Raw genomic sequence first — 69,287 nt, forward strand, 5'->3', positions numbered from 1 at the left:
GTTGTACCTCACCGTACTCCCCACTGCCACATGGTGTGTGTGCCTCGCCGCCGTGCCGTCCTCCTGTCCCTTCCCCTACCTAGCTTGTCACCTCCCTGTACCAACGACAACCGAGCGCGGAAAAGCCAGCCACCGGGCGCCGTCGTGTCGTCTGCTCGCCCCGACCCGTTCTCCCTCCGCGCCAACACATCCGCGCACGCGCATACGAGTTAGCCAAAGCCGAGTCGCTCGGCTACAGCCACATTTACACTGCTTGTACCGAGCCCGACAAGCACGTCCTCGCCGCCATCCTCGTCGCCGTCCTTGTTGCCCGAGCTCTCGGTCCTCCCTCACCTATAAATAGCCCCGCTTGAGCCTCACCACCCCTCACCACCTCCCTTCAAGCTAAGCCAGGCAAGTCTCGCTTCTCCCCCTCCCTCTCACTACCCTTCTTTTCTCCGCCACTGAGCCAAGCTCACCCCACCGTCGATCTCCCTCAACCGAGCTCCAATCGCCGCCATTTTCGGTCATGCAGCACCACATGCCCTACCACCACCCTCACCTCCCTCTCCAGAGCATCCACCAAGCCTTCCGCCAAGCTTCCCGAGCCGAGCCTATGGCAACTCGTCGCTAACCCTTCTTCGTCCATCACCACAGCTCGGGGAGCCTCAAAATGGGCTTCCCGTGCTTCACTCTCCCTCCCGGTGGTCTCACTGACAAGATTGGTGGCCAGGAGCCCCGTTCCGGCGAGGCTCCGGCGAGTGCACCACCGTGGAACCCCTGGCTCTGCCGTCCCAAGCCGCACCGGAGGACTATCACTGTGCCGACCGACGCCGTCGCTCCCCCTCTATCTGTACTAACCCGACAGGCGGGCCCGGCCGGCTAACGCTGTTAGCACGGCCGTCAGCTTTCCCGTCTGACCGCATGGGCCGCTTCGGCCCAGAAGGCCGGCCCACTAGCCATGCCCAATGCCATATACAGCCCACCGTGTATAGGACTCTTTCACTTTTTTCCAAAAAACCGAATTTTAGTAGAATATCCCAAGAATATTCCCCTTTTTCCTTTTCCCGAATTAAATTCCCAACAAACTTTCAAAGCCCATAAATCCTCCGTTTCAACTCCAATTTCGACGATTCTTCCACCGATATTCTTCTAAATTCGAGCTCTATCTATTCCTACCATTTCATAATTATTAAAAATTTATTTGTATTTATTTATGTGTTGTCTTGTTTGTTTGTTGCGACTAGATGCCGGAGAATTCATTGAGGAGAAGGAGGAGATGCCAGGAACCCAGGAGTTCGAACAGGACCCCCTTGAGGCCTTCAACGAAGACAAGTTTCAATCCATTTTTCTTTGACCATATTGAATCCAGTTTTATCAACACAACCCATAGCAGCTATTTTACTCCAATATAATGCATGCAGTGTTACTAGTTAGCATATTTTAAACTGTTGATCTAGTTATAACCTAATGTAGCTTAGCCAGCCATTCATGTTATCCTGTGTGCTTAATCTTGGTAAACCTAGGATCTCACCAAAGCTACTTTACTTATGCCTACGCGATTACCATGTACTAGTATGCTTAGGAATGATAATCTTTACTATTACTTTATGCTTAATCATACCTAGCTTTTCAAAGGTGTAAAACTTGGTGTTGGTGTTGTGTGGGTTATGGTTGGGTAAGACCTCGTTGGATGATAATGATAATTCCTGAGTTGGGGTTACAACTGGGGAAAATCAGGGTTCCTTCGGGAATGCTTAGGGAGTCGGAGTGCTGCCCGTGTGGCAGGCTCCATGTGGAGATGCTTGCCTTGGCTCGTTTAAGGATCGAGTTGATGTGACATCCTACCTATTCTATACAGTACAACCACTCGACACTGTATGGGCAGGGCTTAGTCTAAATCCCCCAGCTAGTCTATTATCGTCTGGAGGCAGGTGTGTAGCGGGGAATCATGGAGCAGGTGCAGGCGGTGCAGGCTTGGCGACCCGTTTGGAGGCCTAGATAAAGGTCATGAACCCCTGGTTAGCTCTCGTAGGCGGTTAGTGTGATGATGTTGTTGTGGGTAATGACTTTGTTGAGTCACGCTTCCACAGTGGTAGAATGTTGTCGAACTCAGCATGTGGGTAAAGTGTATAACTCTACAGAGGTAAAACTATTTGAATAGTTGTGTCCCCGGTCATGGATGAACTATGGTTCAGTCACAGCAACTAGCTGGGTTGCGTGTGTTCTCCTTGTGAGTGAGTGGGTAAGGTATGCCCTGTTTTGGAATATAGGTCCGGTCGTGGGTTGCCGTAGACGGGGTGTCCAGCAATAATAAAATTTGGACAACTATATTTTATTATTGATATCGTTTTCATAAACCGCTTTACATAAATTGAACCATGCATGTGTACAACTTAGCTTTCTGCAAAATTCAACCTTACAGCTTATCCTTGTCATCCTCTTATGCATGTATTCGTACCCCTGTCGTAGGGCAAGGGTTGAGACTTGTTGAGTACTCTTGTACTCACCTTTGCTTGTGCTTTTAGAGGACGACGCGGACTTCACCGAGGCAGACGGTGAGGCAGACGAGTAGGCTTGGTCGCGTCCGCACCTGAGTTGCTTGTGGAGTGGCGTGTTCGTCATGCTGTCTCTACTATGTACTCTGTTGTCGTGGACTTAGTGCACTTGGGCTTAGTGCTGTATGTGTTATTAGGATGGTGGATTATGCTTACCGTCCCTCGTGTTGTATGACATTGATAATACCTGTTGTAAGACTCTTATTTACCAGCGACTGATCCAGGAACTGGTATAATAATAGTTTTAAGCACCAGAGATAACACGGGGCGCTTCACCACCAAAGCGTGCTGGAGGGAATATGGCTCCTTCGGCTTCGTCGATGTAGCATTTAGAACCCTAGGTAAGTAGTAAGTGTTTCGGTGATTAATGACAATCGTATCATTGTGACTAACAAATTTGTTTTGAAGAGTATCAAAAATTTAGTTCATAATGATGATTGGGTATTCTTGGTCTCTAAAATTGATTCTATGTATAATAAAAGGATATGAGTATCAATATTAAGGATCTTCTAGTTCTAAGTGTCATAAAGAGATGAATGATTCTTAGAGTATAGTATATGTCTCTTTTCTTAGTCTTTTGATCATACTATAAAGAGGGACTAAAAATAGTAGCTTGATCTAGTTGAGTCTAGACTTAGTTGCATGCTGTCAGTGAATCAGGAACCAGGGGTCCCAGAATCCCGAGGCCAGGCCAGCATTCTGCCACGTGGTGCCTTCCCGCGGGGTTCACCCCCGCGAGGTACGAAAAGACTAAGTCTCGGGAGAGGGCGCTCGGGGCCACGAGCAGTGGTCCCCGAGTACCCGGGTTCCCCGATGATCTGCGAAGACCAAGTGACCGGGAAGAGAGTGTTCGGGGAAGTGAATAGTGACCCCCGAGCACCTAAGTCCCCCGACGATCAGAAAAGTCGAGTAGCGGAAAGGGTGCGCTAGGGGCCGCGAACAGTGGCCCCCGAGCACTCGGTTCCCCGAAGATCCGAACAGTCAATTTCGGGAGAGAGTGCTCGGGGCCGTAAACAGTGGCCCCCGAGCACTCAGTTTCCGAGGACCAAGAGAGAGCGTTTCCGGGAGAGAGTGCTCAGGAAGGTGAACAGTGACCCCCGAGCACTCGGTTCCCCGACGGCCCAAGAAGTCCTTCGTCGGTGGCCCTCACAGAGGTCCAGCGATGAGGTGTCAGCCAATGAAAGGCCCGATGCCGCATTTAAGAGGGCGCGTGGCCTGTCACCTCCAACTGCTCCTGCCACGCTCGGTGTCAGTCCCTGCCACATTCTGGCAGAAGGGCGTGGGGACATTTAATGCACGGGTCCCATCCCGGATCATCCAGCGCGCCTCGGGATAGCATCGCAAGCCCCGAGGCGCCCCGTCTGCCGCCCTGCTGTGGCAGGTGTACAAGACCGAACGGGCACGTCGGGCCGCTCTGCGGCTGCCCGGTGGGCCCTCTCCACGGCGCCCGTTGCCAGCGTCATTATGAAGATCGAAGACCGGGCGGGGGGGGGGGGGGGGCGTTTTCAACCCCCTGCCACTTCACGCAGAGGCTATGATGACCGCCTTTCCATTTATGATGTCTTGGAGCTCGTGCCCTCCCTTTCGAGATACGTCACCGCCGGCGAGTATTTAAGGGAGCCGGCGGGCACAGAAAAAGACAAGTTAACAGAAGAACCCAGAACAGAGGAACGCTCGAACTCTAAGACACTTGTTCAGAGACCAAAGATCATCTTCGTACGAGCATAGAAGCTGAGATCACTGAAGAACAAGGAGCCCGAAGCTCTAGGATAGACAAACATTCTTGTAACCAGCACATTCCTGAGAGGCTTTCTCAGGGCATTTATAGCATCTGCACAGGAGTAGGGTATTACGCTCAGTGCGGCCCGAACCCGTCTAAAAATCCCTCCAGTGCATTTACTGTGTTCCGCATTAGATCATTCCACCCCACCTGCCATCGCATTTACACCCATTTATTTCTTCCGCAAACATATTCAGAATCATCCCCCCAGCCGAATCTCAAAAAGGGGTCCCTCAGGATCCCTGCGATAGGAGTTAACCCTCCGACAGATGCACACTTAGAAAATTCTAGTACTAGGTAGCTCAGAGATGCTCATGGATTAGATATCAAGAAATTATAGCTCAAGAAAGTTTGAATTGAATGAGATTAGAGAAAAATTGTTCTTACTGGATGATCAACAGAAAATATACACCATAGTTTTTTTTGGCTAAGAAAGAAAATTGATGTCGACATCGGATGGTCCATTGTTAGTGCCGAGTGCAATACCGGAGTATTTTACAAACCTTGTGTAAATTCTCAGAAAATAGAGTTGAATACACCAGATTATTCGGTGATCACTGGGTATTCATCACCGGAACATTTTCTAGAATTTTTGCTTTTGGCTCAGTAGAGATGTTACTCACTGGATGGTCCGGTGTGTGAACAGAAAATGCCAGTGCATTTTTCAGCGGAAACGGCTAATGACAGCTAACAGTGACCAGCATTTGGAAAAAGTTACACACTAGATGGGTATGTGTGAGAATGTGTACATTGGATGGTCCGATGTGTGAGAAGGTGTAGATGACCAAATCTAGTTATTACCCAACCACCCATGATTTCTGTGAACATCGGATACCCTCTCATTCCATCTCATTGTTATCTCTTGCGAACCCAGAAAAGCATATACACTGTGTGTGTCATAAAGAGGCAAAAGAGTGCACTAGAGTGATTTTCAAAGTTTTTAATGGAAAATTAAGGACATTATTAATACATAGAGATTAGCAAGTGTGCATCTAGCTGTAGTCTAGGTTTGATCTTGATTAAGTGAAGCTATTGACTTATTACTCTTGGTTGCTCCAACAAGGACTAGGGGGGGTGTCAACTCCTTGATATCTCCGAAAAAAATTTGGTATCTTCTTATCCATATCTTTACCTTTTCACATTTACTTTGAGTATTTACCTTCTTGCAAGTTTTCAATTCCGTAATTTACTTTGTGTTATAGCTTGCTTGTTTACTTGCCTATATCTATCTTGATCATATAGTTGTATTACTCTTCATCTAGGCTAAGGTTGCTTACTTGTTCTAAATTTAGGTAGAAGTGTTTTTAATTAGAGCCCAATTCACCCTCTCTTTGTCCATTCGATTCTTTCAGTCGACTTTGGATCCACCAGGCTTCATCGACATCAGACTATGCCTGACTCCTTCATCTTCGTCAAGACTCGCCAAGGGAACATGGAGCCCCAAGGCTTAGGATGTTGAGGGTCTCGAGTAGCATCCTTGATCGCCACCCCCTCATTATTCCCGAAGCCTCCACCAAACATCGTAAAAAGTATTAGATGGAGTGCACAATATGTTCTACAACACCAGTTAAAGAGGGAGTAGGAGGTAATACTGGGTTGTGACCAACTCTGTAACATTACTCAAATTTATCTATTGCTTTTGAACAAGTGCCTCCATTGGTTCTGGCTTTTTGGCTCTCCTTCAACCTCAACTTTGGAGCAAGTACGACTACTTCAGCTTCGACAAGTTCCGCCGCCATAGATTTCATAGGACCACGGGAGGTGGGCTCAACTGCCATAGACTTCGTCGGGTTACGGGGCTCCATCAACGTCTCCTTTGACTATGTCAGTAACTTTGGCTCGGTTTGGATCTACGCCTTTGGCGACATCAATGACTTCGACTTCGCCAGATAATGGAGTACGCATGAATATGGTTCGTTAAGCGCCGCTACCCCTCTTCGTCTTCGACTTTGTCAAGTCTCGTCGCCATGACTCTCCTTAGACTTCATCTGGCGGAGGGGTTTCCTCAAGGGCTTCGGCTCATCTTCGACACTGGACGCTTCGTCAGGTACTCCCAAAGGTGCTGGGTACACTCAAGGGAGTACGATGCCTTTGGCTCCAACAGGCTTCGTCGGACACTCTGGGGGTGCTAGGCGTGCCCTAGGGAATACGATGCCTTCGGCTACGACAAACTTCATCGATACAACTCTATGGCTTTAGCCTCACAACATCCGGAGGGTGTCAAGCAACACAACTCCCTCGACGCTATTAGGCTTCACTCGAAGCCCCTTCGAATCACCTATGAACTCTTTTCTCTAGGTCTTTTACCCAGAGGGTTTTGGGGCTAGAGTTTTAAACGAGGCGTACTTGTGCCATAGATTTCTAAGTAGATGCTCATATTCCTGAGAGGCCAATAGCTATCCTTAGTTGAAGCTTTAGACCCCTCATGCTTAGGAGCCTGCAACTGAGGGAGTGCTGTTAGGGATAGCCCAACAGCCTAGAAATATGCCCATGTAAAGATTCGGTCCAATCTATATAGTGGTATCAATTGTAAATCATGTATCCTACTAAGGGCAAAAGGGGATCTAACCATCTCACTATTCATATATATAAGACCCAAAGGAAGTCATGATCTCTCAAGCTCATTGTAGCACCACCATTTCATTTCTATTTTGTCGGGAAGTTTTCCCCAATATTATTATTCAAGTGTTAAAATGAGACATCATATTCACTCTCAAAGTCACGAAAATTACCACATGAATCAAAAATAAAAAAGATTTAGATCACATATTGTTATGAACATCTAACAGTCTAAATTAAATCAAAGAGTTCATATCAAATACGATTACTAAATAGCTAAATTCAAAATTCAAAATTATAAAAAACTAGCAGTTCGATTTCTATACGATCCGAGAAGCAAAATATCTAAATAAATAATAATTGAAATTAGGTTAGAATGGAAAAAAGAATGATCCATATCAAATGTAGACTTAGTCAAATTATTATAAAAATCAAATAGCTAAATAAAGGGTCCATATAAAATACAATTAATCAAAGCTAAATTCAGAATAACAAATAAAGAAAAATTCATAATTCTTACTAAGATAATAGATTTAGAAGTATAGTGTAGTTCAAGGTCGCCGCATCAAGCAGGCAATGACCAAGACATAACATGCAGACTTATTCTGATTTTAGTTGTACTGGCTATACTTGACACATAGTTTTGACAGTTAATCAAAATGTATACGAATCGAATCAATATATATACAATTCGAGTTTAAGTTTGGAGCATAAATACTTTTCTTTATCACTAAGAGAATTTTTTTTATCTTTTATTCTAATTTTATGTGTTTATTAACGAAATGACACTCACCTAATAAAACAATTAAAGAGACTATTTTTATAAAAAATTATCATAACAAAAATACTACAATAAAATTAATCACGCTACTAAACTGAAGCATATTACTAATATTTATTATTTAAAGTTGTCAACACCTTAAAACGTGGAGCGATTGCCACCTCCCATTTAGGCCATCTCTAGCACACTCTGCATCTAGTGCTACAGTATTGAGGAGAGAATGAGACACTAAATTTATGATTTATTGTAGGAGTCGCAACATTGTTTACAGAGGTTGACAAGAGGAGAAGAATAGTAAAATGTAGAAAATAGAGTAATAAATAGGGTAACAGTTGAAGATAGAAAAAAAAGTACTGTAATAGTATTAGAGAATATTATAATAATATTATAAAAGATGAATTTTTAAGTATGTATTAGAGATGATGAACTTAGCCGCCACCACGTTTTCTTTTTCAGATTAGCAGCCGAACGAGCTCAGTAGTCCATTGCTCGGATCTGCTTGTTCGGTAGTCAAAGGCGGTAGTCCGCCAAAAATATCACAGAGGACGAGGCGGTGCTGTCTCTGAACAGTGACTTCGGTTCGTTACTCGAACTCTCGAGGCATCACTCCAATTAGCATCCCGCGAGCAGGACACCCAACCAGCAGCAACGATGAGCTCTCGCGCCGCCGGATCTGTCCTACTCCGCCACCTGGGCCCGCGCATCTTCTGCCCGGCTGCTGCGACGCCGAGGCCCCTGCTGGCCCTTGCCCGCGGTGGGGAAGGGGGCGCGACCGTGTGGGTGCGGCTGCTGTCCACCTCCGCGGCCGAGGCGGCGAAGGAGGAGGTGGCCGCGTCGAAGGGGAACGCTGCGAGCACAGCGGCGGCGAAGGCGGAGGTGGCGGAGGCCGCGAAGGAGGGGGACGGGAAGAAGCCCGTGGTGAGCAGCTACTGGGGCATCGTGCCGTCGAAGCTGCCGAGCAAGGACGGCGCCGAGTGGAGGTGGTCCTGCTTCAGGGTAAGTATCTCGCCGTCTCCTGCTTAATGGCCGCGCCTTTCGCTAATCGGCGTCTAAATTCGCGTGCCCCGTGCGTTAATTTCGCAGCCTTGGGAGACGTACAAGCCGGACACCTCGATCGATCTCACCAGGCACCACGAGCCCAAGGTGCTGCTCGACAAGATCGCCTACTGGACCGTCAGATTGTTGCGCGTGCCCACCGACATTTTCTTCCAGGTCCCACGATTTCTTTCTCTTCCATTTTCTTGGAGCATACATGTGATCAATTTCCAGAAAACGAGGCAAAAATTCAATCTTTCGGTCGATGCTAACACGGCGAGTTAACTGTGTGCAGAGGAGGTACGGCTGCCGCGCGATGATGCTGGAGACGGTGGCCGCGGTGCCGGGGATGGTGGGCGGGATGCTGCTGCACCTGCGCTCGCTCCGCCGCTTCGACCAGAGCGGTGGCTGGATCCGGGCGCTTCTGGAGGAGGCCGAGAACGAGCGCATGCACCTCATGACCTTCATGGATGTGGCCAAGCCCAAGTGGTACGAGCGCGCGCTGGTCCTCGCCGTTCAGGGCGTCTTCTTAAACGCCTACTTCCTCGGCTACCTCATCTCCCCCAAGTTCGCGCACCGCGTCGTCGGCTACCTCGAGGAGGAGGCCATCCACTCCTACACCGAGTACCTCAAGGACCTCGAGGCCGGCAAGATCGAGAACGTCCCCGCGCCGGCCATTGCCATCGACTACTGGCGCCTTCCTGCTGACGCCACGCTGAAGGATGTCGTGATTGTGGTGCGCGCCGACGAGGCGCACCACCGCGACGTCAATCACTTTGCCTCGGTATGTTGATCGGCAAGCTCGACACTATCAGACCTTGTGTGGTTCAAATGAAGCATCGTATATGGATTGTGATGTCTGAATTGTTTTCCTTGTTATGTGCAGGACATCCATTTTCAGGGGTTGGAGCTCAAGGAGACACCTGCGCCGCTTGGATATCATTGAACAAACGAACATGTGATCCGAGTTCTTAATTTTTAGTAAGGAAACGGGATAGTAGCTAGTTAGTGATGCTTGAGAAATAGCTAGTTAGTGATGCTTGAGGAATAAAATGCCCGGTTGTCACGAGTAGCAAAGATCCCTTGGTTGTTCCAAATTCTTATACCCACTACGCAGTGTGTTTGTAAGCAGAGCTTCAGACCTTTACATGCGTGCTTTATAGCTTGGCTTGCACCATGACTATGCAGCTTATTGAATCTTGTCCTGTACCGTACCATCAGCTTGGAAAGCAGCTTGCTTAGTTTGTTCTCCTATTTCTGTTGTATGATCTGAGCCTTGGTCGGATCTTATTTGGGGCCTAGATTCTTCACCATTGTGATGATTAAGACAAGCTAAGTTTTCAGCTCAGGGATTTAGTGCTATTTAGCGGTTGAATGCAACCACCAATATGAATTATTTGGTCTGAAATGCACTCTGAAATATGACCTGTTTTTGTTAGCATGCCACTCTGATCACTTTCAGGTGTAACCTTGTGCTGGTTTTGAATTTTCTGTAGTAAGCAAAATGTAACCTTCAATTGATCCAATTTGATCAGCTTACCCTGAATGGTAACACAAACAAACTACCTAGCCACAAATTATGAACAAAGCAACCCAACCTGATTGCGAAAGGGATATAATCTTTTTTTTTTTTCAATACGCAGGAGAGTTGCGCATCTTTGTATTAAGAAGAAAAACATATAGTAGCTTATACAACGACCATAGCGCGGTGGATCAAATGCGCAAAAAACAACTTGGCCTGCTGCAAATGCTGCATGACCCCCCATAATGCTTTTCTTTGGATTCCAGATGCGTATGAAGTACACATCTGTGTAAGATTAGCTATGCTTATTCAGAACCTCTTCCCACAAATTTTACATTAGCATACACTGGCCCAACGCTCTAAAAAAGCATCATCAGGATAGCCGAAAGAATATCTCACAACACAAGGGGAACACTTAAATTAAACTACGGTCGCCCCTCTACTGAATTTTTCACCTCATGTGCTGGTTTATCTTCAGATCCGACGAAGATCGGTGGCCATACCCTCCTCTGATGTTCAGATCCAACAGTAGCAAGCCTTCGTCTGGAGTGCACTTGACATCCTCGCCATCCTGAACTCCGTCGTAAAGCTGGAAGCCTAAATTGCTTGCTCTAAGGTTGTCATCGGACACGGCTTTCGCCAGTTCTCCATTGTTCTGTTCACACACTTGTGTCACGTTGTCCATGAAACCTGAAAGAGCTAGGTTGAAGTCTGTAAGCTGCGACCTCGTTGCTTCTAGGTTCGCAGCTCCAGTTGCATCGTAGGAAAGGTTATTCTGGGCTTTCTCTAGTATTGTTTGCAGATATTTGCCTTGGGCCTCAATTCGCATTTGCAGCTTCTTCTGCACCTGCGTGTACAAATCAAATTAAGAGGTCAGAATTTTGTGTTCGTGACTGTAAAAGTTGCAGTAGAGAAAATTCTTTGGCAATCTAACCTCAAGCTGCTCGTGCAGTTTCCTTTGCACTTCGATTTGATACTTTAGTGCATCCGCAAGTGGCGTTTCTCTGATCCATATTCAGAAATGGTAAGCCAAACAAAAATAAGATCATGAAAACTGATACGAAGGATGGTCACAAAAGCCGTGAAATGAATACCAAATGGACAATTTGAAATAGTAATTCAGACTTCGGTATGCAACATAGCAAAACTAGTTAATTTTTGTTGAAGTTGATGATTAATTCAGCCGGCGACTTCTATAATGCTAGCTGTTTCAGTTGGGTGACAGAGGTAGGCCGATTCCTGAATCCTGATCCAGGTTTCAAATTGTATAATTATAAGATGAATCTGTTAGTTTATTCGGTGGACGAACTTAAATAACATGATGAGACTATAAGATTCAGTTTACACAACACATTAATCAACACTTGACTAGCAGGCGTTGAGAAACCCCTATACCTTAACACAGACTTCCCTTTCTTACGGCTTCATCCTCCAATGATTGACAGTCCGGTACAATTTAAGTAAGCACGTTTTGAGTATAACTTAAGCATGTCGTTTCTCTTCTATAAGAGTAGACCGAAAATATTTAAATCACCGATAGTACGATTTATAACTATCTGATACAAAAATCTTATTTCGTACTCTGCCAATTAAAGGATGCTGTTAATTCGTTCTATGCTACTTCATGGTTATCATGTCGTTTAAACAACAGCTTTGCAGTTCTACTGACGCCACAGTATAAATTAGATTGCAATTCTTGCTGTTTGAAGAAGAAGAAGACAGATGCATGTTCTTCAGACATCATGGCGGTGTTATAAAGCAGACATGCATGGATCTATATACGATGTGAAAGGAAGTACGCAGACTACAGGACGGTGACTGGTAATTACCCCGTATTGTTACTGGCAGCAGACAGAATGCTAGGAGGTGCTGGAGTGGAGAAATTGATGCTCTGTGCAGCAAATGCTGTGAAAAGAGCAAAAAGAATGTAAGATTTCGGGGAAAAAAACGGTGATCAGTGCTCTGGGCCTTTTTATGTAGCATTTTAGTATTCAGTGGTCGTATTTGCAAGCTACTTACCCCCTCTGCTGGCTTCCAAGCCTGTATCTTTCTTGTTCTGCTTTCCCAGCCTGTATTTCTGAGCACAGCAGACATCATGGACAAGCACGAATTAGCATCGAACGAAGCAATACAAACTAGGTGACAAACAACATTTACACAGGAATTTGCAGAGAAGAGATCGGTGGAGCTGATACCTGAAGGTGACTCTTTAGGTGGTACAAGGTGAGCCCTTTCATTCCCATCAGTCTCAGCACCGACTTGGGCGTCGCCTCTGTAGCACAACACGGCCAAATGGAAAACGATGTCATGACTCCCGAAACAGAAGTTCTAATCCAACTAGGAGCCCAGGGCTCCAATAATAGACCATGCAGGACCAACATATAGCAGAAAGCACACATGAAGTTGGGTCAAGTATGTTTGGCATCTTTCTGTATGCACTAGACTAAGCTAAACAGAGCAAGCAGATGGGATTCGAAGCTGGAGCATGCATGCTGCTGTTTAGCATCACTGTTCCATCGAATTGTTGGGAGCTAGGCTGCGTTTGGATACATGCATATAGTGGTAGGACAGGAAGGAAGCAGCAGAGGACATGCGGTTACTCACTGTCGGGCCCGCCGAGCTTGGTGACGGCCTCGACGAAGCGCTCGTGCAGGTCGGGCGTCCACCGCAGCCGCGGCTTCGGGTCCCGCGACAGCACCACCCCGCCCATCGCCCCCGCGCCGCCGTACCCCGCTCTCTCCATCCCCTCGAACATGCTGCAGATCGGTTGGTCTTCCGGTCTTCTCCTCGCTCCTCGCGCCCGCTGCCGGCCGATCGATCACGAAAGCAAACAGGTTCGGCGCTCGACGGCGACGCGTACGTCGCGCTGCAGCTAGCGCGCGCACGAACGCACTCCCGGCCGGCTGTGGCTCGATCAGTAGCAGCTGGCTAGGCGGCTGCGAAGCGCACGGGACGGGGCGGGGAGGGGAGGTAGCATACGCAGGAATCTGGTGCGCGCGGGCCGCCGGGGGGGGGGGGGTAGCGTAGGATTTCGGCGAAGCCCGAGGCGGATTCCTGACAGGAATGTGCGATGTGTGGCGCGTTCGAAAGCTGGGCGGAGAGACAGAGAGAGGAGGAATATGTAGAGAGAGAGAGAGAGAGAGAGAGCATCGGCGTCGCATACCATCATCACCATGTGTGAGCGGAATCTCGGGGAGCCTTGTGCCGGGGGCAAGCCCGGAAACGCCAACGCCCAAGCCAACCGGGGCGCGCCGCGTGGGCGCCGCCGCCAGGGGCACCGTCGGCACCGCGCCCCCGCGGCCGTCTGATTGTGCCATGCACGATCCGACGAGATCTGTTCCTGTTGTGTTCAGACTTCAGAAACCGGAACCAGGGGGAGGGGGGGGGGGACAGGACAGGCAAAGGACCATGTGCGACGGCGCGCCACGTGGACGCCGGACCCCGACAGGAGCGGTTGGGCATGTGTGCGTGCTGTGTATTCCGGTCGTCGGCCAGAGAAGCTGTCTGATCGATGCTGGATTCGCATGACGAACACTGTACACTGTACGTGTCCAGGTGCCATCTGCCCATCCCTGCGGTCAATGGCGACAACAACTCAGCTGGATATACCAATTTCCATCAAGGTGGAATTGTGATCGAGGAACGAATGAGATTAACAGTGCACGCGATCGACATGTACAATGTGCATATGCCGATGGAATTTGTGATGGGCGGACAGCGAGCTGCACACAGCCTTAACTGCCTTTGCCGAGGGGAATATTCCGGCGGCAAGTAGCGGCCGGGCGGAGAGCGAAAGGGCGGTAGTGAAGGGAGCGGGGGCGCGAGAGGGACGCGGTGGGAATATTCGCGGCGCCAACCTTGGCTGTGACCGCCGCCCCCACCAGCCTCCGCTCGGCCATCGCCAATTCCATCCCTTGGCTTTTCGTCTCGTTCTTTTCCCCACCGCCTCACGGCCGCGGAGCCCGAACGCACGTCGAGGAGGGTCGTCGGCGTGAGCACCGGCTTTGGCGAGCGTGGTGAGCGACGGTGCTCACGGTTACACGCTCGGTTCGGTGCCGCCGCTAGCTGCACGGAGAGAGGGCCAGTTTGCAGTTCGAATGCACGTTCAGAAAAGATTTTTCCTCTTGCAACTAAAGTAGAAAATTAGCCACGGCATTTTCTGCCATGCTTGGATCCGTAACGTTCATTTCATACGTGTGTCTAATGAAAATTACGGTGGTTGATGGCGTGATGAAAGCTACATGGTGAGTATTTGTCCGTCGCACAAAACAATGTGCGCCATGGAATTCTGGTTCCAAAATAACTGGCTCATGTACATGATCAAACTATGGAATCCAAGGCGTGAAACTGTGACGGAGGCTCGGTGTCGATTAGGTGTGAGTAACAGTGTAGTTAGGGATGGAAGATAGAGACGAAAGGAGTTAAAAAACATATATATAAAACGCTGTCGCCATGTTTAGGATTTTAGTCAGCTTGATGTTGAAAGATTCTTCTGTCCTTCGAACACATATATTATATATAGGTTTGAGGAGCTAGCCTACGATTCGTTTGTCTTTGTTCCCATTCCCACTCTATCCTAGGCATCAAATACTTAGGTTTCAGTTTTGAGGCTAGAATCGTAGGCTTAAATGGAGGCCGTCCAACAGTTATGATCAGTTCCTAGCGTGTTAACATCAAGTCGCATACATACTCTCTCCATATGATCAGGTACAATTTTACTATTACTAATCAGAGGCTTATTTTTTTAATAATTCTCAGATGAGTCACGTTAAAAAAGAAAGATCATAGAAATTCTCAAAAAAAAAGAACATCAGATGCTTAATTTGGTGGACTCTAATCATCATCGGCAACAATACACATTGAAATCAACATGTTTCTAAATTATTACAAAAAGACAACCCAAAGTACCTCTAATATATGCTTCTAAATTACTAACCTCTATCATTATAAGAAAAAATAACCCAAGGTACCTAATATTTGCTTCTAAATTACTCATCTCTACTGTATGAAAAAACAAACCAAAAGAATCTAAATATCTACTTCTAAACTACCCACATCTACCATTACAACAAAGTTAAACCAAAGTACCGTTGCCTTGCAACTCCATATGCTTTTCACCTAAACGTTAATTTAGATTTCTCTCAATTATATCATAGAGTCTAGAGACAAACTAAAAAAGAAAATATTGTACCACGGATGGCCACATAAATATTAACGAATATCGTGGACGTGAGGGTAACAAAATAAGAAAAATAATTTTGTGCAAAACTCTGATTCCATAGAGAAATATAGAAAGAAATATGTTTCATATACGCACATCAATCAATTCTAAATCTTAAATAATAGTATTTTACGAAGTTCTATTATACATGTAGTTTCAAAAAAATATTTCTAGCTATAGCAGGTTGATCTCTAGACTCTATAATCGTGTAGTAGCTTTCGGTGACACCTCAAACAATGAGAAGTCGCAACCGTCAAATATATTCTCGAGCCAATCGCGTTTTCTGAAGGCATCCACCCATCCATCATTAGTAAAAGAGTAAATTTTAATAAATCTACAACTATTTACATCAAACTATCATAAAATTATAACTTTTAAGATCTATTTCAGAAAACTATAACTATTTAGACTATTAGTAACACAAAACTATAATTTTTTTATCTGGTCCCACCCTTCAGCCACACGAGCTGAAAATATTGTAGTTTAACGAAAATGTGCAGCTAACAGGTGAGATCGGACAGAAAATTAGTAGTTTTACGTTACTAAGAGCATAAGTAATTATAGTTTTTGTTGTAATTTTGAGAGAGTTTGGTGTAAATAGTTGTAGGTTTATGAAATTTACTCTTGGTAAAACGACTGCTAATTAAGGGCATGTGCAATGAGGCGACGTTAGTCGTTTAGAAAAGAAGCCACTTAATATTTTATCTAGCGTAGAGGAAAGAGAAATAAGACAGAGAAAGATGTTATCTGTTAATTAACAAATGATCTAAAACATCAGACAAACACTCTTATAGACAGTATTTCTCTCATTGTATAGATATCATCTGTTATTTATGATTTCAACTTTCCACGTGTCATTTAGATTACTTACAGCTAACCTACAATAACTTATGTATTATATTATCTATATATGACATGAAATCGTATTATAGACTGCAGTCGTTGTATCACTGCATATGCACTAACACGAGAGAGAGCCGAATCGATCTTCTTCCGGCCGGGTACGCTGTACGCGCGCATGTCTCGCGGCGCAACACATGACAGCATCGCGAACCGCGGAACCGGGGCGCATGGTCGTCATTGCCAGCCACTCCGCATGAGCGGGGAGCGCCCGTGAGCATATGCGACGCGGCTGCCTAATAATACGGGGTCACATGCCGCTGGCCGTGTCCTAGCTACAAGGGATCCAAAGTGAGCCGAAGCGGGTTACGCGGCTGTTAGGTGGTGGCGCAGCAGCGGGCGAGGGTGATGAGCTGTGTGGCCGTGGGAACCGGAAATCTCTCGTGCTCTCCACTATTATTCTTCTACTGCCACTGCGCGCTTGGCTCTCCGGTCTCCTCGCCTGAGGCGGAAGTGGTGAACCGGCAAGCTAGCGCTCGGCGGGGCGCACAACGCGACAAAGGAGTGGTAGAATCTTGCTCGCCCTTGAGCCCGCGGGCCACATGGAATAATTGTTCCTTCTACGCCCCCACCCCTATCCTTTATATGGTGAATTCGACTTCGACACTGACATACAGTCAACAAACATTCTTTATGCAAAATTTATTTCCTACGAAATCTCTAGAAAATTTCGCGTATAATTCCAACTACGTACATTCTATGGTACACTGTTAATGGAAGTGATGGGACCTCAGAGAGCGGTCGACTGCCCATCCACAGGCAATGGAGGTCGACAATAGTTCTTAGGGCATCCTAAAATGTACTTAGGATTTTCGTTCCCTTCAGTGCGTCAACGGTTTTTCTTCATGATTCTCGTCATGAAATGATTTCTAAAGTTATTTCCTCCCAGATGGAATTCTATCTCAGTTCTCTTCACAAATCACTCCTAAGGAAAGCTGTTGTAGATGAGAAAAAATAAAAAGAATAAGAATAAAAAGATGAATTAGAAAGAAAAAGAAATGAAAGGAATATAGTTTGAGATGTTCTTAGGATTTCAGGGCCAACCTTGAGATTGTTCATGAAGTTCAGAAATGGCCTAGAAAAGAATGATCAGGCCAGGCTGAAGAAATACTTCTTAAATTTATGGTGGTTTGGAAAAAGAGGACAAACATTCCATTATAAATTATCAAAAGAATGTTTCTGTCTTGATTTACAGTAACTGCCACATCAAACTGACGACTTGATGTTGCATCCAAAAGGGAAATAAAACATTGCACTTTCATGTACATCGGACAGTACTAATGAACAGCGTACACTTGACAGGAGAAAGTAACTACTACTAATTGCCATCACAGCTAGGCCGCAGTGCATCGTATCTGATGTTAACAACTTTGCATTCCAATTTATGTGGCTCTGCATTTCGAGGTTCTGGTGCTTTGACGTTGCAGATACTTAATGATGAAGACGTCAATGACGCTAAGTCTGTGTCATTGATTTCTGACCTTCCTTCTGAAAGTTAGCAAAGAACAAACAAGATAGTGTTAGGTTCAGTTTCCACTCCAATATCACCATGAAAATGTGTTAACTACTGAGCAATTGGGTAATACCGGAATGAAGCATAGGATTGCAATGCTCCCTCACGCTGCCTGCTTAGCCAAGGCCAGTAGATCTCATCTGGAGCAACATTGCACAAGAAAAATAGTAAGCAAAAATCAACCCAAAAGCTTCTCGATCAATTACAAAAGCTTAATATAGGACAAAGTACGAAGTATAAATTTATGAAATATACCAATAAGAGGCGATCTAATATAAGCTGTATATAGGACCATATCCAAGAGAAGATCATGTTTCATCATTCATCCTATCGGATATGGTTGAAGCTGTTGAACATCCCAGTGTAGGAAGCCTTGGCTGCAGGCTTGGGCGTTTCAGGGGTTCCAAACACATTCCAGAACCGGAGGGTCTCATCCGCAGCAGCTGATGCTACCGTGCAACCATCAGGGCTCTGCGGTTTCACCACACAAGATCATCAGCAAAGTTCATATTAACATGTACTCAATGCTGTCAGTAACTGTAAAGTTGGCACCAAGAATTCACCTGAGCCATGAAAAAGACACGAGAGGTATGTCCAGTGAGTTCAGCCATCTTCAACATCGATGGATACTTCCACAAAGTCAGTTGGTTCTATGTGAAGCCAGGTGAACTTAGCAGCTGTCTCTCATTCTTGTTCCAGAGAAGAGCGCACACCTGTGATCCCGTGTCAACGGAGTTAAGGCACGCACCGGTGTGCGTGTTCCAGAACTTGATGCACCGATCGCTACCACTGTCGCCAGCAAGTTGTTCTGGAACGGGCACCAAGCAAGCGCCTTCACAGCGGCCATGTGGTCCTCGAGCCTGTGCAGCCACTGGTTGCGGCCAGCAGACGGGACTGAGGACGCCATTGACACATCCCAAATGTGCAGAAGGTTGTCGTTGCCCCCGCTCGCCAGCTGCTGTCCCGACCCAGACCACTTGAGCCCGCACAACTCCTGGCTGTGTCCCTCGTACGTCTGCACGACATGGTTCCTAGTCCTCACGTCATTGTTCACGATCTTGCCGTCCATGCCGCCGGTCGTCAGGATGCTGTTGTTCCATGCCAGTGAGCCAACTCTTGCCTCATGCACACCTCTGAGAGTTCTCAACTGCAGAGTAAGAACGATCTTATTAAGCAACAGAGAATGTTTTCGGATGCAGCAGAACAAATGAACAATATACATACCAGTCGGTTAGAGCTGGTGTCCCAGAGCTGGACGTCAGACGAGTTGAGCCCGACGGCGATGTGCCGGCCGTCGGGAGCCCAGCTGACGCTGGTGATGGGGCCGTTGTCCTCGTCGACGGTCACAAGCTCAGACGTGGATCCGCTCGAGGCGTCCCACAGGTACACCGTGCCTCCAGTACGCCTCCTTGGACGGGGACGCCGCCATGCCCGCAGCGTTATCCTTGTCCTTCTTGGGCTACGTGACCGTGAGCAGGTAATGCGTCATGTCCATGTCCATCGCGGACCTGTCCGGGATGAACCTGTCGCCCTGCTGCGCACGCATAGAAGAATGAGAACCAGTCAGCTCAGCCAGGCAAATCGTCGAACAACGGGCGCGCGCAAAACATTCACAATCTCAGGGAGCGGAGGCAAGAACTTACGTAGCACTTGGCCGACGGGTTGCGAGTTCCCGTGCTCAGCGACAGCATGTAGGGCCGGGAGCTTGCCTCCTGCAGTGGCGGCCGCGGCGCGGCTCTTCTCCGAGGAGATCGAGTGGGGGCCTGCGCCCATGGTTAGCAGCAACAAAAGAACAGAAGGGAGGGGCACAGATTCATCCCAAAGCTTGGAGACTATCCTTAGCTCCAACTGTTTCGCAGAAGAACGGCGCTGTTTCAATTGCCTAGCCTCCGACCACCGTGCCTTCGCTTGCGGAAATCTGGTGAAGTGCTTCCACTGCTTTCGCTCTAGACAGCGTGAGTGGATCTGCCTCTCCAGCCACGACGCTCCCTGTGGTCACCTCTTCCACGTCGGCAGACTGCAATGTGGCACCCCTAGATGCTACGTCCACTTACGAGGGATTTTTTCAGGGAAGATACTACGTCCATTTAGGTATGTTTGATTATCAAGTACGAGTCTTAGATGAGTAGAAGTAGATTAAATAAATACGGTGACTCTGACAATATGAGTTTTTATTGATTGTATAGATAGATATAATGATTTTATTCTTGTAATGATAATATGAAGGTGTTTAATTATTTGTATAGGTAAATATAACGAGCTCACACTTGAGACTAACGAGTAGATCGTTACAGCACTGTAACAGATGCAAATATATACCGGGTCAAACTTCATAGAGAAGCTCAATATGGGTGTATTCATCGGGTGAGTCTACAACCGTGTAATTGTATCCATAGATGTAGTGAGGAATAATACATGTAGACAACCAAACGATCTTCTCCGCGAGAATATACACACGGGCAGCGTCAGCATGCCCTTGATGCGGTCAACCAAACACGCTATTAGTGTGTGTTTGGTTGTCTGAATTTGTCTCAATTTGGTTCAGTTAATACGTATAATTTCAAAGAGAAACATATTTAATTACTTGTATTCACTGGTTCAATCTGGTCTGATAGATATAAATATATGTCTTCAGTCTAGCCTATGAGTAAGCTTGATTCAAGCTTCACTCTACAATCTGGTCCGGCGAATGCAGACTCTTATATCTACGCATGTAGGCTGATTCATTTGTTAGTGTCACAAAACCATCTTCATGTGAGAAATCAATCACAATATCAACTCTTACATCTGCTCATACGATCTCAGATTCAGTCAACCAAACAAAAACTCAGCTCAAACTGTCCAGACAAATACAACTAACCAAATACTATTTTTTAACAAATATAACTCCGCTCAATCTGCTTTCCCTCAGCCTGAATATATGATGTAACTCTAGAAAACCTTATCAGAGAAACTAAAATACCATTATGTGTCAAACAAAGGCGCTAAGGTCGCTAGTGGCTGCTCCACCTTCGCCAATCACTACCTTCTCACCATCAAGGCACGACCTATACTACAGCACCAACCACCGCCTCCCCCACCAACTAAGGCTATTAGGAGACATTGACGTCGGATCTTTGACATGTCCACAACCCAGTGTAGCACACGCCTTACCTTGCGGCGGCCGATGATGATCATGCAACATGCTCAACACAACTTATGACGCAAACTAGGTCTCCTCCATGATGAGTGCCGGCCTTCAGAAGCCGTTCTACAAGATTAATCGACGATGTTTGATGGCCCATTGCTACCGAAAGTGATTGCAGCACTGATGACACTTTTCAACCTCATCGACGATGTCGTCATCCATATGGGCAATGCCCTCGTTGAGCTGGCTGGAGAAGATGCCATTGACTTGTAGACTGATGTTGAAGAGGGGACTGCTCCAACAGCGGCCTAGCTATCCCTAAGCGTCCTAATCATCAACAAAGACTGTATCATCTTGTAGAATGAGTGTGATGCGTGTCAAAGATAAATCCACGCAACTGCTAATGGACAAAGAAATAGAGAAGATAAAGAAGAGATCATAAGGGGATCTTAGCTGGAGTTGAGTGACATGCACGTCTCACCCCCTCTATTTTTCTTTTGTTTTCGCAGGTCTTATTGTCTTGTGTATTTCGTCCACCTAGCCTTTTTTTTCTCCTACTTTCTAATATAAATAGGCTGTTCTCCTAGCCGTTTCATTTAAAAAAACAAAAGAACAGGACAAGCACACATCAACAAACAGTAATACCAACAGCAGAGGCAATGACACTAAACAAAAGCATGGATTAATCGCAGGTTAGTAGAATTGAACACAAACTAATACGTGAAGACGATATTATAATTAAAGAAGACAAGAATTAACAGCAAAAAAGAAGCGGAAAACTTCTTAGAGCTTTAAGGTTGTTTGGTTCTTGTCTCTAAAAAGTTAAGTTAAAATTTAGTCACGTCTAAAAAATTTGGTTTCTGTTTGATTCAAAACTAAAATTTGGTCATGCTTCGAAAATTATAACCGGTAAAAAAATTTCTATAGCAAAAAGAGCTAAGATTTTAACATTCAAAATGACCATCTCGATTTTTAAGCCTCGAGCAAGCCGAGAAGGGCATGCGACTCATCTCCCTAAGCGCTTGAGATCCCCGTAGGGAGAGCGGGGAGAGAGAAATGAGCTGCTTGCGTTGTGGGGTTTATGGATCGGTCGCTGAAGATTATTTGTGAGGAGGACAAAGGGAGGGGAAGGCCACCGCACCGCAAAAAAGGAATTGATCCGACGACGCAGCAAAGGAATTGTACAGATGCACGCACGAGTATCATTCAGTTCGTTCCGACTTGATAGTAGAAACATGTGTCGGATCCTAGTACCGCTTCAATGGTGTAGGAACTAGGAAAGTGCCTCTTTGCTGCTAGTGAAGAAGACCGGGAACCGGCTGCAAAGTCCGCGTAACAACTCCTAGTCAGCCCTGCGAATCCTCCGGTGCAACGACTAAGGCCCCGTTTGGCAGCTCGGAACGATTCCGTTTCTGACGAGAAACGCTGGAATCCCTGCCAAACGCGTCTGCCTGGGATCGTTTCGAGCAAGAAACGGCAAAATCAGTTCCAAGATTTTTGCCTGTGCGAGCGAATCGGCCAAAACCCAGTTTCTCCCGTTTCTCCACCCCTTTCCTTTGGACCTCTCCATGGATTTCTAATCTATTTACCCACTTATGCCATTCCTCTTCCTCCCCAATCCGGTAGACAGAAGCGCCGTACCCCATGGGGTTCGGTCTGAGGAAGAAGACGACCTCAAGCACATGACGTGTGTGGGTGGGCTCGGCTTGGTGGACTCAAATAGGAAGCCCATCAAGAAAAGAAAGATAATGTTAAAAGAAAAGTTAAATAAACATTATTTGTCTTATTGTTGTTATTAAAAAAACAAAAAAAAGCATATTAGCGAAGGGCAAAATGGTCAATTGCACCACCATCATCCCTTTCAAGAAACTGAATCCAGACAGCTAGCTAAACGGTTTCCAAAGATGATTCTGATTCACCAGAGAAACGTTTCCAGAAAGAATCTGAAACCGAAACGTTTCTAGGAGAATTTGGATCCCTACCAAACGCACCCTAAAGCCTTGCTTTGGTACAGAAACAAGTAGATGATTTCTGTTGTTGATGACGGGATCAGAATCAGACCAAGCAGATGATTTTTGCTGCTTAAACGCTAACAGGTCTGAAAGGGCGTGCAATCAGTACAGCAGATAAGAAAATTTTGCAGGACCACAAGCCAGAAACCATTACACAGGTCACTATGAACATAAGAACAGTTCTAGTCATGAGCTACCACTTATATGATCGAGCTACGCAGAATCCCACGTACAAACGGGATCAAACAGACAAGCGCAATTTATTTAGGGAATGGATGCGTTCATTTAATTAAACATTGGCAAGTATGGGGGGGGGGGGGGCATACTTGTTAGTACAGGAGAAATGCCAAATTACAATACCAACCAGCAACCACAAGTTCTTTGCCCAACAACGATTAATTCTTGACTCAAGTCACTGACTTAACTAGAAAGACCTAACTCTGCCACACACCAAGCAAGCCATCCTCCCCTTTGATCATGATCCATGAGTGCTTCACGTCCTTTCCATCAACATCATTAGCATTGTCCTTCCCAGAGCTAAAATTATTTCCCATCATATCAGGTTTAGCGTGGCTGCTGATGCTTCCATATACTATTGTCATCCACACGGAACATACCAATAATTAGATTATACAAGTAGGACATTGATACAAAATTTCTCAAAGGGCTATCTACAAATACAGATTTTTTATCCTCTCTAAGACCATCTCCAACGGTTTTCCTTCAGGGACCAAAATCCCTTCACGACGGGATTTTCGTTCCCTTCAGCGCTCCAACGGTTTTCCTTCACGGTTCCCGTCACGACGGGATTCCCAGGGTCATTCTCTTCAGGACGGGATTCTCTCTCCTTTCCTTTCGCGATTCCCCTCGAGTGGAAGCTGTTGGAGATGAGAGAAAATAAAGGAAATGAGAACAGGGAAGAGAATCGGGAAGAGAACGAAATGAAGAGAATATGGTTGGAGATGGTCTAACTGAGACTGAACTATATTTCAGATTTTGAACAACTAGCCCACTGATACAGCAGAAGGGACTCCTCAATGCTTTTTCACGATTCAGCTCGGGAGAGTATGAATCCAAAGTTCAGGCAATGGAAAGCATAACAGAACAGAAACACGATTAATAATTGTTCAACAAATGAGCTTTGGATTAATAATTGTTCAACAAATGGACATTTAAAAAAAACACCTAGTGCAATGCCACATGCCACTTTTTTGTATTAATAATTTAATATAGAAAAAGTTGTATAATGAAGATAGACAAATGCACACACCACATGCAAACAAAACACACAGCGAGTTCGTTCCATTAACACAAGCCCAACCGTCGCAGGCCATCGGTACTCTGACCGGAACCGGATGACGTTGCTCTAGGTATGTCAGAGGGCAGTCCAGTGCCTATCGGCACCTATCGGCCGTCCATCCGTCCCGCGCAGAGGATCCAACGTCAAGCTCCCTGCCTTAGCTTGTGTTTCCAAACCTAGTTGCCACACAAGTCTATCGAAGCATCAGCAGCCACGCTAAACCTGATATGATGGGAAATAATTTTAGCTCTGAGAAGGACGGCGCTAATGATGTTGATGGAAAGGACGTGAAGCACCCATGAATCATGATCAAAGGGGAGGATGGCTTGCTTGGTGTGTGGCAGAATTGATTCTACTTAGTTATCAGTGAATCCGGGTCAAGAAAACAAGAATTAATCGTTTGACCAAACAACATGTTGCTAGTTCTAGGCTGGCATTGCAATTTGTCTTTGCAGCTGTACTCTTTATTATGCCCTCTCATACCAGTTGACGTTTGACTAAATGAACTTGTCTTGTTGTACGTGTGATTTACTATGCAGTGACCTGTGTAATGGTTCCCGGACAAGGTCGTCCTGCCTGAAATGTGCTAAGCAAGAGCCCACCGCTCGCTCTGCCACGGGCGCAGGCTCACCAGTCTTTGGGCTGTAGGCCACATGGGCTTCTCCCGCCGGAGCAGATGGACGACCTCGTCGCCAAGATCCGGCCGTGTTGCAATGCGTCGCAGCAATCGACCGCAGCGTGCGCAGCTCGCACGCAGTACGTGCCGTGCAGACTAGGCGATCTCAGCTCTCACACGACGGCGTCACCCCCAACCCGCACCGCCGCACGGCGAGATGTCAACACAGCTCAGGACACCCCTCGTGCGGTTCCGGACTACAAGAGTCATGCTCACATGTGCAGTTACGGGCAAAGAACCTGAGCTAATACTACCTTCGATCTTTTTTACTTGTTATTTAAGATATCGATACGATCTTTAATAAGTACATTTAATTATTATTTTTAATAATTAATTTTTAGTAAAAATTGATAAAAATTAAATGATGTTAAAATATTTTTTATGTAAATTTATTACTATCATTTTTACATATTAAATCATAATAATTTTGTGTATATTAGTAGTTAAAATTTCTAAAGTTTGACTGTATATATTCTAAAACGATATCTATTTCGAAATGAAGGTAGTATATTGATATTGTAATTTGCCTTTTCAGGTGTATTATTTGTTACGCCTTCTCATACCAGTTGACGTTTAATTGAATGAACTTGTCTGGTTGACCCCATTGCCATTAATGGTTTCCGGCCATGGTCGTCTGCCTGCATTTTTCTCTCTCATCTGCACTAGCTACCGGTAACATATTATTGGTTCTTCGGGAGGCATCTGCCATCTGGGTGCGATGATAAATTGCCAATGAGGCAATGACAAAGCCGTGATTAGCTGCAAGGACGGAGCACTAACAAGGGCGCGTGCAGTGGCATATCCACGTAATGAATTTGGTCCATGTAATGCTGAATTCAAGCGTTGGATTCGAAAACAAGTGGCTGATATCAAACTCCATGCAATGAATTTGGTCCATTTTAATTCATAAGAAATTCTGTCATAGGGAAGTGTGATGCCAGGTAAGACACCTTCCTCGCAGGAGCTCACGTACAAAATTCTGTATGTGTTAAAATAACATTCTGTTTAAGACTAGTCATAGGCCTTGAAAGCTCTCAAATTCAAAAGCACGAAGTACCCAAACTATCCTTTCAGTTTACTTCACCTGATCCAAACAGGAGACACTGTCAGAAAGGGGATCGATCACTCTAAGACTTGGCATAGATATTGAGACGCGATTAATGCAGACTTACCACATTCTGGCATCTTGCAATCACCTCCCGAGTTGGCACAAGCTTAACATTTCACCAATTTCAACTCCAGCTTGTTTCACATAGGAGGTTTGCCTCCTATTCTTCATTGAATTTGTCATTGTAATACAACTCTGCAAAAGGATCAGATTGTTAGTTTAGTAACCCTACACACGATATAATGTACATAAGCATGAAAGTGAATGGCGTACTTATGCATCCGGTCCCATCAACCTGCACGCTGCACCTATAGTTTATTGTAGTTACATATTTATCGCCAAGTTTTTGCATCTCCAAAAGAAATTATGAGTTCCAGAATCAGCATTCTAGCTATCTAATTCTTGTCCCACCTAGTCAGGAAAGGGAAAGATTAGGCTGTTTAGCATGGATAGTACTTATGACCCAAATCAATGATGGCTGTAAGATTCTTTAAGAAAGGTACAAAACGAGGCACAGATACAAGCATGGCGGTTGAGCTCGATTGCTCTATTTCTCCTATTTTCTGCAAGGTACAGACCTGCCCCGATTAACTGATATAATAACATACTTGTTAACAAATAGCAGGTAGTCCCTCCCTCTTCCTACCAAGATGGATTTGAAAGAGGTTGCAGGATGCTCTCTTTCCAAGTGCGACATTCTGTGGAATGGGATGTTCACTGTTGTATTTAAAGTTCAATTAAAAAAACATGTTTTATTTCTGAAATATATCTTCAGAGTCCTAGTTCACTGAATTCTCAGGGATACTGTCTACCTAACAGAGATATTACATGGGAAAGAACTAAGACCTCCAGAAATTTGAACCAAGGGATCCAAGTGTACAAAGTACAAAGACATTCGTGCACGACATGATACTATGATAAGTTCTATGCAGTGATGCAGGTTATGCCTACCTTTGCAATTGTCTGGTCTTTCAGGTAGTTGTACTTCCCCAGTTAGTTTCTGAAAGCACACTACAGCCTAAGGTTCATAAAATATGGAAGAATGGAGAAGGCATGACTTGCATTTCCCAACTTCCTATGGCATGAATAACAGCAAAGATGCCAAGTTCAAAGAGTGTGAGTTTTCCGTCTTTCTCATGGCTGTTCATAATGATAATGATATGATATTCCTTCACTTTGACCTCTTCTTGGATTGTTCAGGAGAAACTTTTAGAAAATGATTGGTGTTGGTATTGACATATTATGTTATCTGTTCATCAATTTTACATGAGAAGCAAATTTTGCACTAGTGCCTTCACATGCCAAATACATTTTGCTTCTTACCATGATCTTCTATATATATTATTGGTAGTGCACTCAGACACATTCTCAAGTATGGTTTTGAGCTTCTAGCCTACTAGTTTCTGAACTGCTTTTCCTCTGCCTGATCTATCAAAAGAATCTTGGTATTGTTCTCTTCTCACCTCGCCTCTTCCAGTTTTTAGTGCTACTGGCCAGGTGCAAATGCTAAATTAAATCTGTTTAGCTTTCATTATGAGAACTGACTTTGAGCTTCAAAACACCACCTTCTCAACTTTTGGACTTGCGGTGCTTTGTTTAGAAGATGGGATCATGGAACTATAGAAGGGTAAAGGGCATTTTGGTCATTGTCTATATCATACTAGTCTGTAGTATGCTGATTAATTGTTGAGCTTGGTAGTTGAAGCACAAACTAGCAAGATTCATATTTTTAGGACTTGGGAGCCAATAAAGATGCAGGGGAGTTTGTTGGGTCTTAAGGAAGCAAAAAGGCTTCCGGTCTCATCCAATGTGCTAATAAAACTTCTCCACACGGAAAAGAGAGAGAAACAGATTGCCTAGCTTGAACCCTACGTATTCTCTTCCTCTTGAACAATCAAACCAACCAGGCCAGCTGCAATCTTCTCTGTCTAATCAATTCTATCCCTGTTTCATTCAGGTTGAGTCGTCTTTTCTCTAAATATGTGTTCCAGCTAACTATTTTGTCTATTTCAGATCCAAATTAGTTCACTTCTAACATGCTACTGCTGTATTTGTTAATCAGTTTCATCTCTTGCATTTGCTTCTTTCTAAAAGTTTTACTACTCTAGATACTTATGTGGTGCTCATTAGTTCCTAAATGTTGTATTTTTTTTTAGATCTTGAGTGAAGGAAACAGAGGCCAAAATGATTGCTGGGGGAGGCTATTTTGATGGTTCCCATGATCCTATTCTCATGGCAGGATCGATGATTCATGATTCTTCCCAATCTTCCATCTATGACAATACAAATGCTGAACAGCAAAACTTCAGAGTCACCAACTTTTCCATGGAAGATCTCTCCAATCCAGCCAATCTTAGCTCCGAGCCTGCAAGGGCAATCAACCATTTTCAACACCAGCTTGGGATTGACATAGAGCAGGACCACAGTGGCCACATCATACAAGAAGTGCCCCCAGTAGAAACTGCAAATTTGGTTCCTGCCAATTACGGTGTCCAAGATCATATCCTCAGCCACCAGATAGGAGAAGGTCCGCATAACATAACTGTGGAACAACAGATCCTGGACTACAATGCTGTATCATATCCAAATGGGGCTTACGCAGCTGCACATGATCTTCTAAATGTTCTACAGATCCAAAGGTGCAGTTTGACTCCTGAATTTCCTTCAACAGAACATATCTTTGGTGATCCAGCACATACCACTGTCAATCATTTGGATATGAACAATGACCTTCCAGGAGTAGAAATTTATGAAAGTTCAATGATGTTCAGCGATTCAACTCTACAGTTAGGTTATAATGCTACTCAATCTCATCTGTTGAAGGATCTCTATCATTCACTGCCACAAAATTATGGGTTGTTTACAAGTGATGATGAGAGAGATGGAATGATCGGGGTACCAGGGGTCTCGGGAAATATTTTCCATGAGATAGATGGGAGGCAGTTCGAAAGTCCCATACTGGGAAGCAGAAGACAGAAAGGTGGGTTTGGCAAGGGCAAGGGAAAAGCTAACTTTGCAACTGAAAGAGAGAGGAGGGAGCAGCTAAATGTGAAGTATGGGGCTTTAAGATCACTGTTCCCAAACCCTACTAAGGTTTGTCTAACTTATCTTTCCGCGTACAAATATATGTTTCTCACATTGCAGATAACTCAATTCACACGATCACATGGATTTTCTAGAATATTTACTAAGTTTCATTGGTATCAGGATATGATGGAATTCCTGCATATATCCATCCAGTTTTTTTTTTCCCTAGAAAAAAGCAAAACAAACATGTATGGTAAAAAAGAATTATGAAAGATGTTTTCATTGTTAGCGAATCCTCTGTGAGCCCACCTGACATAGGTTTTTCAAGAAATAAAAGTAAACTGGTATTAGTTCTTCAAGCATGTGGAGGTAGGTGCATCATTTACTTTATTTGAGGTGATTATTCAAGTGTTTTGTGTGTATGTAGTCGACAGATTGATGTAAATAGATCTTTAGTATCAACATCCAACAAAATAGAATGTAATTCTTCAGTTTGCACAACATATGAGCATTTCCATTACAGAAACTTAAGATAATTATGATCAGCATAACAAAATATGCTATGAATTGTTGCAAAATTATTCTCCAGAATGACAGGGCCTCTATAGTTGGAGATGCCATTGAATACATCAATGAGCTTAATAGAACAGTGAAAGAACTGAAAATCCTAGTGGAAAAGAAGAACAGCACTGATAGGAGGAAGATGATTAAGTTGGATGATGAGGCAGCTGATGATGGGGAAAGCTCTTCAATGCAGCCAGTGAGGGATGACCAAAACAATCAGATGAATGGGGCTATAAGGAGCTCCTGGGTTCAAAGGAGGTCCAAGGAGTGCGACGTTGATGTCCGTATAGTTGATGATGAAATAAACATCAAGTTCACTGAGAAGAAGAGGGCCAATTCTTTGGTTTGTGCTGCAAAGGTTCTAGAGGAGTTCCATCTTGAGCTCATCCATGTTGTTGGGGGAATTATAGGAGATCACCATATATTCATGTTCAATACAAAGGTAAATATCAAATTTCCTACTAAAAGTAGGTTCCTGATCCTTTTCCCTGTGTCTATAGCAGTAGCGTTAATTATAATACTCCACAGATACCTAAGGGCTCCTCGGTGTACGCATGTGCGGTGGCTAAGAAGCTCCTCGAAGCTGTGGAGATGAAACATCAGGCTCTTAATATCTTCAACTAGATGTATCCATCATAATGATTATTCAGACAACGTACCATGCTGGTTTATTCTTTAGCATCTAATAAGGTGCTGACTTATCAGAGAAGGACCGCAGGACCTGAAAACAACATTCTTTTTAATGTCCACTATCAGAATTTCTTGACAACTAGTTCATGTTTAACTTCTTGCCTTCTTTTTCTATACGCTTAAAACAGTCTTGCTGGAACAGTGTGGTGCTTCTGATTCAGCATTTGCTGGCACTATCACTCACTACTTTATTCCATTGCATTCATATTCAGAATATGCGTAGTAGATCGATTTCGCTCCTCAACTTACATATGTCTGGCTTAGGTTTAGTGGATTCATTTGTTACCAGGAAATACAATTACATCTCAATTCTACAAAAAAAAAAAAAAAACCGGTAGAGATGCAATAATGTAAATCTATGATCCATGAAGAAATTGGCATGGTGACTCAAATACCCTGGGGAAGCGACTTAAAGTTAAGACACAAAACTGCGGAACATACTATACACTCAGAAATTGTGTGTGCGTGCTGGTTGAGATCCTTACCCCATAATGCACAGAACAACTGGTGTTGGCTTGTTCCCCTTCCAGTCGCCCAATCCATCATGCTCCGGATGCGGGCGTCTCGACCAGATCTGAACGGACCACCTGAAGCAATCAATCAAACAGTGAGCAAAATTACAAGAAGAGTGGAACTAATTCGGGCAGTCGCACCCGTACAGTCGAGATCGCCGTAGTTGCAGCGGTCGACGAAATGGGGCAGGAACGTTGGATGCGCGTGGCTTCGATGACCAAGGGGTTTGGTTACTTCATCCAAACGCCTGCTTTTCCCCTCTCGGCCGTTGATCCCGCAGCTCGCCGGTGCCGCGACGCCCACACAGCCGCCTTCACTGCCCTCGTCATCTGGCATGGCAAGGCAGCGAGAGGCCGCGGCCTCCGTCGCTGAGGCACATGGAGGAGCCGCCCGCGCCGCCTGCGGTCGCCGAGCCACATGGATTAGCCGCCCCCACCGCCTCGGGAGCGCCGTGCTCCTTTCGACCTTTCCCTCTGCTCGATTCTCCTGTAGCCTATAAGACTTTCGAGAGTTTTTTTAATAATATTATTTTACTGGAAAATTGCTTAAATAATAAGCAAATTTAAAAATCTATAAGAATATGTAACTGTCGGTACGCGAAATACAGACAAATGACATATTGGTACTCTGCATACCGACAACTTACGTGGCACTGGGTTCGGAGGCCTGTCGATACGCGGAATACAAAGGGCCTGTCGACATTCCGTATACCAATAGGACTCCGGGTAGACACCGATAAGGATGTCACGGTAGCCGAGACTCGACAAGTTTGTCGGTAAACAAAATGCTACCAACAAGCCTATTTTTATTTGATTTTTATTGATAATGGGGGAATATCATGTAGGTAGGCACGATGTTGGGAGGATTCAAAATCTAAATTTATGAACAATAATATTTTTTAGCATAATTATCATATAATCTAGTATGGAGGTTACATACGCTGATAAACAGTACATGTGACATAGGGTTTATCGTCGCTGCACAAATGGACCATAAACAGATGATGACATAAAATGGTTCAAGAAAATGGACGAGGATTTTGCGAGATAGGACACGAAGAAAGAAAAGTCGTCTCGCGGGAAGGGTGGTTCAACAAGTGCAAACCATTGAGTATGTTACTGCCAATGTATTTCACGGTATGCATTTATGTGGTGCATGCTACGTGTATCGTACTATCGTAGTTGCCCTTTATGAGGGTGTTGTCATTTCGTGTTGTGGACTGTATCCCGATGTATGACTAGAAGCGATATTTCCCGATGTACTGCCTTAGTCTTATATAATTTTTCATTATATCGTGTTGTTTGTGTTTGAATAAATTGTACCATGTCATGTAACGTTGTATTATGTTTGCAAGGTGCTAGTGGTAAGGTTCATAATGCGAATGTTGACGATGTGGAAAGTTGCAAGCCTATGGCTTGTGACCCAACTCATCATGATTAAAGCTAAGCCGTGTGGTCACTTCGTGTTCGAAGTCTGATTTAGAACAGAGTTCTTGTCATATCATGCTTAAAGCTGTGTCATGTAGTCACTCCGTGCATGAAGTGTGAGTCACAACAGAGATTCTGTGCTGACAGTAAGGTGTTGTCATTTCATGCTTAAAGCTCAGCATCACGCGTCACTGTAGCGTCATGGAGAAACCTGTGCATGAGTCAAAGTAGGGTTCGTATTTTGTAGAAGTGCAAAAGATTGCACATGGTACGCTTTGGGATGGAGTGAGAACACAATAATAAAAATATGACTGATAATATAGTACGAACATAAACATCCTATATGACATGACAACCACATAATAGAAATAACATAAATATATCTACGTATTGTCTAGTGGTGCGCTCAAGGGGTGTCGCCATGGCCATGGACGCGCTTCTTGGGCATGCCCGCCGCCCTCCGCCGTCCAGCTATTCTGTGACGCACGTGATCAGTGGAGAACATAAAGGAGTCACGCGGAGGGTGTTGAGGTCGTGCAGCGTCTAGAGGGGTGGTAGGGTCAGGTTGCGTCCGACCATGTGGGAACAGAAAGGTTTGGTCCCGGGCGGTTTGACCAAGACACCAAATAGTCTGGCCACCAGACTTGTGTCAGTGCAATCACGGTCAGACCGTCTGGCCTTGACAGTCAGACTAGCCGACCCATGGTCAGACCGCCAGCTGAGTAGAGGCCCAAAAACCCTCTGTTCCACGACGGTTAGACCAGGCCAAACCTCCGATCAGACCGTCACACATGAAATCCAACAAAAAACCTTTTTTCTATACATCGGTCTGACCGGTCACTTCTGGCGGTCAGACCGCCACAACACAGAATAAGGGAAAGGCTTTGTTTTCATTGGATCCACTCAAACTAAATATACTCATCCTATATGAAATGAAAGTTTGAGCAATTGTGACACTTTTGACATCTCAAGTAAACACACATCGTCGAGGATAAATCCCTGATAGTGATTCCAGGGTGTATCAAACGACGGGTGCGTGATCTTTTTTGGGATGTGTCTACTGAATCCGATTTTGAGGGTACTTGGATGATTGCGGAGGAACTCGGCGCCCGGGCTGATTCATTTTTGTATGACGTTCGTTTCTGTCTTTGGACCGTCCGGTTCGACCCTCTCAGGGGTATTTTTGGGTCCTAGGAGGAATATCGTAGGCTTGTCTGGAACCAGCTCCTGGGCTTTGTAATGACAGGCATTGACCTTCGGAGTGCCTGTATTGCTTAGGGAGGATCGCATCAAGCCGCTCGCGAGCAACATTCCTGGTGTTGAGGGAGACTCTTAGCACGACGAGCCTTTCGGTGGTGACCAGTGCTCGACCCGATTTAGAACTTACGGCCTTGTGGTCGTTAACCCTCGGGCACCTTTACCTTGTCATCGTGCGAGCGGGTTAGCTTTAGATCTCATCCCATCAATACGAGCGAGCAAGGCAATGACCTATTCTCCTTTATTACCCAATTGTAAACCTCGGCGAGGTTAGTTGTCATAATTCCATAACGTGAACCATCAATATTCGCAATGAGTGCCCATTTGTCCAGTGATTCGTGTCTGATCTAGTCGGAGAAACACTTAACCCTCCTCCCACCCTTCCTTCTCCTGGTCACACTCTGCGGCTCAAGTGGTAAAGGCTCTAGGCCCTCGGGCTCTTCGTCCCTTGATACAACTGGCTTCTTCAAAACTTCATCCATATACTTACCAATTGATTTATCCAGTTCTTCCCATAATGCATCAAACTTCATCCTTTGGTTCTGGTTGCACAGCTTCTTAAAAAGATCCATCAACCTCTTACTCCTGAATTGTTTGTAGAAGTTTGCTCTGAGATACCGCATGCACCAACGGCTATACAAATTTGGCAACGACAAAACCCTGCCCGCACCACTCCACAATGTGTTGATGGCGTTCAACAAGCCTGCATGATGATCGTGAAGTGCACACACATTTGGCATGTTACCAACAACATCTCTCTTAACTCACTGCAAGAGCCACAATCAACTATCCGTAGACTCACGTTCAATGAGTGCAAAAGCTAAAGGCAGAACCTGGTTCTCACCATCTACCCCGATAGATGTGAGTATCTGTCCCTTGTATTTGCCTGTGAGGAATGTGCAGTCCACGCATATCAGCAGCCGACAATGTCTGAATGCCTCGATCATACACCCGAACGACTAGAACGACCGTTGAAGGACTCGATCTCCATCTTGATTGACAAAATTATGAGTAGCAATATAGGTGTCCGGGTTCCTCCCCTAAATAACCTCTAGTAGTGAAGGTAAGTTGTGGTATGAGTCCTTAAATGTGTTAAACCTCTTCTTTAACACCTTTTGTTTTCCTCTCCATGCCATGTCATATAAAATCTCATATCCAAATTTGGTGTTGATGGTATGCATAACTCCAAACAGAGACATACTAGTCTTCTTTAAAATCTTTGGATACATCACATTTGCAACATAATCAGCGATCATGTTCCTATGCGTGCATTGAGGACGACTTAAGTTGCAAGTATGCGGCTCAACAATAGACGCTAACCATACTGTGTTACACCTCGATAAGAATCTATGAACTCGCCAAGTGCGACGTTCAGCTAAACAGTTGACGTCGTATGTCCAAGGATTAGATATTACCACCTTAAACTCTCTCTTCTCGGAGAAACACCATCTCTTCACTGCATGCTGCAGATGGACCTTGTGATGAAACGTCTGGCATTTGGTCACCACGATGGAATCATACTCTCATGCTGACTCGTGTCCATCGTTCACTGTCAACTTCTCTAATGCAAAATTTGTCCATTCTTTCGGGATTCTTGCACCTGAGTCCACAAATGTGTGAAACTCGTTGTTATCTGTCTCCATCTGGTCCACTAATGCCTCGTCCCACTCTCCCTAATCAGCGTGTATCGTGGCCTGATTTCTTCCCCCTCGTTACATTCTTCTCTTGCAGTTTGTATCTCAACCGGTGCACTAGTCTGCAGGGGTACCTTTGGAAATACACTATCCTGCACCTTCTCGTGTACAACATTTTCACCAATAGCTTCTACAGTGCTAGGTCCGGCTTCTATCAACCAAACATCACTCGCTTCTACAAGGATGCAATGGAAAAACCACGTCTACACTCAAGTGACACAAATTGTTGCCATTGCTTCAAACATGTAACCTCCAATAGCTCCCACTGCTAGCCGGTTTCTCGACATCTAGGAATCAGTACCTTCATCGTGAACCACTAATGTGTCAGACTAAGTTGCAACATATTATATAGCCAACACAACACTTAGGACCACAGAATCTCTCGCGGACTATGCAATTATGTGTCCACATACTGGTAGTTACTTAGATCCACCCCACTGTCACAATGCATGACATATCCAGGGCTGTAAAAAACTCTGAACCCCACTACAGTCAACATACTTGATTCAACAACCATATCATACTCCGTCAGGATCACACTATACCATTCTAAATGTATTGCTATCAAAAAAATTACTCAATTTCTATTCAAAATCATACTGCTATGAAATATTTGTACTACATATTTATAACAATTCGACTTCAAACTAATCTACGATGTCTAACTATTGCCAAATTCCTAACTGTATATGTTCTATGCTAAATTATCTATTTTACACATATCTAAATTTTTCCGCTCTAAATTTACATGAATCACATTTTCCCTCTTCCGTTCTAAATACAATCCTGCGAAAATCCACAATAATTCAAATGAACAATTCCTACATCGACAAAAAATATATACGTCTAATAATAGCCAAATTTCAAACCATACTAAATAAGTTATTTAAACTCTACACAAACGAAATATTATAACTTTTCAACTATTCAACATTTCCTAACTAACTATACTATATTTTCCACCTATAGCTAATTTTTGAACCATACCTACTCTACTCTTAATTTCATATGCTTATTTTTCTAAATTATCTACTCTACTCGGCATTTCTCTACTATTCTCTAACTATTTTTCTACTATTTTTCTAAGTATTTCTAAATATAGTACATTATCAAACTACCTCAAAAGATTCTAACCAACATTTTCAAACTCTACTAAATTTCCTACCAACTATACTAACTTTTCTAACTATTGCAAATTTTCAAACTAAATCTATTCTATTCTAAATTTTCTATCCTAATTTTTCTAATTTTTCTACTCTATTCTAGATATTTTCTACTCTATTCTAAATATTGTATCCTAACATTTCTACCTATTCTAATGTTTCTACTCTATTCTAACTATTCCTACTCTATTTTAACTATTTTCTATTGTTTCTTTTTTAAAAAGAAAAAATCCTCACCCTCGCTCGCACCCGCAGTCGCCACCGCCGCTCTCTGCTTGAGCTCATGCCTGAAAGATGAGGAATAAAACAGGAATCGGCCTATCGACATTCCGAATGCCGACATATCTAACGTGGTACCTGTCGGCATGCAGAATGTCGTCAGATCATAACGTGTCACATGTCAGCATGCGAAATGCCGACAGGCCGCTACGCTGTACGAACATCCTACGTGGCACCCCTCTTTAGCTAGGCCCACCACCTATCGGTATTTTGCATACCGACAGGCCTGTGGGCTCAGTGCCATGTAGGATGTCGGCAGGCGGAGTATCGACAGGTCTATTGTCAGTATTCCGCGCACCGACAGGTACCTATTCTCGCAATTTTGTGAATTTGCCTATTATTTTTGTCATTTTCCAATAAAATAATTTTATTAAAAAATAGCCTTTAGATGCATGGATCAAAATCGATGTGATCCAAATTCAAATCAAAGAAAGGATATTTAGTTATTTGACACTCAATTCATGAACTCGCGAAGATTGCCATTATTTTGGTATGTAATTTAGATAGTGACAACATGTTTGTAAAGACATTTAGTTTATGCTACTTTGGACTATTTTACCCTCGTCTTCTTCGTCCTCTGTCTTCTTTCGTGCATCTGGCTCCCTCTCCGACGAGCTCCTTCCTCCACCAACCCAAGCACGCTGAGGTGCTCTGTGACCATGTGCTCCACTCTGACTTAGGCCACTAGGATCTCTATCTCCTTGCACGCATGCTTCACCCGAACCCGATATCATAGTTGGGCACCTAAATGGCTCTTGCACCAGCATTGTCTGTCGGGGTCTCATCGTTGAGGATGTTGTAAATAGCAGTGCGATAATATGAGTATGATATTATACCACATATCAAAATACAAGAGTACAACAAAAGATATTTTGTACACATGACCTTGAAACAACATGACAACAAAACATAAGTGACTGTACTCGTCATTATGTGTTCAAATAGACAGAGACAACAAGTAGGAAACAAATTATAAAGTGCTCTCAGAGAGAATATGACAGTTGGCCCCAAGACATACAAGATCCTGCTCCCTAACTGTTCTATGGAAAACATCACTGACTGGACAAAAATTTAAGATGACATCTAGTTACAGAACCTGAGCAAATGTCCTCTAGAACTATCTAAAGGTTCTGGACAATGCTGCTATCCCAAAGCAAAGCATACAAGATCTAACCAGAGAGAAAAGAATATAGCATAGACAAAGATAAAACTAAATTGCTAAAACAACTACTGAATCTGGAAGCAAAATTGGAAATTACAATTTGTACTGACAGCAACCCTAAATCCAAGAACCACAACACAGGCAGGCAGTCCACTGGAATACCACAGCAACTTATGTTTCTCGGTGTACAAGAATAGAACAGATATATATACACCGAGTAGAACATCCAGTTGCTACCAGAAATCGTAGATAGAATAGAGAATACACGGGTCTAACTATTGTACTCAAAATCATGTCCAGTCTCAGCACCATTTTTCATCATCGAGCAAACACATGAATCTACCTGAACTATCCAGAACAGAAGAAGGGAGAAATACTCACAAAGTAAATCGTTGAAAAGAACTGATGAATGAGGCAAGACACGACTCACTAGTCGTTGTCCCAGAAATCCAATCACCCGCCAGTTGCCGCCAACGAGAGGGAAGATGGTGGTACAAAGCCTCAACCGTACAACCACTATAAGTACGGGCGAGCTTTGGCACATGCAGCTCCGATCAGCACCAAATCACAAGCTCCACCACTCAATTCCCAAAGCACTGATGCACCGAAAGCCAAAACCGTGCTCCTCCTGGCTTCAGCTCAGAGCGATGAACCAAATCAGAGAGAAACAATGAGGAACATAGGGGATATATGGGGTTTTCTCTACCTCGAACAGGGAGAGGAAGCCAACCTCATATAAACGTGATGACGGCGCCCTCCAGCCCCACGATCATGGGGGAATCGGAAGCAGTTGTGCTGCCGCTCCACTCGCCGCCAACCCTCTCTCCCCCTCATCCATCCACAAGATTTTTTCCAGCTCCTTCTCTTCCCTAGCAGACCGACACCCCTCCTTGTATGCATCAGCACATGGGCTCGGCCCATAGTGAGGCAAATAGGCCTGCCAGTCCAAATGAAAAAAGGAAGCCAGAAAAACATTAAAATTTAAGAATTTCTCAACAGAGGATGCCTCTAGGGCAAGTTCCGAGGTGATGCGGCTTTGCCACTCAGATCCACCTCACCTGGCCAGCCTGGCGGTGCCCATGGCTACAACCAAAGGAGGAGGAAGATAGAAAAGGGATGGGGAAGAAGATAGGGGCAAACTAGTCCAAACTCGGGAAAATAAGCAATTCGTGGACTTGGATGGCGTCCCATAAATTGCATACGGAAATAATACCAATTCGGATGGAAGCCCTCTACTTGTGTGGCAAATAACTAAATATCCCATCAAATGAAGAAGACAAAATTGAATAGAAAGTCACCTTCCCACTACGAGTCGACGTCTCGATGAGCCATTTTACGAAATTTGCCTCGTTTTGGTTTTTCCTCTCTCCGTATGTTTTTCGCTAACGTGGCTTCACTCAGTGACAGATAACCAAATGTCAAATAGATTTGGCCACCACAAGTCGGATTTAACTGGATTTGAGTCTGTTTGTTTTAGCTGAGGATTCTCGAAAATTGATTGTCCCACATGAGACTGAGCTTGAGCGATGACTTATTGCCAAGTCAAGACATATCATAAAAAATCTAGTTAGCATGTCATGTGTGTGGAGAGTGGGAGCCAAAACTGAGAGCAAAATTTAGTTAATGTCGGTAAAGAAAAGAGAAATGGCCTGTGTCGAAGGGTTAGCTCCTGTCGCAGGGATCCTGAGGGACCCCTTTTTAGAGATTCGGTCGGGGGGATGATTCTGAATATGTTTGCTGGAGAAATAAATGAATGTAAATGCGATGGCAGGTGGGATGAAATGATCTAACGCAGAAAAGAGTAAATGCGCTGGGGGGATTTTTAGACAGGTTCGGGCCGCACTGCGCGTAACACCCTACTCCTGTGTGGATGCTATAAATGCCCTGAGAATGTCTCTCAGGAATGTGCTGGTTACAAGAATGTCTGTCTATCCTAGAGCCTCGGGCTCCTTGTTCTTGGGCTTCTATGCTTGTACGAAGAGGTTCTTCGATCTCTGAGCGAGTGCCTGAGAGTTCGAGCGTCCTCTGCTCTGGGCTCTTCTGTTAGCTTCAACTTGTCTGGGATTGTCTTTGTTCGTGCCTGCCGGCTGCCTTAAATACCTGCCGGCGGTAGCGTGTCCCGAAAGGGAGGGCACGAGTTCCAAGGCACCATAAATGGAAAGGGAGTTATCATGGTCTCTGCGCGAAGTGACGGGGGGTTGAAAACGCGCCCCCGCCCAGTCTTCGGTCGCCATAATGGCGCCGGCAACGGGTGCCGTGGAGAGGGCCCACCGGGCAGCCGCAGAGCGGCCCGACGTGCCCGTTCTGTCTTGTACGCCTGCCACAGCAGGACGGCAGACGGGGCGTCTCGGGCTTTGCGAAGCTATCCCGAGGCGAGCCGGATGACGCGGGATGGGACCCGTGCATTAAATGTCCTCACGCCCTTCTGCCAGAATATGGCAGGGACTGACATCGAGCGTGGCAGGAGCAGTTGAAGGTGACAGGCCACGCGCGCCCTTAAATGCGGCATCGGGCCTTTCACTGGCTGACATCTCATCGCTGAACCTCTGTGGGGGTCACTGACAGAAGACTCCTTGGGCCGTCAGGGAACCGAGTGCTCGGAGATCACTGTTCACATCCCCGAGCACTCTCTCCCAGGAATGCCCTCTCTTGGTTCTCGGGGAACCAAGTGCTCGGAGGCCACTGTTCACCTCCCCAAGCACTCTGTTCCGGATTTGACTGTTCGGGTCCTCGGGGAACCGAGTGCTCGAGGGCCACTATTTACCTCCCCGAGCACTCTCTTCCCGGTACTCGGCTTTCCTGATCGTTGGGGGGCTCAGGTGCTCGGGGGTCACTATTCACCTCCCCGAGCACCCTCTTCCTGGTTACTTGATCTTCGCAGATCATCGGAGAACCTGGGTACTCGGGGACTACTGATTGTGGCCCCGAGCGTCCTCTCCCGAAACTTAGTCTTTTTTACCTCGCGAAGATGACCCCCACGGGAGGGCGTCACGTGGCGGGTTGCTGGTCCGGCCTCGGGGTTCGGAGACCCTTGGTTCCTGATTCACCGACAGCCTGTATTAAGGAAACCAGATAGGGATAAGTCTTGTAGAGGTTGTGTGTTTTTTGACTAGAGTAAAATGCACCAACTATCTCTAAACTTATTTGGGATTGCCGTTAAACTTGCTAAACGTGTCTTCTAGGTTTAAAATCCTAAAAATACCCCTTTGACTGTTGATGAGGAATGCTTTGTCATCCTCTCTCCCCACACCAGCGGGCACTATCCTCGTCCACGCGCGAAGAGAGATTGTCGTTGGGCCGCGTCATTATTTTGCGTCAGTCAACAGCCACATTAGCTTTATCTCGTCAGCAGCCGAAAAGGTGTGTTTTTGATGATCTTGAACATATATGACATATATAGTAAATTTATATATTTAAATCTTCACTTTGAGAATTCATGGACCAGGATGATTTTCACTAGACAAATTTAAAAGCCACGTTGTATTTCACTCTTTTGACTATTATAGCTTAATCTTCACCGTCTTTAGCTGCTCTTTCTTTCCATCGATGCCATCTAGCCATGGAACTCTAAAACCCATGCAAGCTTCTCATGTCTAGATACGTGTTGTTTAGCCCTCTGAAACCCATCATCGATATTATGCATATAACATATGACTATAGACAACGCTTAATTGTTTTACGAAGAAAACTAATGTAACACATAGTAGCGTGAGCGAGGAAAGTAGATGGGCAACGACAAGCGCGAATGACAACTCTATTCCTTTCTTCTATAATACTCATCGTTGTTGACTTTTCACGTCCTTTGACGTGAAACTTTAATCATATTAGAACTGTTGATCAAAATATCAAGTATTTAAAATTGGAAAGGTATAACTTTAATCATACTATTGAAAAAAAAATTTGCACACGGGGAATCCCACGCCCGCGCAAGTCACGAGTCACGCGATTTTTCGCGTGAAATACGCGCGCGTCCGGTTTATGGCACTCGAACCTAAAACCTCTTAGTTCGAGCGATATGTCCTTATTATCCCACAGTATAAGTAATAGTGATATTATTAGCATATGCAATCCTTTTTCATCTTCTATCTAAAACTTCAAATGATTATTTGGATATCTAAATGTCATTAAATGAGAAAGTTTTCAAATACAAAGTTGTAGATCTCGTCAAGGGCTATAGTTTTATATAAAGTTTGTTTCCATCCAATTTCATATGAAAAAATTATGAATTCTTTAAAATAAGCTGTCTTCCAGTATCACTACCAACTCTAGCCACACCAACAATGATACTATTTCTGCCGGCTCTAGTCACAAATCAACAGTGATACTATCACTGTCGACTCGTGACTAGAGTCGACAGTGAAACCTTAATTATCACTGTCGGCTTTAGCCACCAATCGATAGTGATAGTTAAGATTTCACTGCCGGCTCTAGCCACGAGCCAACAATGATAATCAAGTTTTACTGTTGATTCTTTTTAATGGTTTTTTATGTCGATCCTTGATACAAATCAGCAACGATACTCTATCACTACCGATATATAAATCTATTTTTATAGTTGTGCACATCAATTAGCCTAATAGAGTTTCATGACGAAACTCAAAAGGACGCACACAAATATCATGACGGGCGCTACAAACTAATGGTTCCTAGTCTATAATAATATTGTATTTTTCATAAACACGCTAACATGTGTCCGCTACGTGTAAAACTACCTAGAATTCGAAGACCCGTCAAGTATCAGCAACATAATCCTAAAAAAAGTATCAGCAACATTGCCGTCCATCCATAAATATTCATGTACATTATCATCCATCGATCAATACGTGTTTACGTTCGACAGTGCCCGAATTGGTACGCATGTACCAGTCCAGCTAGAAAACACAAAAAAAAAAAAAAAATCCGCGACGCCTCCCCTACACCGTCATCTCACGTGGGCGGGGCTGTCCGCCCAACCTCCCTCGACGAGCGCCGGTCGATACGGGCGCACCCCCGCCCGCCCGGCCCGGCCCGACCCGGCCCGTCCATTTCCCGCCTGTATCCGGGCTCGAGCTGGCCCGTCGGTTACCTTTCCTTTTCCCTCCGCTCCCTTGCATTTCCCCGCGCCCTCTGTTTCTCTCTCTCACGCGGACCGGACCACCCGAAACCAAGAACCGAAACCAAGCTGCCCCGAGAGAAAAGAAAACCTTTTTATTTCCCACTTTTTTTCTCTTTCGCCAAACAGGGGAGAAATAAAAAATATTCCGCGCCGGAACCGACCGCTTCGCCGGCAGCGAGCCGGAGACGCCGCGGACTCGCGGAGCCCTACCCCGCCCCTGCCTCGGAGGCGGGGACGGAGGGAGGAGGAGGAGGAGGCTCTGAGAGCCTCGGAAGGGAAGAATTCTAGAAGCTGCCAGAGCCAGAGGGAGGGCGCGGCGGACAGCGTGATCTCGGCGGAATAAGTCGCGGGGGGCGGCGCTGGGGAAGGGCGCCTCTTGATGCCGGCACCCTCCGGGATTTGAATGGTAAGCAGATCTCGAGGGGGAGGGGAGCTGATAGAGGCGGGGTGAGGCGGGGCGTGCCGACGGTTAGGGTTTGGCGGTGGGAGGCGGGATGTTGGGGAGCTCGGTGGAGGGAGGAGCGGACGAGGACGGGGGATGCTGCTGCGTCGGGGACACCTCGCCGGGGACCATCGTGTGGGTGCGGCGGAGGAACGGGTCGTGGTGGCCAGGCAGGATCCTGGGGCCCGAAGAGCTCCCACCGTCGCAGATCATGTCGCCAAGGTCCGGCACGCCGGTCAAGCTCCTCGGCAGGGAGGACGCCAGCGTGTAATCTTCCACTCCCTTGTTTGCCTTCAGTTTTTTTTCTCCCTGTGGCCTATGCTGTATGCACATTTTAGATTACTTGTTATTTCCGAATCTTGTGGGATGCTGAGTTATTTCTATCTTGGAAATTGGGTGCAAGGGAAAAATGGGGTGTACGATGACATACAATGTTCCATGCTTGTATTCAAACTCAGTGCTAGTTTCTTTCCTACGGGCCTGATTGTCGTATACTTCGGGATAAAATTAGAGCTGTTGTTCATAGGATATGTAGTGATTTCGTTTCTAACTACGAAACTGTTAATTGTTTTTTTCCATATTTTAAAAACTTCCCTGGGTGATTTCATGGTACTCTGTATTTAGATCTGTAGTGAAAACTATTTGATGTATTAACGTTTTAGAATTGGGGGAAAACATCTGGAACAAGGGATTAGGGTTGCTTTGTACTGCTTGCTTTCTGAAGAACCTGAAAATATCTGGGCTTAGATTTTCTAGGGTTGATATCTTGTTTGATTGCAGTATGCAGAGAAATTTTGATTTTATGTTGTTCACTGGGAGATGTTTCCTTTTGGAATCCAAACAGATAATAGATCGTACAATAATAACAACAACAACAAAGTTTTTGTCCCAAGCAAGTTGGGGTAGGCTAGTAGATAATATTAGAATATTTATACTTGCTCTGTGTATCTGTGAGCAGACACTCAATGCCCCCATATAGTGCCATAATATTCTAACCTGCTAAATTTGTTGGTAGATATGATGCAGAATTTTTTTCCCATGTAGGTACCCTTTTTTTTTTTGAGACGGAACACACATAAAAAATACTAGTTCAGCAGCTGGGTTAGCAGCAGCACTAAAGTTGCTTTTGAGATCCCAATTGTATAATTAGTGTCCTTCACAAAGAGTCAATGACACATACACACACACAAGGGTCGAGGAAGACACTCTTTTTACTGCCTCCTCCCAGTTTCACATAATAATAGATAACTACCTGGCGTAATCAGAATCACTGAAAATTGAAGTTTCTGACATATCCTTCCTTTTGTATTAACTTTTTATCCTTTTGCTTCATTAGGGATTGGTACAACCTTGAGAAATCAAAGCGTGTCAAAGCATTTAGGTGTGGGGAGTTTGATGCCTGTATTGAGAAGGCGGAGGCTACTCAAGGGACACTTGTGAAGAAGAGAGAGAAATATGCACGAAGAGAAGATGCTATTCTTCACGCCCTTGACTTGGAGAGGAAGCAGCTTGCATCGAAGTATCAGGCTCAAGGTTTCAGACCTGGACCACCTGGTAACATTTCCGGTAAGTCCTCTTAGATGATAGTTAAACAACTTTGTTCAGTTTGTTACTTATATGGTATTTGCGACCTTCAAGTATGCTGCATATAAAACTCAGCTGTCTTCATGAAATGCAGTTTGCACTAAACATCGCAAAGACCTTGGGAGTACTCGCTACAAGAGCAAAAAGAGTAAGAAACGGAAAGATGTATCTGTTCCCCCTGATGGAAAAAGAGAAGCTGGTTCAAAGAGAAACTTTTCAGAATCTCTTGCTCAGGGGAATGTTGTCAGTAATCACATGGGTGATTTCTCCAATGTGAGACATTCTCAGGGAGGTGCAACTTTAGAGAGCAAGGAGCAAAGTACAATTGTGAAGAAGAATAGGTCGGACAGAAGTGATTTTGAAGATTCTCTTGTTTCAAAATCTGACAGACGTCGGGCACTTGCTCAAGTTTTGCAGAGCAGTGAAAAATCGCCTCATCACTTACAGCAAAATGATGATTACGGGATTTTCTTAATTGGAGAGGATAATAATCCATCACTTGCCACCTTTCGGTCCAGAAGAAGTAAATATGCATACATGCCTAGTGATTCTGGTGAAACTCATAGTCGTAGTGATTTACCTTCTGTACAAATGGCTTCTACAGGAGCTGATTTTGAGACCGAAAGCTATCTTCAGCATCCTGGTTCTTTTTCTGAGGAACAGACATCGTCTGACTTCACTGAGAAGCAAATAACTGAGTCTTCAGAGAGGGAATGCTCAGAAAGCGAGACTGAAGACGATGCTGAACTTTTGCAAAGTATGTGTATACACCTCACTATTCTTCTTTCTAATGTTTTCTAGGAAGTTTGAACGTGAATTCATGTTACATTGTCAAATAATGTTGGGTTATATTATAACACATCATAATAAGACACTCAAAAAAGTAGACAGCCTTTCGTATTAACATCACACTTAGTGGTATGCAAATATTGATTGTAAGGGCTGAAAAGTACAGTGTGCAGCTGGAAGTCCAAGTATTTTTAATCCAATCTCCATAGCTCCCTTTCTTAAACATGGCAAGACAAATGGTTGGCTAACATGGATGATGAGCCTTGAATTTTTTTATTGATTTTTTTTATTATAGGAGCATATATTCTTGGTATACCCATGGATTGGCTAGTTCCTATTTGGAAGATTTCAATTTCTTAACCACGGCGGTTTCCACCCCTGCTAATAGTTTAGCACACTCTTTGTTGCTACTATGGGGCCCTTAAACACAAGGGGATTTTACTCGTTGGTGTCAATTAGGTGGTCTGTAGACTTTTGTCGCTCTCCATGGGGCTTTTACATTAATAGGTTTCATGTTACATCAATTTGAACTTGCTCGGTCTGTTCAATTGCGGCCTTATCTAATCCTGGTAGTTTCAATTTCCTCGCATAAAACATGTTTCAAACTTTCCCTTCACACAAAATACGCTTCAAATTGCACTCTTGACTTACCTGTATACCTTATGGTTGACCCTCATATATACCCCTTTTGACTACTTGAATCTCCATACCCTCATATATACATGAACAGCTCAGCTCAAGTGCACAGGGTTCAGGGTGATGATGAACTTAATAACCATAATTAATTTATACAAGCTTATCATGATCATTTATTCAAATCATGGGGAAGGCTGTGTCGGATGATGTTGACAAATGGTTAATTCGGTTTCACAAGGTAAATATGTTAAGAAGGCAAGAACAATTGTGGATATGAGCCATTAGATGTTCTTGATCAAATGGTTAGAAATTATCTGCGTACATTAAGTTGGAGGGATCAAGTACAAGGGAGCACATGTCATACTTTTTATAGTAGTAGTGGAGAAGTATAGATTATTAGACTTCAAAGATGCAGTTAGTCATCATGTATAATCAAGCTTTATGTTTTAATATATTCTGGATCATTAGCATTTCTTGAAGTCCTCTGTGCTTCTCTGTTGGGGCATTTCTGAAGCTGGTAGGGTAGAAGTGAAATGAATAGGTACAGATGTATTACAGCTTACTGTACTTTTAGCATCCTTAGCTTGTATGCTGTTCCCTTCTGGTCTTATATCACAGGTAGAATTTAACTGAGTCAAGTAAACTTTAAGAAAAATCATGCAAAACAAAGTATTGGAGCATCGTTGGAGCTTGGTTCAATAACAAGTAGATTGCCACAAAGATATGAATAATTCCTTGAAATATTTAACGTGTACATTTGTTTTGGTTTCTGTTTTGCTGTAAGCCTTCATTCCTGTAATTCATATTCTGTTACTATTACCATTTCTTGTGTCCTAGAGTTTTCTGTAGGGATTTGGATCTTTTGATCTTTTCTTGTTTGATAACTTTTGTTATGGCAATCTTTTTGGCAGGTGCAAATGTGATTCAGCCTAGAGAGTCACGTGTTCCTGATCCTTATTCTCTTCCAGTTTCTGACAAGTTCAGGCATGTGGATTACGATGACAATGAGGTTACCTATTCTAGTTATATGCCTCAGTTGAATGAATCAGAGGGAGAGGATGGTTCTTCTGAACTGGGTGTCTCCCAGTGGCATATGAAAGGTAAACGTAACAGCCGTAATGCAGCAAAGAGATTGGTGGATATGACAGATGGAAATGCCTGGTTAAATAAATCCAATGGTTCATTGAAAGGATCTTTGCGTAAGACAAATGGTGGAAATCCCAGAAAAGATAGTATGCAAACCTCCAGTGAGCGATTTCTTGGGCAAAGTTCTTACCAAATTAAAGAGGAGCCCAATTATGATTCTGATGAAACAGAATTATTTGAGGACACGTGCAATTCAGAGGTTAACTTGTACCATGGTAAAAGATACCCTTCATACTTGAGAACCTCAAGATATCTTAGCCGAGGCTACAATTATTTTAATGACTATGAGAATGACTCATCAAAGATTTCTCCTCTAAACAAGGAAAACGATAGAACGTTTCGTGTTGATCAGAATGCATGTTCGGACAGATCTTCACTTTACCAGGGAAAGTTCACTTCACGTTTTGGTGGCATGGGATCGATGCTGTTTGATGTTGACCTGAAAGTCCAGGCCAGCTACCAGGGAGAGCATGTTCCTCTTGTCTCCTTAATGAGCAGACTGAATGGCAAAGCAATTGTTGGACACCCTATCCAAATTGAAATACTTGAAGATGGTTCCACCAATCATCTGGTTTTCTGCGGTGATACTAGTCTGCAAGAGAGCACAGCAGCTCCACCTGCTTGGCCAACGGGCAGGAGGACTACCATGCAAAGAGTTCCCCGTTCAAATCCTTCAGGTGCATCGTTGGATGGAGATGATGAAGGTGGTCTTGTGTATCCCGAATGGGAGATAAAACCAACCTTTAGGAAGTACTCGACTTCTTCAAATCACCAGAAGAAAAGCTCCTCGAATGCTAGGAGGTCATCGGTTAAGTCCCATAAGAAGACATCCAAGAAAGCAAGCCTCTCAAGCCAGAAAGTTAAAGCCCTCTCTTCCATTTCCACTGGAAAAAGGCATAATGGAGAAGGTGGTCAAGCAAAGGCGCACTGGCGCAGTGGCATTTTTGGTGGTTTAATCAAAGCAGAGGGCGCAGTTCCACTAGTCACATGTGTCCCAGCGAAGGTTGTGTTCACTAGGATATTGGAAGCAATTGGCAGGCCACCTCTAGCTGTTGCTCACCATGTTAGAATGGCTAGTCCTTCAGTGCGAGATCCACGGTAGCCTTCAACTGCAACACTACAAATGGTTGGTTTTGCCAGCCATAAACCTGCAAGTTTTGTGTACATTCCCCGTTAATTGAAGAGATGGGCCATTCAATCATTTGGTTACACCTGTGAAGAGTCAGATTGATACGGTTGCTTCATGATAACTTGGAACAGCTGATCTCTTATTAGCAGTGGTGACAACATGTAAAGATCAATAACGCTTGTTATTTCCAACTGGAGACTGAGATCAATCAAACTCTCATCATGAATGCTTCTCGCACAGCAGTTGGGAACTTGAGCCATCAGTTCCATGAAGGGGCATTCTTTGGTGTAATTAGCATCGGTGACCAGGCTTATGGTTTCGTCATAGTTGTCTCCTGTAAAGTACTAACTTCAACATTTTAGGTGTCTATTTTAGCTAAAGCATTTGCATCATCATATATTGTCAATAGGTCATAGGTTTTCTGGTGTCATGTATAATGCCTCAGTTATATTCTGATGTCTGTTAATTGTTGTGGAGAAGTAGTTGTTGATTGAACTGTATGTTTAGAAGCATGTATATCTACTCGATGTAATGTATCAGAACAAGTACTCCAAATGATGTAACAATCTAGTCGTCCATGTGAAGTTTCCTTCATAGTCGACAAAAGATTATTCCATACTTTTTACTTGTGAGCGGAAGCATTGCCATTGATATGAAGTAACTGCGCGTCTTTTTTTCTGTCATAATCGTGGAAATGCTGTTGTTTAGGTAGCTTCTAAGGTGGTGGTGATCACCTGCTTCCATGGTTTATCCCGGTTTACTAGCCACCATTTCCATTCCACTGCCGTCGAGCTTGATCGTGCGGTCCTGACATTGTATCCACAAGTGTGACACCACGCCGTCAGACGTCCTTTAATGTGATTCTCTCGCCTTTCATCTTTCCTCCTCGTCACAAAGTGACCATCTTTTTAAGTAACTTGCTTGATCATTCGCACCTTTCATCTTTCCTCGTCACAAAATGCCCTTTATCATTCAGCGCTGCTAGCGCTCGGACGTCCTATCCAGACACTAGCTCTGGACGTTCGCTTGCCATTTGACTTTCTCGCTAACTTATGCACCATACGATTTTGAAGATGAAATCTCCTACCGCAACAACTAATCCTTGTTTCTTGCAACGTCCCACTGCACCTACATCGATGAGGAACAGCTCGACCTCCCAAACTTTAAGCTTTGCACCTACGTCGACGAGGACCAGCTCTGCTGCTCGACACCAAGCTGCAGTGTGTCTGTGCGTGCTCTGTGATGCCGAGTACCTCACCGCCTTTGGCCTCGCAACGACCAAGTCCGCCAAGCTACTCCGCGAGCTTCGTGGCGTCGAGAAGGCGTTGACCACTGGGAGGGAACTAGTATGATGTGGAGGTCCGATGACTGGAGAGTTGCAAGGATGTGACGCGGTCCTCATCTGCAACGAGGAAGAAGACAAGCATATCCAGTTACAGAACGATTGGTCCATACCATACTCATAATTTGTCAATGTCTACAACAAAGCGGAAACTGAATCTCAATAAAAGAAAAAACAAACCTCCCTATTAACAAAATTATTTTAAATTAGCAAAATTCTCAAATCATATGTTGCAACCTAAAAAATGCTAATAAATCTCTTGCTGCAACAAACCACTCAAGAAATAGTTGTAACAAACCGAATCCACTTTTGCAACATAAAAAAAACTATTGCAACATGAAGAGAACATATTCATCTCCATCTCGATGAAACATATGAAATTGACTTCTGCAACATGCATGAAAAGCTTCTACAACATAAAAAAACCGTTGCAACTATTCAACTCATAGTTGGAACATTCGGAGAAAGCTATTGCAACATCAAGAAAGAAGCATGCAACAAATTAGCTTATTTATTGCAACAATCGTAATCAACGTATGAAGCAATCAAAATTCAGCATACTAGAGTGAAATAAATCAGCTATTGCAACGTCATAAATTACATACTGCAACATAAAAACACCTATTGCAACAAACCCTAGTGCATAGATGTCCTCTGCTAGTCTCGACTCTCCAGTGATGTGCGCTGGAGGTCATTGGTTCTCCTGCAACCTCGACAACATGCCCCTCAATGCTTGTCATGCTCCTTGGCCATATCTAGCCAAATCTTGTGAAGGAGAGAGAGAGGATAGGATGGACCTATCGCTAAAGTTGATACCCACTGGAGTGCTAGCTCCTAGGATGTGAGGTAGATGCCGTTGGAAGATAGGGAGAGAGTGGAAAAAAAATAAGAGCAAGCTCTAATTGTTGTCAATGAGCCACGCCAGGAAGTGCTCCACTCGTTGTGACTGTTCGTCGAACGGAGCCGAGACGAACCCTCCGACAAGATCCCCAATGATAACGCCGCGCTCTTTGTAGTCGAGACCCACCGTGCCACTGGCCCTCGCCGTGCAGACCGCACGGTAGGGCGCTAGCCTGCCTTGTCGCGCCACCGTGGGCTGGCTTCCCACACCACGCGCCGACGCTAAGGCTTGCGCGGTGAAGGATTTGTCCCTTTGCAGGGATCGACGGGGAGGGAATTGACAATTGTTGTTTCTCTCTCTATTTTTTTTATTGAGAGAGGGGAGGTTTAGAAAGACATAGAGGTGATAGAGATGAGAGTTGACAGCAACACAACTTAGATGTGGATAAAAATGGTACATATGGCATCCGATCGAAAGCATTCGCAGACGTCTATATCGAAGCATTATCATTTATCATTCAAAATTCCAAAGTTTCCAACTGATGTCGACTTATCAACCACCTCCACTTCACCCCTCTTCGGCTCCCCTTGTCTCTGAAGTTCGAACCATGAAGTGTTAGTTATGAGCTAATATAAAAATTTAGTCTCTGTTTGATTTGAGACTGAAATTTGATCATGTCTTGAAAATTTTTGATCGGATAAATTTTTTCTATAATGTTTCTGAGCAAATTTCAGATGATCAAATCTTTTAGCCAACTAAATTTTTACTTGACTTTAAACCAAACGTCATTTTAACAGCTAAAATTTATCACTGACTTAGGTTAGGTTATGACTAAATTTTAGCTTAGTCTAACCGGCGCCACATCCCCCGCGTGATCCGCAACGGCGACGGTGGCTGGGGGGGGGGGGGGGGTCGCCCCGTTCAGATGGCCCGCGCCCAGCCCTACGACGACGTCGCGTCCGCGCTCCGCTCCCCCGCCCTCTTCCGAGGCCTTCGCGAGCACCAGGGCCGCGAGGCCGCGAAGAATACCTTACGGGACCTGTTCCAGCACAAGGCGCCGTTCGCCACCAACCTCCGCTTTCCCGAGGGGAAGGTCTACCTGTCCGTCGAGGTTTTCGCGGTCGCGGGGCCTACCCACCTGCACCACCTCGTCGACGCGTGCGAAGCTTTCGTGAAGGCGGTCAGCTTTGCGGCCGCGACGTTGGCGCTGTATGACCGGGCTGTATTTGAGGAGGCTTTCAGCCTGACCTGGCGGGACCCCCGAGCCTGAGCGGCTGAGCCATCAGCCATCGGATGGTTTGCTTCGCGCGACCGAGTAAAATCTTGTCAAATTCATTCCGGTTTGCTGCTGCTGCTGCTGCTGCTGCGCGCTTGATTACTGCTTTAATTTCACTCGCTGTTTCAATCCTTCATTTACCTTTGTGATTCATGTTCTCAATGATCTTTGCTTATGTACGGATGCTTCGACCTGCCCCGTGGGTCAGGTGCGATTCTCTGTAAATGCTCTATCTACATTAATCAATGTACGGTGAACAACTATCATTTTAGTATGAAATAACTGCAACCGGTGCGGTATGACCGAGCTGTTTTGTGACGAACCAAAATATCTAGTGGACAACAACTATTTCGTAAATATATGCACAATCCTCCGCAAGCGATTCCAGACTCCTCTTTCCCCTCTGCTGTTCGGCATTTGGCGCCGATTTTGCTGGCTTCCCATTCTCTCCGACGGCCCCTCCGGTGTCGGAGGGGGAGGGGAACCGTGAGGATGGCGACGCCAACTTTGGAGGAGGGTCCCAAGAACCCAATGATGTATGACCGGATTGTTTTCGAGGAGGTGTTCTTGTTGATCTGGACAAATGCCCGAGCAAATATCAACCATAGGATGGTTCAATTTTAGGTGAAAATGAGTCGAATATTTCCTGTCCGATCGTCCGAACCGTTTTAGATGCTAATCGAATCTTAGATATCGAATATAAAAAAATCTCAGTTATCAGATTCGGATATAGGGAGTCAGGTATTCGTTAGATATCGAATATCCGAGAATAAAATCGGATATATCCGAAGACTATCCGATCGAGTCTATCTTCCGGAATTTATAATTTTTTCATACGAAATCAGACAGAGACGATCTTTATATAAAAATTGTAACTCTTGATGTGTTCTGTAAGTTTATAATTGATACTTCTTTTATTTAAAGTTATTAATATGCTTGAATAATTAATAAAAGGTTCAACAGCATATTGGACACTCGTAACTTCTCCTGTTCCTCTCTAACATAACTCCTTTTATATGAGTATATTGCTAATTTGCTTATTGTACCTCTAATATAGTTGTGTTTTAGATACGTGTAATGGCTAATCAATCGTAAAGTCGTGTTTGCATTATCTAAAGAAGCAAGAAATAAGGGTGGTGTCATTTTTCTTTTTCTTTTTTTCCGAAGGAAAGAGCTGAATTAATAATTAAGTAATATCATTACAATTTTAGACCCTGACACACTCACAAATACTGACAAAAGAAACATGACTCTGACTCAATCTTATAGCTAAATATACCAACTTATGCACGACTTTATTCTGCTCTCTCCCTATCGCCACTTTGTCACGACTTCAAAATCTCTGCAACTGTTGTTCTTCCTGTTAGTCTTCACGAATAATTTTTAACCAATTAAAAAACGGTTCATTTTAGTCAATTGTTCGTAGACATAGGATCTACATCCAACGACGTGAAACCTTTCTTCAACCTCCTGCTCGTGACCACGCCATCTAGTTGTTTCTCTTCCCGTGCTCACGTGTTTCTCACTGCTCGCCCCTGCTCTGCCTGTCTCACTGTCTCCAGTGGCCCCCCGCCGTTCATCACACGCTAACCAAGTGTTGTCGTCACCCTTGCTCATGCTCATCCTATCATGCGGTCTCTTGTAGATAGCAACGTCACCACCGTCTCGCTGCCCTGTGTCAAAGTATTGAGTAAGGGGACATCTTGGCTAACAGGTCTTATAAGGGATATAACGATTGGTGGGGGATATTTTTTCAACCCTGGCTATCGTGCGACTAGTCTTAGCTCGCACGACCAGTGTGAGGCTTGCGCGTCCAGCCTCTTTGCGGTATAAATATGATCTCATGACCCGTCCTTGCTGGTCGCAGGACGGCTATACTTAAACTGTCTAATCGTATTTATTGGTATCTACTTGAGTGTTTTTATTCTCGAAGCACCTCCTCTAGTGAACAAAGTCATAGCCAGCGTAGATGGGTAGTGTCCCGTCCTGTAGCATTAATTTCTATAGAGTGGGGTGTTATGGACCGACTTGTTCCACATGATGGACGGGACAAGATCTGCAAAACGACCAGGCAAGTGGATGATTTTGCAGGTAGACTCATGGAGCGCAGGGACGGAATGACTTGACAGACGAACTTGCGGCGCACGGTGATAGATAGGCTAGGCGACCGGGGAAGGCATGTGTGGTGGTGTTCCACGGATGGGACGAGCATGCAGAGCTCTCAAAGCAAGTTGTGTTCACCCAGTTCTCCATAATGATGATCCAATGGTAGAATATCTAGCCAAATATGGGTATACTAAACGGGGCCTGCTTGTAATTTCTACTTCTCTCTTGTATATAAAGATAGGAGGACCCAGTTTGTAAGGCGACGAAGAAACATGAGTCGAGAAAACTCATCTGTAACCATTTCATAAACACTGATAACAAAATACACACGATATAGGGATGTTATCCTTTGGAAAGCCTGAACCTGGATAACCCCCGTGTTCTTGAGTTCATCACAAGTACACGCACACCGCTAGCGCTGTTCACGCACCTATCGACCGGTACACCTCGAATTATTGTCAGGGACTAACCCTCGACAGTTGGTGCGCTAGGTAGGGACGTGTTTCTGCATTTCGGTAAGTGTTAGAGATTAGATTGGGCTATCCATGACCGAATCCACGGCAATCGTTGAATCATATTCCGAGGACCCCGGTCACTGCGAGGTGTTCGTTGTGGGGTATGACCCAAATGAGCCCAATGTGCTCTAGGTATGGGACACCAAATCGGAGTTCGAAGGTTCCGAGGTTCAACAAAAAGTTTGCATGACAGTTCATGCAACGAGGGGCAGCGGAGGCTCCCATGTTCTGGGTGCCGACGATGATCCCCAAGCCACACGCCCAGAGGGGAACCAGACAGACATCGGACACGAGGATGCTCTGGAACAACCCCAACCACCACAGAGTCGTAGCCTAGAGGAGCTGCATTAGAGGACACGATCTTTGGCGATGGCGTCACCAAGACCGTCACGCCGCACGAATGCCGGGGGCTCCCCTCTCATGATATGTTGCCACTTCGCGCTCAGCAGCTCAACTATGAGGCTATGACGTATACATAGAATCCGCAGACCATGCGAATGCTTCTTAGCCACCCACCGATAGCAGTACCGGAGGGTTCACCAGTAGCGCCATTGTTGCATGACCTCGCCCTCTTGGTTGAGACTGCCTGTTGGAGGGTTAACTCCTGTCGCAGGGATCCTGAGGGACCCCTTTTTAGAGATTCGGCCGGGGGGATGATTCTGAATATGTTTGCTAGAGAAATGAATGGATGTAAATGTGATGGCAGGTGGGATGGAATGATCTAATGCAGAAAAGAGTAAATGAGCTGGGGGGATTTTTAGACAGGTTCGGATCGCACTGCGCGTAACACCCTACTCCTGTGTAGATGCTATAAATGCCAGAGAATGTCTCTCAGAATGTGCTGGTTACAAGAATGTTTCTCTATCCTAGAGTCTCGGGCTCTTTGTTCTTCGGTGGTCTCAGCTTCTGTGCTTGTACTGAGGGTTCATCGAGTCTTGGCGTCTGCGCTCTCTCCGAACCTCTGAAAGGATTGTCTTTGTCCGCGCCCGCTGGCTCCCTTAAATATCCGCCGGCGGTGGTGTGCCTCGAATGGGAGGGCGCGAGTTCCAAGGCGCCATAAATGGAAAAGGCAGTCAGCATGGCCTCTGCGCGAAGTGACGGGGGTTGAAAACGTGCCCCGCGCCCGGTCTTCAGTCGTCATGATGGCGCTGGCAACGGGCGCCGTGAAGAGGGCCCACCGGGCAGCCGCAGAGCGGCCTGGCGTGCCCGCCCGGTCTTGTTCGTCTGCCACAGCAGCGCGGCAGACGGAACGCCTCGGGCCTCATGATGCTATCCTGAGGCGCGCCGGATGGTGCGGGATGGGACCCGTGCATTAAATATCCTCATGCCTTTCTGCCAGAGTATGGCAGGGACTGACACCGAGCGTGGCAGGAGCAGTTGGAGGTGACAGGCCACGCACGCCCATAAATGCGGCATCGGGCCTTTCACTGGCTGACACCTCATCGCTGGACCCCTGTGGGGGCCACTGACGGGGGGCTTCCTGGGCCGTCGGGGAACCGAGTGCTCGGGGGTCACTGTTCACCTCCCCGGGCACTCTCTCCCAAAAACGCCCTCTCTTGGTCCTCGGGGAACCGAGTACTCGGGGGTCACTGTTCACCTCCCCGAGCACTCTCTCCCGGATTTGACTGTTTGGGTCCTCAGGGAACCGAGTGCTCAGGGGCCACTGTTTACCTCCCCGAGCACTCTCTTCCCGGTACTCGGCTTTCATGGTCATCGGGGGACTCAGGTGCTCGGGGGTCACTGTTCACCTCCCCGAGCACCCCCTTCCTAATACTTGGTCTTCGCAGATCATCGAGGAACCTGGGTACTCGGGGACCACTGTTTGTGGCCCCGAGCGCCCTCTCCCGGAACTTAGTCCTTTTTACCGCGCGGAGATGACCCCCGCGGGAGGGCGCCATGTGGCGGATTGCTGGCCTGGCCTCGGGATTTGGGGACCCCTGGTTCCTGATTCACTGACACCGCCCAACGCCAAACTGCAGTGGTAAACACCACGTCCGTCGCTAGGACTGGTGAAGGTCGTAGTCACCAAGAATCATGGTAGGCCCCACAACAGAAAAGATCTCGTTCTCCCTCAGTAACAGGGAGCGCTCGGAGACCCTCGCCGTGTCACGATAGCCAACCCTCAGACCTACATGACTCTATGGGCCAACGCGACCTCCGCGGCGTGATCTAGGGCCAGGTGGCCACCCGAGAGCAGCATGATTGTGCCCGGTAAGAGCAGGAAAAGGGCAAGCAACCCTACCACTAGCCTCCCACACGCAGGGCGGTGTCAGATTCCTACATCCCATCCCATGACTGCGTGACCATTGTCTCTCTCCCCGAGCACACACTATCATCCATCAGCGGGTGACTCCCTGTTACAGAACAAGGTGCAACGCCCTATCAGCTAGGCTACGAGAGGTGCACTAGCCGGACAAAGTTTCGGTCGGTTCTAGTCGAAAAGTGTAAGACCTCTATCCCGAGATTTGATGTGCCTCTTGTATCCGTCCCTGAATTAAGTAGCTGATACGCACAATATAACAGTTGTATTATCACAGTCAAACTTTGTACATAAGTAATATGGTTCAGAGTATAAAAGGTTACAAACCATAATGTATATTACAAACCTGACCGAGAGGCCAACAAAACATAGTGGAAAGTAAAAGCTCAAACCACAATCAGCTTAGGGTGCGAACGCGACTTTTAAGACTACTCTTCATCCTTGGCTTCACCTCCGGTGAAGTCAGCATCGGCTTCCTCATATGAATAACAGCAAGAGTGAGTATGGAAGATACTCAACAAGCCCTACACTACTTCAAGTGTTTGATAGATACATAAATGGGTTAATTGAAGGATAAGGCTTTACGGTTTAGTTTTAAATGTAAAGCAATTTATACTAGTATTCAATTGTATCATCTACTATTGACTTTAAAACAGTTTAAACTAGTTCAAAACCAGATAACAAGCTATATTTAGGGGTTTTTGGGTACTGAAAGGGGCTACACCTTACTTCATAGTCCCTATTATCACATCTGGTGTACCTATAGTATCACACAGCTTCTGACGGATCGAGCTAGGAACCTCATCACACGGACATCTACTCCACACATTCACTCATCAAGACACACCTACTCGGAGTCTAGTCAAAATGGTTACTGTTATCATATGTCCATGACTGTGGACACGGTTATTCGAATAGTTTTACACTCTATAGAGGATGTACAACTTACCCACGCGATATGCTCAGCCTCCAACTATTGCAAACGGAGGAGCAAATCATACCGAGACCCTCCAAATACCTTTTCTACTAGGCTTTTCTACGAGACACCCCAAGTCACAGAGGCTATGTACTGAATGCCAGCTCCCCTTTTATGCCTAGGCCAGTTCTTGAAGCATTCAAACGGAGGGATAGATGGACACTTTACCTCTCGTTGCTCTCAGCCTCCTAGTATTATGCCCAATCCGGTCTGGTGAAAGAAAAGTCAAGTCATGTCCATTCAGGACACATGGTTGCACATGATGGCTAAGCATGACGGCGCAATGACTTGATCTTTAAATGGTCGGGGCAGGTATTTTTCGACAATGAACACCACATAAGTGACTCAAGCCCCCAGGAGCATCCTCATCCAGAGTACTACTCCACTTGCCCCCGCCAAAACAGTTTTCACCCATTTTTACACATCACCGTCCAAATCTTACACGACATCAAGGATTTCACAACCATCATGGAATTCACAACCATCAAGGATCCATGATATATGAGTTTAACTTTGTTAACAGTAAATCTTATCTCTGAGGAGAGGCATTTTAAAAGCGACGTCTCTAAGGAGACGTATTCAAACCTAAGCATGCTAGATATCAAGACGTCGTCCATCGTTAATATCGATAACATCAGGTAATCTTAGGGTGATATGTATTATGGATGATGATATTCAAGGCATGACATATGTTTGATAGGATTTAACTATTACAAACAGTTTGTTAAAGCACAGTACATAGCACATCCGATAATAAGTTCAGTTTTAGTTGATCATATAGATTATTTAAAAACATTGGTTCAGTATGATCAAGGAGATAGGACTTGCTTTCTCTAGAGTTTTCTTCAAAGCCTTGGTTGTAGTCAGGATCTTCCTCGCTCCAGATGTTTCTGCGCAGCACTCACAGAATTCTAGCGGTTCTGTAATTACGACTACGATCAGTAACGAGCTATACTAGAGAAGAACCAAATTAACACTAAATGGAAAGTCAAATGATCCTTAATGTATATCAAACTACGATAGATGGGTAGATCACAAATTTAGATGAATTTCGACGAAAGAATCGCCGAAATCAGAGCTAGAATGGAGAAGTTATGACTCCCGAAAGATTTAATGTAAAATTAAATCAAGAAATTACAAAAATGCACTATTCATGAGTGGGACCCACATGTGGGACCCACTAAACAGTAGTCTGGACCAACATGAATAGTAGCAGGTGGGTCGAGATGGGCTCAGATTGGGCTGGGTTCAGGCCTAGATGGGTCAGGTCAGGTTTGGGTTGCACAATATTAGGCTGCACAGTGCTGTCCCGCTCGGGTTCTTACCAGTTGGCTTAGCGGGTTGCGGAGCTAGGTCAGACCACTGGGGCACAACCTTTGGTGGTTGGGCCAACTTGGTAGGCCAGCCGCTACTGGGCCTGGGTGACGGCCTGCCCGGCCAGGCTATGCAGCGCACGAGTGGCGGACCAGCCACGTGCGCGCGCGAGGGCCAACAGGGCGGCGATGGGGGAATGAATAGCCAGCGACAAACGATCTTGGCAGAGCTACACCGGGAAGCTCGTCGGAGCAAGGTTTTCGCCAGAGGTTCTCAACAACAAACGGATGACAGGCTTCAACATGACATGATAGACTAGGCTGGGGGCATAATGACGGTGGTTGACGGAGGGAACGACACCAGATGGCGGCTAGAGGAGAGGGCAACAGTGCACAAAATTTGGTCAGCGCCTCCCCTAGACTATGTGTTATCCACCTGCACGATGGCCGAAGCGCACACATAGGCATAAGCACGCTGCTGGCGAGTTAAAGCACGGTGGTGGAGCAAAAGAGCACAGGACACACGCGGCTATGTGAAAGAGAGGCACGAGGGCGATGATACGCTACTTAGGAGGGTCACATGAAGGGATGAAAGGCTCACTGAGCGCAAGAATGGCATTGGGCAGGGCAACGGCGGGCTGCTCGGTCTTCGACTCGGACGACCTCCCTTTGGGCTTCGGGTCATCAGTAGAGCTTGGAGAGTTCGATCTCTAGTTCATCCCCTGAACGGTTATCAAGTCCCATGCGCTGGTCGATTTGTGGCCGAGTGGTTATCCTTTGAGCCCAAGCAGGTACAGCGACCAGAGGTAAACAAGCACTAGATCATGCACTTCGATGGATCATTCACACTGAAGGGAGCGGGGGCTGGAGTGGTCTTGACCTCACCAACCGGCGGCCTCCTCAGGTACGTAGTTCAATTATATTTTTCAGCCACTAACAATATTGCGGAACACGAGGGCCTCTTGTCTGGAATGCTAACAGCCTCTGCACTTGGGATTAAACATTCTGGTTGTTAACTAAGTCCAAAAGGAGTTTCAGTGCTTTGATCCAACAATGGTCACATATCTCACCGAACTGAGAAGATTGGAGCGGTGTTTTTTCGGTTTTGAAGTCAAGCACGTACCTCGTAAGGATAACTTCCTAACCGATGAGTTGGCCTATGTAGCTTCTTCTCGTGAACCTATCATGGTCGAAATATTTGAAGAAAGACTCACACGACTATCCACTGCGGTCTTGAACCAAGGTGGGGAAGATGCTCCGCATAAAAATGGAGCATCAGATGCAACACCATTGGAGGCAATGCCTCCTTCGGTGCTGTTGACGTCAGGTGACCATCATATGGTCGCCCTGTTTGATTTGGGTACAACCTAGATGGATCAGATCTCAAACTATCTTCAAAATCGAGCAATCTCTAATGATGATGTGTCTCCAGAAAAGGTCTCGCGGCAAGCCCGCAGATAATCCCTAGTAGTAGGATGCCTTTACCGTCGAGGGAGCAATGACCTTTTACTATAATGCATCTCTCAGGATGAGGGGGGCACAATGCTTTCCAATATCCACAGTGGCATATGTGGTGGCCACGCTTCATATCGCGATCTAGTCAGAAAAGCGTACTGGCAAGGATTTTATTGACCCACTGCTCTCTAGGATGCTTGCGAGCTATTGAAACGATGCGAGTCATGTCAATACTATGGCCAACATACCGACCTATCAGCCCAAGCACTGCAAACAGCAATTAAGTTCATACAGGGACTGATAGTGCAATTTGGTGGTTCAAATCGCATAATTATGAACAACGGGACTCAGTTTTCAGGACTACTGCAAACAGATCGGAACTAAAGTTTGCTATACGTCGGTGGCACACCCATAGAGCAACGGACAAGTTGAAACGACTAATGGGATGATACTGTAAGGCATCAAAACTCGGGTCTTTGATCGGCTTAAAAGCTATTCAAGACGCTGGGTGGACGAACTACCCATAATACTCTGGTCGCTGTGAACGACTCCCATACATAACATAGAAATCACACGTAGGGCTACAGCTGAAACCTCTTTCTTCCTTGTTTTTGGCGCAGAGGCAATGCTTTCATCTGAGATCACCTTTTCAATCGCCCTGAGTGGCCAACTACTCGGACGACGACAAGGTGACATGATAAGAGGATGATGTAAACCTGATCGAAGAGTTCCACAAGCATGCTCTAATTTGAACTACCCGATATTAGCAAAGCCTCCGACGCTATCGTAACCGCAAGGTGCGGGAGCAGAGACTGGTCGTAGGTGACCTCGTTCTTAGACAAATTCAAAATAAGGCCAGTTGAAATAAACTCCCCCCCCCCAAGTGGGAAGGACCCTACAGAGTGGTCGATGTCACCCGACCTGGTGCGGTCAAGTTAGCCATGGAGGATGGTCGTCAATTACATAACTCCTAGAACATCGCCCTACTGTGTAAGTTCTATGTGTAGGGTTGCTCGGAGACGGGTCTGTTTCTCTATTTTGCAGAAATTTTCTGACGAGCATGGAATATAACTTGTATGTTTTTTAAAGTTCAAAAGACTAGACTATTTATTTTGCGGGATTTCACGACCAACAACAGACCTCCGCCAAATTGGCTCTCCGACCACAGCACACGACAATGCTCGACGACCACTACGGGACCTGGCGACTAGGAAGTTAAAATGACTAGGTGGCTGAGAGCTCTTGAACAATGTGGGATCACTGCTCGGGCAATGTCAGAGGTACGAACGGCTCAAGATAACGACCACAATGCCACAAGTCCCCACTCGGGTCAGGCGCTGGTCGCCACAGAGGGACTTGTCGTGCTAAGGGTTGTCCCACGCTTTGAAAGCCTGACTAATGCGCAGGGCAAAACAGTAAGAGCCTACTCACCGTGACAGCACAAGTAAAACTCTCTGAACACTACGGATAATGGTTCAGACCAGACGGTCCAAAACCTGCAGGGCTCTCGAATGGTTTTCCAGCCATCAGGGAGGCCATCAGAAAGGTCCAAAACATTTTCATTCATGGAAAATATAGGTTACATGCGAGTTGATTACGTTCGATCGGGCTAACTATCCTATTACATGTTTGTTCTTTCCCTCTCAACTCGAGTGGCTAGAGCCAGGTTGACGGAAAGGTTCCACCTAACTCTTGCATACCGTAAAGATGCACCATCTCCAAGAATTCAGAACTATACGGACCCCTACCTACCCTTGAACAAGTCAAGGAACCTCTTATACTCTTCCTTGGGGTGGCAGCTGGTCGCCTCAGGAATCGGACGATGGCCTGCATAGGGGCCAGGGAGGGTGGCTGGCGTGAAGACCCTGCTGGAGCTGCCGATCAGCGCCGATGAACCTGGCTGACCCTCCTTTTTCTCCTCCTCCACCTTCTCCTCTTTGTCGGTTTCCTCCTCCAGAAGGTCCCAGTCGATCTCCTCCTCATCGTTAGAGATGTTGATAATCTCGACCGGAGCAATCGCTCGGGCCAGAGATCAAGCAGGAGTGGCAGGGGGAGACCATCTCTGTAACGAGGGAAGCACGAAGATGGCCGACTCCAACCCCGCAAGCAGGACCTTGAGATTGTCTACCCCCAGAGGCACCACAGCAAGCGGAGCCGGCGTCAAAGGCGACTTAGCCCTTGACAAATCTTCCAAAATCATCGACTTTCCCGACGAAGAATGGGAGGAGGATGTCATGATCCACAAGAAGAGTTGCCTTCTTGCCTTGCAAAAAACATCGATAGGTGGTTGGCTAGGTAAACTCTTATTTTTATAGCCTGGCCAGGTATTGATTCATGCCTAGGGTGGAAGGCGAAACTACCTTGGGAAATGTCCATGATCCTATCATTTACTACCTAGGGAGCTCATGGCCGCTTCCTGGTCAAAACTGTGCATGCGTGGCTGCGTCTGAACACCAACACCTTGGTTATACACATCTCGTATTAACACTTCACTCTCGAAAGTACCGAGGAACCTTAATCAGCGTGGCATACGAACCACTCAAAATCCAAGGGGGCGCGCATGGGGAACCGAAAGTCCCTCAGTCCTGGTGACAATCAATGTTTCTCTCTTTTTTTTAGGACGCTTAACCTCCTCACGTGATGTAAAGTTCAGAGTCAAACTCTGAAAGCTAACGACATCGACGACCACTCTCTGGGTGGACAATGTTCCCTCGGGGCCCAAGCGGTGCGACCAGACCTAACCATGACTACAGGGAAGCTTGGGGGCTATTGCCAGAGTATTGAGTAGGGGGCATCCTGGCTAACGGGCCTCATGAGGGATATAATGGCTGGTGGGGTATATTTTCTGAACCCTTACCCATCGCGTGACCAGCCCTTGGCTTGCATGACTAGCGCGAGGCTTGCACGACTAGCCTCCTTGCAGTATAAATATGATCTCGCGACCAGCCTTTGCTGGTCAAGACGCCTATACCTAATCTATCTAATCGCATTTATTGATGTCCACTCAAGTGTTTTCCTTCTCGAAGCACCTCCTCTGGCGTATAAAGTCATGGCCAGCATAGAAATGCAATGTCCCGTCCTGTAGCATTAATTGCTACGAAGTGGGGGTGTTGCGGACCGACTTACACCACGCGACGGATGGAACATGATCTGCAGAATGACCAGGCAAGTGGATGATTTTGTAGGTAGGCTCGCAGAACGCAGGGACAGGATGGCTTGGCAGACGAACTTACGGTGCAAGACGATGGGACAGGCACAGCGATCGAGGGAGCTAGGTGTCACGACGTTCTACGAATGGGAAGGGCATGCAGAACTCTCAGAGCATGTTGGGTTCACTTGGTTCTTCATAATGATGATCCAAGTGTAGAATATCTAGCCAGACATAGATCTACTAAACAGGGTCTATTTGTAAGTTATGTTTCTCTCTAGTATATAAAGAGAGGAGGACCTTGTTTGTAAGGGGATGAAGAAGCAGAAGTCGAGAAAACTCATCTGTAACCAGCTCACAAACACTGATAACAAAATATACATGATGTAGGACTGTTATACTTTGAGAGGCATAAACCTGAATAACCCCCGTGTTCTTGAGTTCATTATAAGCACATGCAAACCGCAAGCGTTGTTCACGAGCCCATTGACTGGTACACCCTGAAATCATTATCAGAGACTAACTCTTGACACCTTACCTACCGCCTAGCCTTCCTGCCTCCCACAAACCTCGTTCTAAGCTTGAGGAACACCTCATACCCCCCCCAAACCCTCACCCTAACCAAAAACCCTCGCTGAAATTTTGTGAATTTTCAGTCGACAAAGATACATGAAGTACGAAGAAATAAAATGTCGTCAGATGTATATCCACGTGTGCATTTCCCATGTACGGAGTAATAACCTTTCCATGCCATGATAGGCTAGCGAAAACATAGCAAAGCTATTCATAAGAGACGATGAATGTCTCACTTGGATTCTGGCCATAGCCCCTTCCCAGTCCTCCAACCAATGTAGTTTCTCTTGTCGAAGATAACGCATATCCATAAGCGATGGAGTCCAGCCTAACAGCATCAGCCATTAGGTGTCACGCGTGCACATAGAAACACAAATAGCAAAACCTATTCATGAGAGACGATGAATACCCCACTTGGATTCTTGCCACAACCGCTTTCCAATCCTCCAACCAATATAGTTTCTCCTGTCGAAGATGATACATGTCCACAAACGATGGAATCCAGCCTAATAACATCAGCCAACAGGTGTCACGCATGCACGCTAAAACATGGATGCACCCACACCACATCAGTAGCGAAAGCTGCTCACGCGTTACCATCCCATTGGTGGTTCTCCTCGTCGTTTAGTTAGGTGAAGCCAACAACAAATTTACGGCTCAATCGCAATCAATCTTAGATGCAAAGTTCGGAAGGTTTCGGATTGTGCTTATAGCATGCCACCAATGTTTGTGCAACGTATCACCTGAATCAACCGTACTGCGTTGCACTTCTTGCCAAAGAAAAAGCAGCAAGTGTGGTGTGGTAACGAAAACATCAGAGTTCATCATCATCATCAAATATAAAAAATCAGGGAAAGTTTACAACGGAAGCACATGCTGCCGCGGTGGTCTACAGTATGGCGCGAGCACTCATCGTCGCGAGTTCGATGCACAACCACGAAACGTTTTAGCCGCAAATTATCTCAGTTTTCCCCGAGTCGTTCGAAACCACCAACACATTTGTCCGGCCCCACCCGCCGCCGCTTCTTCTTCCCCACGCGGAACGACACCTTCTCCCTCCTCTCCGGCACGGCGCCCCTGCCCTCCAGGCCGCCATTACCGTTCAGCATCACCGCTACCGCTTCCCCCGTGTCCTCCTTATCCTTCGTCGTCACCTCGCCGCGGCCGCGCGTCCGCTCCTCCCACCCCTCGGGGAAGCGCGGCAGCCACCGCGGCACGTGCCTTAGCGGCGGCTCCCTCCCCGCCGCCATGAAGCTCTCCCACCCCTTGCCAGCGCCGCCCGAATCCCTCCTCGGCAATGGCTTCGCGAACGGCACCTCCCGCACCGCGGCGACGAACCCGGCGAGCTCCGCGAGCGCGCCAGAGCGGAGCACGGGACGCGCGGGGTCGGACGCGCCGGGGAAGCCATCGGGCGCGTGGTCCTCGAGCGCGAGGACGAGGTCAGCGACGTTGGGCTCCGTGCGGCCGCGGGCCTCCGCGAGGGCCACGGCGGCGCGTCCCAGGGACGCGATGTAGCGGCCGGCGATGTCGGAGAGAGCGCGGAGCGCGGCGGGCTCCGCGGCGGAGTAGCCGGAGGCCCGGAGGATCTGGGCGGTGGAGACGGTGGAGACAACGGCCTGGAGGGGGGCGGCCGCCGCGTCACGGGGGAGCCTCGCCGGAGTTCCCATACATGGCGGCGACGGCGACAAGAACTAAAACCCTAGTGGTCAGATCCTTGCAACCATAGGTTTTTATGCCATGTTTCCGGTTTGTGTTTTCCCCCGATTTTTATTTCTGTTTTAAAAGTTTTTATAGGGAAGAATTGGTGGGAGCCTGGGAGTATCGGGATTATTAATGGGCTTTTGGGCTGGTTTGAATTAATCCCTAGTATGGAGGCCCGTGCAATGACTTGTAAAGCCTGGCCCATTATGGAGTCCCTAGCATGGTTTGTCACTCAGAAGTCAGAACCCATGCCAAAGCGTATTCGCCCCCATCAAACTTTGCTTGGGCCGAGACTTTTGCAAAAGCTGTTTTTTAAAGATATCATTGAAAAACTGTTTATAGAAAATTAGTTTTTGATATGGATAAAATATATAATATCATGTTATTTCTTAGAATCTACAATATCTCATTGAGATGAGCTTCTATCTTTTAGTAATAATAACAATTTTTATTTTTCAAAACTCATTTCCAAAAACAGACTTTTTGATGTAGCTTTGTGTTTCTGAATAGCAACAAAAAAAAATTAGTAGAAAATAAACCAAAGATGCCCTTAAGTCTTGAGAGAGATGTGCAATGGCATATTCTTTCTCTTCTCCAGCTTCTGCCTAAGTATGTGGTTTCATTTCCTGAAGTTGTTAACCCCAAGATGAATTATAAGCATGTGGAAGTCATTGTGCATAGCAAGACAATTTGGAGGTTGCCATTGCCTACAAGCTGTGAGGTTGTCTACAGTCCATGAAGGCATTTCGCCTTCCGTGCTAGACACAGTCCATCGGGGATTTGGTGGCAAAAAACGAGATCACATGACCATTCTGAAGTGTAACCCCGTGTAGCCGTGTCCAGCTTGGCCCTGTATCTTGACAAGAGCACGGTGCATACTGCCCGTGCATTAAGTGGCCTTGCCAATGTGAGCCTGGATTAACCGATGGTGTCGATGCATTACACCCAGCTGTGACTAACCCACTGGTAGTCCAGATTTCCTCTAAGCTTGGTTTAGAAGGCAATAACCTTCTCCTTTTAGCTCGGGCATGTTAGACCATCCTCAACTATTTTTTTTTCATTTCGTTCTCTTTATTATTCTATTTTTTGTTCTTAATCTTTTTATTTTTCTTATTTCTAACAGTTTCTCTTCGAAAGTATTCATAAAGTGAAAGAGAGAATTTTGTTATGAAATGAATGATCTTTAAAATCTCTTCGTGAAGAGAATCATGAAAAAAAACGTTTGATGTTAAAGTAAACGAAAATCTAATCACGAAAGTAATCCGTTAAAAGGTCCCAACATTCCTAAACCTGTTGCCCCAAAGCGGAGTAAAAAATGGCAAAGCAACTGTCCACACGGACCACACTTGTAGCTGCGGCGTCAGAGAGAGAAGCCTCTGGATTCCGCCGCACGATCCTGCGCCCCCGCGATCCCCACCGTTCGTTCCCCTAACCCACCGCGTGACCCCCCACCCGAAATTCAAATTTCGAACCCTTGCCCGCACGCGGCGCTCCCGCACCCCTTCGCCTTCCATAAACCCCCCAGGTCCCAACCCCATTCCCTACGACCCCCTAGATCCCCAATCCTGCACCACCCACCCGAAACCCTAGCGCACGCACACGACCTCCGTGTGCAGCGCGGCCCCGCCATGGCGGCCCCTCTGCAGTCCAGCTCCGGCCACAACGCCGCCGCCGGGGGAGGCTGCGGCAAGACCATCGAGGAAATGTACCAGAAAAAGACGCAGCTGGAGCACATCCTGCTGCGCCCCGACACCTACATCGGCTCGGTGGAGAAGCACACCCAGACGCTCTGGGTCTACGAGGGCGGCGCCATGGCGCACCGCTCAGTCTCCTACGTCCCGGGACTCTACAAGATCTTCGACGAGATCCTCGTCAATGCCGCCGACAACAAGCAACGCGACCCCAAGATGGACGCGCTCCGCGTCGACATCGACGTCGCCGGGTGCTGCATCTCCGTCTACAACAACGGCGACGGGATCCCCGTCGAGGTCCACCAGGAGGAGGGCGTCTACGTGCCGGAGATGATCTTCGGCCACCTCCTCACCAGCAGTAACTATGACGACAACGAGAGGAAGACCACTGGCGGGAGGAACGGCTACGGTGCCAAGCTCACCAACATCTTCTCCACAGAGTTTGTCATCGAGACCGCCGACGGGCGCCGCCAGAAGATGTACAAGCAGGTGTGATGCTTTAGATGTCCCTTAAACGTTCTTAGGATGGGTATTTTGCGTTTTGGGTTGGTATTTCCGGTAGGCTTGGTTTAGAACTGGAGGTTTCTGGCAGATCTGGAAGGACGGATAATATATTAGAATATTTGGCTATATAGTCGATAGTTCTGTTGGTTTGCCATGTGATTGCAATTAAGTGCCCTTTGTTGTAGTTTACAATCTGTCGAGTAGTTTAATGAAACATGAGTCCGGAACAGTAGATTTGTAGGTCTTTACATCGCCCCCCCCCCACCCACTAGTTGAGTATCTCCGCTGTTTGATTGGCTAAAAGGTTGATGAGTTCTAAGGACCCGTTAGTAATTTTTTGTCTGCTATATGACCAATCTGTTTGGGGCTACATGCTAAAGTTATGACAAAAAATCAGAGTTTTAGTTAGGGTTGGGGGTAATATTTTTTAGCATTCTTTAGTAAGGTTTAGTATTAACAATATGTCATAGATAATGTAATCAGATCATTAAGATTCAGAGTACTTGTTAAAGGACAGCCCCTCGAATGTCCAGATACAGAGCGTGAATGTTCCTTCTTCGATCCACCTGCAGGTTTTCTCTGAAAACATGGGGAGGAAGTCAGAGCCCCAGATTACCAAGTGTAAGAAGGGGGAGAACTGGACCAGGGTGACCTTCAAGCCTGATCTTGCCAAGTTCAACATGACCCATCTCGAAGATGACGTTGTAGCCCTCATGAGGAAGAGAGTGGTTGATATGGCAGGCACTATTGGCAAAACCGTCAAGGTTGAGTTGGATGGCCACAAGGTGCCTGTAAAGAACTTTGCGGAGTATGTGGAGCTGTATATTCAGTCCGCTTCCAGGGACAGACCTGAAGGACTCCCAAGGTATTGTAATAGTTTCAGATAAACATCAGTTTGTGTGAGATGCCCACAAACAA

At 45.7% G+C, this 69,287-nt stretch overlaps 7 protein-coding genes and 1 pseudogene across 14 annotated transcripts in view; 4 read left to right on the forward strand and 4 right to left on the reverse strand.

Annotated features, from left to right (window-relative positions):
- Nucleotides 1-8,128: 8,128 nt before the first annotated feature.
- LOC133921450 (ubiquinol oxidase 1c, mitochondrial-like) lies at nt 8,129-9,946 on the forward strand. Its single transcript, XM_062366328.1, has 4 exons — nt 8,129-8,653; nt 8,741-8,869; nt 8,988-9,476; nt 9,579-9,946. The coding sequence occupies exons 1-4, from the start codon at nt 8,309-8,311 to the stop codon at nt 9,636-9,638; spliced, it is 1,023 nt and encodes a 340-aa protein (XP_062222312.1). The 5' UTR covers nt 8,129-8,308; the 3' UTR covers nt 9,639-9,946.
- A 472-nt stretch (nt 9,947-10,418) lies between these two features.
- Nucleotides 10,419-13,545, reverse strand: LOC133921451 (myb family transcription factor PHL11-like). Of its 2 annotated transcripts, none has more exons than XM_062366329.1 (6): nt 13,378-13,545; nt 12,410-12,486; nt 12,234-12,291; nt 12,044-12,119; nt 11,149-11,218; nt 10,419-11,061 (listed from the first exon to the last, which is right to left on the reverse strand). In XM_062366329.1, exons 1-6 carry the CDS (start codon nt 13,529-13,531, stop codon nt 10,666-10,668), a joined length of 831 nt encoding a protein of 276 aa, XP_062222313.1. In that variant the 5' UTR covers nt 13,532-13,545; the 3' UTR covers nt 10,419-10,665. The 2 variants fall into 2 exon arrangements, with proteins under 2 accessions (XP_062222313.1, XP_062222314.1); XM_062366330.1 differs by lacking the exon at nt 13,378-13,545 and adding an exon at nt 12,819-13,312.
- A 3,890-nt stretch (nt 13,546-17,435) lies between these two features.
- Nucleotides 17,436-19,896, reverse strand: LOC133921452 (cell division cycle 20.2, cofactor of APC complex-like; annotated as a pseudogene).
- Nucleotides 19,897-25,842: 5,946 nt separating this feature from the next.
- Nucleotides 25,843-31,361, reverse strand: LOC133921454 (uncharacterized). 6 transcript variants are annotated; one of them, XR_009910274.1, is made up of 5 exons: nt 31,012-31,361; nt 30,838-30,939; nt 26,345-26,482; nt 26,136-26,266; nt 25,843-26,047 (listed from the first exon to the last, which is right to left on the reverse strand). XR_009910274.1 is itself a non-coding variant. In XM_062366333.1 (4 exons), the coding sequence occupies exons 1-3, from the start codon at nt 31,199-31,201 to the stop codon at nt 26,232-26,234; spliced, it is 327 nt and encodes a 108-aa protein (XP_062222317.1). In that variant the 5' UTR covers nt 31,202-31,361; the 3' UTR covers nt 25,843-26,047; nt 26,136-26,231. The 6 variants fall into 6 exon arrangements, 4 of the variants coding, with proteins under 4 accessions (XP_062222317.1, XP_062222316.1, XP_062222319.1 ...); XR_009910275.1 differs by having other exon boundaries at nt 31,006-31,361; XM_062366333.1 differs by lacking the exon at nt 26,345-26,482.
- LOC133921453 (transcription factor EAT1-like) lies at nt 28,224-30,379 on the forward strand. Its single transcript, XM_062366331.1, has 3 exons — nt 28,224-29,164; nt 29,688-30,104; nt 30,191-30,379. Exons 1-3 carry the CDS (start codon nt 28,256-28,258, stop codon nt 30,284-30,286), a joined length of 1,422 nt encoding a protein of 473 aa, XP_062222315.1. The 5' UTR covers nt 28,224-28,255; the 3' UTR covers nt 30,287-30,379.
- Nucleotides 31,362-42,949: 11,588 nt separating the features above from the next.
- LOC133921456 (uncharacterized protein At1g51745-like) lies at nt 42,950-49,301 on the forward strand. 2 transcript variants are annotated; one of them, XM_062366337.1, is made up of 5 exons: nt 42,950-43,651; nt 44,721-44,950; nt 45,063-45,491; nt 45,573-45,725; nt 47,305-49,301. In XM_062366337.1, exons 1-5 carry the CDS (start codon nt 43,437-43,439, stop codon nt 48,639-48,641), a joined length of 2,364 nt encoding a protein of 787 aa, XP_062222321.1. In that variant the 5' UTR covers nt 42,950-43,436; the 3' UTR covers nt 48,642-49,301. The 2 variants fall into 2 exon arrangements, with proteins under 2 accessions (XP_062222321.1, XP_062222320.1); XM_062366336.1 differs by having other exon boundaries at nt 45,063-45,725.
- Nucleotides 49,302-65,318: 16,017 nt separating this feature from the next.
- On the reverse strand, nt 65,319-66,220 carry LOC133921458 (transcription initiation factor TFIID subunit 8-like). Its single transcript, XM_062366340.1, has one exon. It carries the CDS (start codon nt 66,138-66,140, stop codon nt 65,436-65,438), a length of 705 nt encoding a protein of 234 aa, XP_062222324.1. The 5' UTR covers nt 66,141-66,220; the 3' UTR covers nt 65,319-65,435.
- A 1,341-nt stretch (nt 66,221-67,561) lies between these two features.
- The window catches only part of LOC133921457 (DNA topoisomerase 2-like), a 7,318-nt gene continuing 5,592 nt past the window's right edge, over nt 67,562-69,287 (forward strand). The window contains exons 1-2 of the mRNA XM_062366339.1: nt 67,562-68,354; nt 68,942-69,234. Coding sequence (XP_062222323.1) covers nt 67,803-68,354; nt 68,942-69,234 — 845 coding nt within the window. The 5' untranslated portion in view covers nt 67,562-67,802. The remainder of the gene's footprint in view (nt 68,355-68,941; nt 69,235-69,287) is intronic.

This window comes from Phragmites australis, chromosome 6, assembly GCF_958298935.1.
Source record: "Phragmites australis chromosome 6, lpPhrAust1.1, whole genome shotgun sequence".
Lineage (NCBI taxonomy): Eukaryota > Viridiplantae > Streptophyta > Magnoliopsida > Poales > Poaceae > Phragmites > Phragmites australis.

What these genes read in the sequence shown, in the direction of transcription:
- LOC133921450 (XM_062366328.1), top strand. Translation starts at nt 8,309, where the DNA reads ATGAGCTCTCGCGCCGCCGGATCTGTCCTACTCCGCCACCTGGGCCCG. An exon ending in CCACCGACATTTTCTTCCAG is followed by an intron (nt 8,870 to 8,987) that starts GTCCCACGATTT and finishes AACTGTGTGCAG; the next exon opens with AGGAGGTACGGCTGCCGCGC. An exon ending in ACGTCAATCACTTTGCCTCG is followed by an intron (nt 9,477 to 9,578) that starts GTATGTTGATCG and finishes TGTTATGTGCAG; the next exon opens with GACATCCATTTTCAGGGGTT.
- LOC133921451 (XM_062366329.1), bottom strand. Translation starts at nt 13,531, where the DNA reads ATGGCACAATCAGACGGCCGCGGGGGCGCGGTGCCGACGGTGCCCCTG. An exon ending in CTTGGAAGCCAGCAGAGGGG is followed by an intron (nt 12,120 to 12,233) that starts GTAAGTAGCTTG and finishes CTCTTTTCACAG; the next exon opens with CATTTGCTGCACAGAGCATC. An exon ending in AACTGCACGAGCAGCTTGAG is followed by an intron (nt 11,062 to 11,148) that starts GTTAGATTGCCA and finishes TTGTACACGCAG; the next exon opens with GTGCAGAAGAAGCTGCAAAT.
- LOC133921453 (XM_062366331.1), top strand. Translation starts at nt 28,256, where the DNA reads ATGATTGCTGGGGGAGGCTATTTTGATGGTTCCCATGATCCTATTCTC. An exon ending in TGTTCCCAAACCCTACTAAG is followed by an intron (nt 29,165 to 29,687) that starts GTTTGTCTAACT and finishes ATTATTCTCCAG; the next exon opens with AATGACAGGGCCTCTATAGT. An exon ending in TATTCATGTTCAATACAAAG is followed by an intron (nt 30,105 to 30,190) that starts GTAAATATCAAA and finishes AATACTCCACAG; the next exon opens with ATACCTAAGGGCTCCTCGGT.
- LOC133921454 (XM_062366332.1), bottom strand. Translation starts at nt 31,201, where the DNA reads ATGCCAGATGACGAGGGCAGTGAAGGCGGCTGTGTGGGCGTCGCGGCA. An exon ending in CGGCGATCTCGACTGTACGG is followed by an intron (nt 30,940 to 31,005) that starts GTGCGACTGCCC and finishes TGATTGCTTCAG; the next exon opens with GTGGTCCGTTCAGATCTGGT. An exon ending in GTTGTTCTGTGCATTATGGG is followed by an intron (nt 26,267 to 30,837) that starts GTAAGGATCTCA and finishes ATCCTTTTGCAG; the next exon opens with AGTTGTATTACAATGACAAA.
- LOC133921456 (XM_062366336.1), top strand. Translation starts at nt 43,437, where the DNA reads ATGTTGGGGAGCTCGGTGGAGGGAGGAGCGGACGAGGACGGGGGATGC. An exon ending in ACCACCTGGTAACATTTCCG is followed by an intron (nt 44,951 to 45,062) that starts GTAAGTCCTCTT and finishes CATGAAATGCAG; the next exon opens with TTTGCACTAAACATCGCAAA. An exon ending in CGATGCTGAACTTTTGCAAA is followed by an intron (nt 45,726 to 47,304) that starts GTATGTGTATAC and finishes TCTTTTTGGCAG; the next exon opens with GTGCAAATGTGATTCAGCCT.
- LOC133921458 (XM_062366340.1), bottom strand. Translation starts at nt 66,140, where the DNA reads ATGGGAACTCCGGCGAGGCTCCCCCGTGACGCGGCGGCCGCCCCCCTC.